The sequence below is a fragment of the Apium graveolens genome, chromosome 3, assembly GCF_009905375.1.
Source record: "Apium graveolens cultivar Ventura chromosome 3, ASM990537v1, whole genome shotgun sequence".
NCBI lineage: Eukaryota > Viridiplantae > Streptophyta > Magnoliopsida > Apiales > Apiaceae > Apium > Apium graveolens.
In genome coordinates, this window is record NC_133649.1 from 290,585,560 (window position 1) to 290,656,387 (window position 70,828).

At 35.5% G+C, this 70,828-nt stretch overlaps 2 protein-coding genes, 1 long non-coding RNA gene and 1 other non-coding gene across 4 annotated transcripts; 2 read left to right on the top strand and 2 right to left on the bottom strand.

Moving 5' to 3' along the window:
• Positions 1–10,202: 10,202 nt before the first annotated feature.
• Positions 10,203–10,844, top strand: LOC141715151 (uncharacterized). The gene is made up of 2 exons (XM_074518632.1): positions 10,203–10,420; positions 10,532–10,844. Exons 1-2 carry the CDS (start codon positions 10,203–10,205, stop codon positions 10,842–10,844), a joined length of 531 nt encoding a protein of 176 aa, XP_074374733.1.
• Positions 10,845–28,075: 17,231 nt separating this feature from the next.
• Positions 28,076–28,182, bottom strand: LOC141716446 (small nucleolar RNA R71). Its single transcript, XR_012573156.1, has one exon. It is a non-coding gene; the product is annotated as a small nucleolar RNA R71 (small nucleolar RNA).
• Positions 28,183–42,795: 14,613 nt separating this feature from the next.
• LOC141715152 (uncharacterized) lies at positions 42,796–43,200 on the bottom strand. The gene has a single exon (XM_074518633.1). It carries the CDS (start codon positions 43,198–43,200, stop codon positions 42,796–42,798), a length of 405 nt encoding a protein of 134 aa, XP_074374734.1.
• An 8,843-nt stretch (positions 43,201–52,043) lies between these two features.
• On the top strand, positions 52,044–53,317 carry LOC141711120 (uncharacterized). Its single transcript, XR_012571225.1, has 4 exons — positions 52,044–52,455; positions 52,543–52,648; positions 52,720–52,830; positions 52,908–53,317. It is a non-coding gene; the product is annotated as an uncharacterized LOC141711120 (long non-coding RNA).
• Positions 53,318–70,828: the final 17,511 nt, after the last annotated feature.

Sequence of the window (70,828 nt, forward strand, 5' to 3'; positions counted from 1 at the left end):
GTGAATTCATATTATCCGGATAGTCGCGATATGTTGAGAAGCATCCCTCACGATGTAGAATAAATGTGATTAATTAATTAATCATATTTAATAAATTAGAGAATTTATATAAATAATGATAAAATAGTTTTATTATTATTTATTTCTACTACCGGCTTAATATTGAACCTACAGGGTCACACCATAAAAAGAGAATGATTTAATGGTGGAGGAATTAATTAATAATGGCTGATAATTATTTATTTATGAAATAAATAATTAATTGGCAAATTTAATAATTAATTAAATGAGATTTAATTGATTATAAATTAATTAAGAAAAGTGCTTAATATTATTAATTAAAGGATTTAATTTTTGGAAATTAAATCAAGAGAGAGAATTATTTCTAAAGTGTTTAGAAAAAGGATTAATGATTAAAAAGTGTTTTAATTATTAATGAGAATAATAAATGGGATAATAATAATATTATTTATGGGAAAATTTCAGCTGAAAATTTTGCCTATAAATACACTATTATAGACCCTATTTTATTCCAACCCAGATCAAACCCGAAAACCCAAAAAGTTTGGAAAACCCAATTCTCTCTACCTCCTTCCTCCTCCTTAACATCGTTTTCTTGGTGGATACCGGTGGAGTGCTTCACACTTGAGGAGCAACTGCTAAGGATCTCTGATCGTTGTCTCCGAATTATTTTTAAAGGTTAGATTCGATCCCTCGAATTTTTATTCACGATTTATATGCTTTTATTTGGATTTTATATGTGTAAAAGTGTTTTGCCATGCCCCGCTGTGTTAAAAATCCAACAAAGTCAACATGACTTATATGCTACTACAGGTTCTATACAAAGGTGCATACATAACTGTGCTACAAACTTATTATTACATAAGCTACTCACTCGATGGATAATAAGTTAATTATCCGTCGGGACTATAATGAGTTATCCGTCGGGACTATAATTCTTATCCGTCGAGTGCTACATAATTTCACTAAGTAAAATCTACTTAGATGTTTTGTTTATGAAATCATCAAGTACACAATATATGCACAACAAGCTCCACTTCTATATCAACATTTTAAAAAAATCATGTACAATTTTCTCCTTTCCTCATTCTGTCGATCTTAAACGATTCCATCAATTTCCGTATAACACTTCACATAAACACTTCAACATAACTCCTGGTAGTCCATCAACAAACTCTATCAGCTCAACCAATGGACTCTCTTTTGCATATAACTCTTAGCACTCTTTTCTCTGAGTGCTACAACTCATTCTCTTCCCTTAATGCTGGCTTTTCAATCGATTGTTAATAACTCAACCAATGCCTCAACTTTTAAGGCTAAGGTCCCCTTGGGTACTACCGTCGCGACTACTCCATAGTAATCCGACTATGAACTCGATGAGAGTTCTTGTTAACTTTTAGATCCTCAGTCTACCCATTTTACTCTTATTATTTCCAAGAATTATAACCTTTCGCTCTGATACCATTTCTGTAACACTCCCAAATCCAAGGTCGTGAATTCGGGTCGTTACGATCACTTATTAATTAAATAATTCTCTTTTCACAATATTACTCGACCTTTTATTCAAACTCACACACACACAGGTTATATGCTTGGAAACAGTATCAAATAAATCATCTCCACTTATCTACCTGACTGGGCTGGCGCATAAAAAGCCTACAGAACTCCCGAGCGTTCCTTACCCGCCTACGGACAGCAGTCCTGGTCTGATCCATGCTGGTAGTCTATTGTGATATGATATATAAAAGCAAGGGTGAGCATTATAGCTCAGCAAGGTATATATCCCCATAATTAAGTATCTAAGGATAAATAAAACCAATAATTATACCTTGTATCTCCAAAGCGTTCTGAAAGTTTATATGCTTGTCAAATTTATAATATTCTCAAAATCAACTACAATAGTATATCCACTGGATACTTGTATTCATCTCTTTCTCAAAATCATTTTATACTCGTACTCATTTTATTTCAAAATCTCAAGATGTTACTCGAACCAAGATTCTCAAATGGGTGTGATATATAGTCATCAACATCCCAAAATAAAACTCAGCCTTATTGGCAGATTTCTCAAATGGATTTGATATATATTCATCAACATCCTTGTTTAAAACTCAGCCTTATCTGCTCTCTGTTGTATATTTCATAACAGTTTTTCCAAAATGGAAGAAAGGGACTATACTAGAATAAACCACGTATTGGTGATCAGCCGAATACAAAATTTTCTCTACTAGTAGAAGGAATACAAACCTAGCCGCCTTTGGGCTCATCAAGACACTACATGGTGGTTGCCCATTGTCGAGCAAGTCCGAAAGTCAATGGTCACATAGACCATATAATTGTACAATGCACCACTCCGCGCTTGCATAATGCTCCACTCCGCGCCTGGTCACTGCCCGATATCACTCCGTGCCGGGAAGGCCACATTCCAGTCCCAAGACAATTATATCTTTTGCTCAAAATCCTTTTTCGAAGGAATAGGTCGTTAAAAGTTGACCTTTAAATAAGATGATTTATTCATCAGTTTTAACTCAATTGATCTTTGGGAGTTGTCGGAGTTTTGAATTTAAAATCATTTTCAAATCCCTATCTGTAGTAGGGTGACACATATATTACTCACTTGTTCTTTATTGAACGAGGAAGCAAAACTCTTATGCTTCTAGACTAAGTTCTCTAAGGTTTTGATACGTTTCAAATGATTAATCTCTTTCAAGAGTTTTGAATAATTTAGAAAGTATATTTGGGAACAATGTCTATTTTTAAATAAGTTTTTAGAAGTCTGAAGATATTAAATATCTAAGGTCACATAATAATTTAAGAGGGATTCAATGAATTGATAAAATCTTATAAATAAAACATCTCTGTATAAGGTTTGATGAATTGATAAAAACCATATATATAAAATATCTCTGAATATGGTTCAATGAATTAATAAAAAAAACCTTAAATACAAAATATTTTTGAATAAGGTCCAATGAATGGAGACACCTTAATCAAATAATCAAAACAGGATTTGGTATCCTATAATTGCTCTTTGAATAGTTAAATCTTTATTAAATAACGTGAAATGATTTATAAACTATTTAGTATATTTTTAAATACTTTCTGGATATTTAATAATCCCTTAAGTATCGCTTTATAAAATAATCAATCAAGTAAGGGTGTCCCTTAATGAATAAACCAATATTTCTCGAAGTTTAAGTCAAAATCTCAATCGTTCGCTTGATATATATATTACGCGAACGTACTTTGTTTATCGAAATAGAAATCTTTTGCGTCCGGCTCTCTCTGGAATTAAATCGTTATTAAAATATCTTCGACTCCCATTATCATATATTATAATTGAAATACGTTTCTATTTCTCATACTCGTGTAAAACGAAATTTGTTTTCGTAAACAATCGCATAATTCGTATACATCATTATCATAGACAAGCATATATATTTGAACTGTAAATCATGGCATCAATATCACAACGCGATTAACGTCTCGCTTTTATTAAGCAACTTTCGTAACTACTCAAGTATAACGAATCTCCGATCGTCACATTCTCAACACTTATATTCTCACTTTATAACATGGTCGAGTTTTGAAATCGATCGTTCGCTTTAGAAATTCCATTTCGAGTTTTAAGCTCGAACGTGAGAAAATGCGCGTTAAAACTAGGTTTTTTATGCGTTTCTCGCTTGCGCTCGCTTTACCAAAACATTTTTATAAAATCGAAAAATTAATATTTTCTCAAAATTCGTTTTGTACAGTCTTCTCTACTTTCATATCCATTTTTCATAATTTTTCCAGAATCTCAAAACTATTTTAAGTCCTTCAAAATCACCATGCAAGTGGACTTAAGTACAGTTGGCTAATTGCAGAAATGTTTTACACTAAAACGACCATAACTCCTAAACCGTAAATCTCCTCATGATGACCTAGGAAGGTTAGTTCTAGGATGATTGAAAGGGTTGAAAGTTATACCTTCTTGGACACTAGGAAGGTTAGTTCTAGGATGATTGAGGCTTGGTTTGCTTAGAAAATACTTAGAAGGGCTAGATCCTTAAGAAACAAAACCAAGAAACAAGTTAGAATTTCGGAGTTACCTTTCAGCACCTCATTCAAACATTTTTATAAAATTGAAAAACAATAACTTGAGGCTAAATTTGGTACGAAGCTTACCCATGATATAGAGAAGATATGGTAAAAATTTCATGATATTTGAATGGGTATATTTTGAGTTATGAATTTTTCTTTCTCCCTTGCTCAGAAAACCCGAACTGCTGTAATGAAAAATGGGAGAGCTTTAAGTGAGGGAAAAGGGGTTGTTTTCTTTTGTGGCTAAAGTGTGGAAGTGTATAATGAATATATGGGATGTATGCAGCAGATTTGACAATAATTTGGCAAAGGTATGGGTTGGTTTGATTGTGTGGTAAAGTGAGAAAAGGGAGAAGTATGGCTTGTGTACTTTTTTGTCTCCCATCACTATTCAACACTATTCCACTAACTATTCTAATTAACTTTTAATCATCTAGTTACATTTCTAACTACTAGTTAGGACTTGGTTATGCATGGCCAACTTGCATGGGATTTAATTTCTCATTCGTTTATTTATCGCAAACACACTCGTCGTTCCATTCCGATAGTTTCCACATATAACGACTTATTTCGTAGCGATTTCTTTTATCGCTTATAATCCTATAACCAATTCCATTCCTTCTCTTGATCATAGAAACACCTTGATATATTATTTATTTTACATAGTATTCCCGGTTCTACGCCATTCTTTACGGATACGAAAACACGTAGTATAATCGTGAATCTTCGAATTCCGTCGGCTTTTACATTCACTTATTTTCCTCGATAAACAAGAATATGATCTCGGATTCTCAAAATTCCACTATTCATTTTATGATGATCCCCATACGTATTATTTAATCAGCTCAAGTTACTATTCACAGAAGTTTTAAAATATTACAAAAATCAGGGTTCTTACAGCTGGTTCGAGTATCTTGCGCTTTACTACTTCATCCTAACATAAGGGAGATCGACATTGTCTTCCCTCAAGGATCTCATAAGGCGACATCTCGATAATGACATACAATCTATTGTCGTAAGAAAACTCAATCCGTGTTAAGTGATCATTCCAAGTTCTTTCAAGTCTATTGCACAGACTCTCATCATAGCTTCTAGCGTTATAGCTTTTGCTTCTCAATACCCACTCTTTTATAGTTCATAATCGTTACTATCTTCCGTACCTAATATTATACTGGTTACACTTTTGCTTGTTAGTGTTCTATAACCTTTTAATAACCGCGTCAACCTTAGTACCAGGAACACATTTCGATTTCTGATATAATGTACTTACAGTACTCTTTTTCTAGCTGCTTCTATCTTTGGAAGCTCGATCAACCAGATTGAAGTAACAGAATTTATTGAGAGATCACCACGATCAAGAAAACTTGTTCTATTGCATAGTTAGTACAGAAGGTGGCCAGCCTTTAGTACTTGACAAGCAATTAAACAACGTGTGGTATCCTACTAGGCTTCTATCACACAGATAGATAGTCATTCGGCAATACCTCCCCTTCTGGAAGGGTTGTTCTCAGTTTACACGAGAATGAAAAGAAGAGAAAAGAAATAATTTATAAAAATAGTGCCACAAAACATCTGGCTTGGATTCTACCTCTGAACTATAGAGGTTTATCACAAGAGAACAAAACATATATATGTATATGTCTCAACATCAAGTATTATAACATCGCAATTCATGTTCCTGAATCTTTCCCTATTCCGTCCATCATTCTATGGACCCATGCTCTTGCTCGAGCTTAAAAACAATCACCGTTGAAACTCCCTCGACAGCAAAAATCGAATCTCTGATTTCATTCTAGACATCGTAGTTACTAGAATCCACTGCTATACCACAACCTTCTTCGTATAGTAATACTACTCTTTATTGATAAGAAGGAATAAATATTCAATAGGTAGATAATCTACTTAATTAGTCTATCAATGATAACTTATATATCACCACAACCCGATTAGTGGTACCCAATCTCAACATCCATTAGCAATGATAGGTGCTAATACTCAAATTGATAAACTCAAGGAATCCTTTATTGAAACCAAGCTTACCACAACCAAGGAAATCCAGAAGCAATTAGCACCTATCATTGCTAGACAGGACAACATGGAAGCCAACCAGATTAAATTGGAAGCTACTCAAGATAAAATGTCTAGTTAACTGGATGAGGTACTACAGTCTATGGATGAGGTAAAGAACTGACTGTGGCTAAATTTCAAACTCTGAAAGTCACAAATGGTAATGAAGACCAAGGCATTCTGGAGATAGAAGCTGGTGCTGAAGCAAGTCAGTATTTACAGACACAGAAAGTAAAAGGAAAGAAAACAACCCTATTCTAGAAGGACCCAAAGATCCAAGCATTTGATTCTATAGTGAGTGGAAGAATTTTTAAAAGAGAAAATCCTGGAGTTGATATGGAAAAGCTTAGGCTTTTGGAAGAAGAATCCAAATCTTTGAAAACAGCATATACTGATGCAATCGTACCTTTTGAAGATATTCCTGGAAGTAGACCTACCAAGGGTGTAGTGATCAAGGAAGTCAGTCAAACAGAAGCTGAAAGGCCCTTGAGGTCTCAAGAAATTTTAAATGCTGACAGAAGTTATAAGGGGAAGGAGAAGATTGGCGAGAAGTCAAAACCAAAGTCTAAAGCTTAGTCTAAGAAGAAATCAACATCTAAGGTCTCAAAATATCAAATACTAATTGATCCAATCTATTCAGTAGTTATAGCTCATTATGATGCTGATGATCAGAAGATACAATATGAAGAAGCCAATCAGTTTCACAAAAGAAGAAAGATGATTCCTGGAGCTGATTGGGCTGAGAAGTTGAAGTTGATAACAACCTCTAACAATGCTCAAGTTGTAGAAGAAACAAACGCTGAAGCTCAACCAGTCACAACCTCTGATACTACTCAAGTTGTTGACAGTTCAAGAAAAATACAAGCTGATTTGACAAATCCTGATTCAGAGAACTTAAACTCTGATATACCAGAATTAACTTTAGAGGAAAAGAAAAAGCTATTATGGAGAAGCATGACACCTACACCGGTTAGAGATTCTTCTGAGACTATAAACTAGATATATAGTGTAAATTCATAGTCTAGAAGAATTGGAAAAAGTGGCTTGGGTTTCTCAAAAGCTGATCCTTTTGTTGCTAATGCTCTAATTCTAAGGGAACATGAAAATCTGACAGGATTTGGTGACAATACAAAGCTTGAAGATTTACAAAAAATTAAATCAGTTCAGATTGTGAATGATCTAGTTGGTGAAAATCTTGTCTATTTTCTGGAATCTGGAAGAAGGTGAAGGCTCACTCAAGAGTACTTGAATAATAAATTATGGCATGAGTTGGAATTCATCACTACTTTACTCAAGGTAACCAACTCTACTACAGCTAGAGCCGACAATTTCGTACATGACATGATGACACGACATGAAAATAACAGGTTTGGTTTGATATTTTTGGTACACGAACACGAAAGTACACAGATGAATTTAGTGTCGATTTTGGATTTACACTTCGGTACACGACACGAAACGAAAGTACACGAAATTAATAAACATTTAAATAAATATATCAAAATAATATTAATACATATATCTTACAATAATATCTTACATCTAATATTTACAGAAAATAGATACAAAATATATCTAAATTTAAATTTTATAAGACTTGACTACACTTGAGTCTTTATGACTTAATGACTAAAGACTCGACTAGTAAAAACTTATTATTTAAATATATATTCTATTTATCTTTATTTTTATTATTAATTTTAAATTATGCGAAGCACGACACAAAACGTACACGAAATGAAGGTACACGAACACGAAACGAAACGAATCTTTAGCGGTTCGGGTTTGGGTTAGGCCTTCATGACACGAAACACGAAAGTACACGACACAAAAGTACACGAAACGAACGAATTGCCAGCTCTAACTACTGCTAGATGGTCTGAATTTTTGAAGAACTTAGTACACATGAAGGAGGGAGGAATAAAATACAAGTCCAATTATGTTCCAAAATACATTCATGAATCTGGACATGCTGTTGATATGCCTAATGGAGGAGCCAAGGTGATTAAGTTTCTAGGAAAAGATGTTCTTACTTTCAATCCTAATGGAAAGAAGATTGGATTTCTGGAACTGAATGATTTGGCACTTGGAGTATCAAATTTACATGACCTTATAGCTGTTGTTTATCAGAATGATGAATCTATGGAATAGCTCAAGGATATCAAGCAGAGAATGGAAATGTATGTAAATGTTCTTAAAGGTGAACTACTCAGGAATTTCCTGGATGAAACTACTAACTGTACTGAAGTTCAAGAATGAGGTTAAAGTTATTGAAGCAAAGACTGTAAGATAGATTATTTGTTTGAATTTCTAAATTTAGATAGTTTTGACATCATCAATTTAGAACTTGTCCATATTTCATAATGCACAAGTTGGGCGATATTGTTAGAAGAAATTGATGATATCAGTTTATAAACTATCAGAGTTTATTATCAGCATTTGATATTAGACTTTAGAAGAAGATGAAGTCATCAGCATTTATCATCAATATTTGTTGATCAGTAATTAACATCAGTATTTAGTCATTACAACTAAAGATCAGGAGATTTTGAAGATGGAAAGAGTTTGCAGAATTCAATTCGGTGAAGGAATTTACTTCTTGTAGCAATCAAATTAAGGATATGTTTTATGATTCCTTATTGTAATAGAATAGGATTCCTTATTTGATTCTATAGCTGCAGTATATAAGCACATATTAGGTTTACACTTTATGTGTCACGTATTGATATATCTTTTGTGAAACCTATCAGCTCTCAAGGATATCTATTCATCCTTAGAGAGAGTATTGCAATCAGTTTTATCATTTAATATAAAAATTGTTTCATCTATTGAGTTGTTATTTTGATTTATCTGTATAAATTATATTCACCACCCCCCTCTACAGTTGTATTAAGGACCTAACACAGCAAGAAACTACATGGGCTGAGTTGAACTATTCCACTATAGGAAAGTTCTCTTTAGCCTTAGTTATGGCCTCAAGGAAGTTGCATCCCTACTTCCAAGCCCATAGGATTGAGGTACTAATAAACCAGCCTTTGAGAAACATCATTCACAGTCCTAAGGCCAGGGGGAAGCTGATCAACTGGGCCATAGAGCTAGGAGAATTTGATATTAAGTATAAACCTCGAATGACGATTGAAGCCCAGGCATTGGCTTACTTCGTGGTTGAATGTACCATCACCAACCAAGAAGTCGGGGCACATGAAGATGCACCTCAAGGTATGGAGGGCAAAGAGGAGAATTAAGAAAAGCAGATCAAGGACAAGGAATTTTGGGTACTCTATTTTGATGGGGAAAAGAGGAGAATGAAGAAAAGAAAATCAAAAACAAGGAATTCCGGGTTCTATTTTGATGGGGCATCAAAAACGAATTCAAGTGGAGCGGGTCTAGTTTTACAAAGCCCCGACGGATTCCTGATTGAAAACATTATGAAATTAGACTTTCCTACCATAAACAATGAGGCCGAGTATGATGCTTTAATAGCTGGACTAGGCCTAGCAGGGACATTGAGGGTTAAAAACTTAAAATTTTGTGGGGACTCAAAACTTGTAGTATCCCATATCAAGGGAGAGTTTGAAGCAAGGGATGAAACCATGGCGAAATATGTATGACTGGTGAGAGCTGTGATGACTCAATTTAATGAATGCCACATCGAGCATATTCTGAAAGAAGAAAATGTTAAGGCCAATGCGTTGTTTAAATTTGCCTTTTCATAAGTAGAAAAAAGTTTTGGGAGCATATATTTTCATGTTCTGAAAACACGAAGCATTGATGTCAAACTAATTTCCCCCATAGGAGTTAGGGAGCCTTGTATTGATCTCATTAAGGCTCACTTTCAGACCGGGTGGCTCCCTAGTGATGCATTAGAGGCACGAAAGTTGTCTGTGTGAGGCTTGAGGTATTCCGTGATCGATTTGATTCTATATAAAAGATTCTTCGTGATTCCCTACCTAAGGTGCCTCAGGCCTGATCAAACCCGGCTAGCCCTGTAAGAGCTACATAAGGGAATTTGTGGCCAACACTTAGGGGGAATGGCCCTTGCTCACAAGATTACTTGTTTGGGCTTCTATTGGCCGGAGATGATGGATGATGCCAAAAATTACGTGAAGAAATGTGATCATTGCCAAAAGCATGCACCAGTCGTTAGACAGACCCTAGAGATGCTAACTTCTCTAAATTTTCCCATCCTTTTTGCTATGTGGGGTATGGATATTCTTGGACCTTTCCTGATGGCCACTACACAAAGAAAGTTTTAGATTGTGGAAACTGATTAATTCACTAAGTGGATTGAAGCCAAACCATTAGCTAAGATCACAACCAAGCAGGTTGCTCAATTCTTGTGGGAATACATCATGTGTAGATATAGAATTCCCCATATTTTGGTGACCAATAATGGAACACAATTCAACAATGAGGCATTCAAGAAGTACTGTGAGGAAAATGAAATCGAGTTGCGGTTCACTTCGGTTTCCCATCCTCAAGCCAAAGGGCAAGCAGAAGTGGCATATTGGATTATCCTAGATGGGTTGAAGAAGAGGATTGAAAAGTCCAGGAACAATTGGGTAGATGAAATACTCCCAATACTTTGGGCATACAGGACCACGTCTAGGGTCACAACAGGAGCAATTCCCTTCATATTGGCATATACAAAGCCAAAGCAGTTGTCCTGTTGAGATATTGCATTCATCTCCATGGATCCAATCCTACAATGCTGAGGAAAATGAGGAAGGGAAAAGACTGACTCTAGATTTGATAGATGAGGTGTTGAAGCGTTTGCCAAGATCATGGAATATCAGAAGAAAGCTTCTTTCTGTTATAATATGAGGGTAAAGGAAAGGGTTTCCAACAAGGTGATTTGGTCCTAAGGAAAGTTGAAACATCCGGGGTAGGGCAGAGAGGAAATCTAGCCCCAAATTGGGAAGGGCCATAAAAAGCCAAAAGTGTTAAAGGAAGAGGATCCTATAAGTTAAAGAAAATGGAAGGAGAAGAAGTGCCAAGGACTTGGCACACACAAAACTTGAAGACTTACTATATATAGATCCCTTATTAAGGGGGGGTACTAAGCTATTAACACTATTAAGTAACAATAAGCTTCAGCGAAACCATGAGCTTTGGCTCCTTAGAAATTATATTTCAGTTCATTAGGATTTATATCCTAGTTCATTAGGATTTCTATTCCAGTTTATAAGGATTCCATTTCTATTATGTAAGGGTCAAACCCATTTTATTCAAGCTATTGGTTTACGAATTTATTCTTTTTACAGTTACTTATAATTTTGTTATCATAAGTGTAACAAATAAAGTGTGTGCCAAGCATTTACTGTGCAAAGCTAAGTACGAGGAAAATATAAAAAAAAAAGGAAAAGATGAGTAAATTGATACATCAAAGGTACAAAGAAGGTCATCGAATAAAGATAGATTAACTAAATACAAAATATAGCAACGCATGGCTAAGGTAAGCTCTAGTCATTCCTGGCGGACATATCCTCATCATTCCTCTCTTCCCCATTACGCCTTTCCTCTTGAGTAGGGGGTTAAGTTTTTGCATCTTTGGTTGGGGAAGCTATAGGAAAAGAAGTGTGACGGCCTCAACCCCGTGGTCAGGAGTTAACGTCACAAACAACAACAAACCACAAAAATAATACAACCAACTCATTCTTATTTAATAAAAACACAACCCCTTAACAAGATCTTTTCCAGGTTCAAGTATGATTTAGGTTACACAATTAATACAAACCAACTTATTTAAACAACCTCACACCCTAACATCTTTTATAGAAACTCATAGACCACGCCTGGTCTTACACAACTATCTCAGAGGAGCCCGATATAGGAGGAACTGGAATCTGGCCCTGCCTATGACAGAAGGGTCTCCTAGACATCTGCAATATATGAATATACGAAACATTTTACAAGAGTGAGTGATTAAACGCCCAGCAGTACCACTATATGAATAACAAGTAAACATTTTATGATAAACAATTATAGGAACAAAAATTAGAACTTGTTACAAAAACAACTAAAGCATGTATAAACTGGATATCAGTCACTAGCATGCTCTGTAAAATAATAACATCAGTTGTGTGCTGTGTAAATACCAGAGTCCAATTTTAGCATGCTATTTTCATTTTCACATCATCTGTTCCTTTACAGGAACCACAAACCATATGTCCTGTTACGGGAACCATAAAACCATTTGTTCCGTCACGGGACCCATAAAACCATAATTACATATATATTGGATGTTATCTAGGGACGACTGATCAAGCCTCCACATAATTTATCTAGGGTAGCTAGTCGGGATATCACATAATTCGTCTAGGAAAGATGATCAGGCTTTCACACAATTTGTACCGGATCCGCATAGACTAGCTAGGATTTTGATAAGTTACGCTGGACTAAGCGGTTTAGATAGGGCATGCAACCGACTTAGCCACTTACGACCATTATCCAATATCTATTTCATTTTATCCAGTTTTCCAAACCACTCTTACCTATCTCTTTTTAAAACAATTCTATCACAACACACTTTCTAAAACCTTTTCCGTATTAATCAGATTTTAGAGATAGGTATTTTCAGAAGTTACATTTCCCCAAAACATAATTTTACCAAACATTTTTAAATACAGGGAATATGTAACTTAAAATATTCTGTTCCACTACGAAATTTAAATCAACAGTTATTCATATATTACTGAACCATAAAAGATATGGTCAGGGGTACTTGCCTTGATACGCTTTAACAACTATTACTGGATGGCTTTGAACCGACCTAGATGTTCGGGCTTTCGATTGGGACCTATAGAACCGAAACATCCGAAATTAGGCAATTGTATATGCTTGACATATCCTCACTAATACTCTACCCATACGATATCAAACCCGACTCGTAATGATACATATTATTATAATACACATAAAAATTAGGGTTCATGTCCTCGAAATTCGGTTCGGTATTTGTTCAAAGAAAATACATATACCCGTCATTTTTGGAAATTAGGGTTATTAGATATTTACAAAACACCTTTTCACGACACATAATTAGGTTCGTATAATATAACTATTTTCAATCGACGTTTCCGATCGGTATTCCCAAAATAATTTTTTAGAAATCGGGAAGCACCTCCTTTATTTATCGGACTTCCCGTCGAAACATAATCGACGCAACCACAACAATAACTCACGATCGGGAAGCACCTCCTTTATTTATCGGACTTCCCGTCGAAACATAATCGACGCAACCACAACAATAACTCACGATTCACATTCCCAATCACCAATACAAATTTCAACTATTAATTATTATCTTTTATTTATATAAATGGTAGGACTCAGATTATATCATCACAGTCCACCGTCGGCTCGCCGAGGCTTATCGCATATATAATCAATTAATTATTGCATAAAATTAATTAAATTAATAAAAAAATTCCACAGAACAGTCGAACCAAGGAAACCAAACAAAAATCACAGCCACAGATACACGCGCCTACGTGCTGCTACAAAACGCCGCCACACCTCTCGGAAATCTGAGAGGCGGCAACAAAACAACAACAAGCTGAAACATATACACACACTAGTATGTATATATATATAAATCAACAGGAACAAAACTGAATTAATTCGAGACAAGCAACCAAACCAAAGTCGGAAACTCGCCGGAAAACCGAGAGACAAACCCGAGGAAAGAGGGAAGAGAAGGGAGAGAGAAAAGAGAGAAAGGGATTGGAAGAGAGAAGGGAGTGCAGAGAGATTAGAGAGAGTGAGTTCGAGAGAGAGAGTCGGGAGATGAGAGAGAGAGAGAGAGAGAGAGAGAGAGAGAGAGAGAGAGAGAGAGAGAGAGAGAGAGAGAGAGAGAGAGAGAGGCGGTAGAGAGATTGATGCTGGAGAGATAAGGAGAGAAAAGGGATAAGAACCATATCAGATTTGATTTCGTTATTTATCCGATAACCGGATTTTATTCTGCAAATTCGTATTTTGCTTAACAAACTTACGGGTAGAATAACCCGAACATTCACGAGGATAGCTTTAAAATTCTCCAATTAATTTAAAACTAATAGTATAAAATTTTCAAAATTTTAAAATCATTTTTGGAACGCGCAATGTACCCACATTTAACGATTTAGCGAACAAACGTGTGGGTGAGTTTAATCCGAAAATTTTCCGATATAATTTTAAAATCTTAAAAATATTAAAAACTTAATAAAACATGAGTTTCATGATTTTTAAAACATTCTTGGATATAATAAATTTACACTAAAATACAGTCAGAAAATTATTCAGAAATAAATAATTAATGAAATATGGTTTTCTAAATTTTATAAATGCTTAAAAATAATTAATAAAATTACAAAACCATAAAAATAATTTTAGAGACAATTCCTATATTTATGAGAAAATAAATCTTTAATAAATCACTTTTAAACGTAAAAGCAAAGCCACACAACTCAATATTAATCACACAAATAATTTTTGTATACGATTGAGCACATACAACTAATATCAAATACAACACCCAGTTGACAGAACCGTAACATATTTTATTTATTTAATAATTACAATAAATAATTACAAATATACGGGTCATTATAACCTTCCCCCCTTAAAAAGATTATGTCATCAGAATCTTAACTATCTGAACAAGTGAGGATATTTGTCAAGCATATATAACTCTAACTCCCAAGTGGACTCTTGCACTCGAGGATTTTTCTAAAGTACTTTAACTATAGTAATTGACTTATTTCTAAGGACTCGCTCTTTACAATCTAGGATCTGGATTGGTCGTTCCACGTAGGACAAATCTGGATGAAGCTCGATTGGATCATACTCAATAACTTGGTTCGAATCATGGATATAGCGCTTCAACATAGATACGTGGAACACATTGTGGATATGCTGCAGTTGCGACGGCAGTGCCAAATCATAGGCAACTTTACCTACTTTTCTCAATAACTCAAAAGGTCCGATATACATAGGACTCAGCTTGCCCATCCGTCCAAATCTAACCAGTTCTTTCCAAGGTGACAACGATCCTATTTCTATATCCATGTCCTTTCGATGCAAGTCCATATTCTTTTTATGTCTATCCTGAGTTGCTTCTAATCTTTTCTAAATCAATACCACTGCATCCTTGGTTTACTGAACTAACTCAGGTCCTAAAAATTTCTTTTCTCCTACTTCATCCCAATAAAGTGGGGATCTACACCTACGTCCATACAAAGCTTCATAGGGTGGCATTCCTATGCTGGAATGATAACTATTATTATAGGAAAACTCAATTAACGGCATGTGATCATCGCAGTTTCCTTTAAAGTCCAAAGTACATACTCTCAACATATCTTCTATTATCTGAATTCTCCTCTCACTTTGACCATTTGTCTGGGGATGGTAAGCGGTACTCATATTTAACTTAGTCCTCAAACATTCCTGGAATTTCGTCCAAAACCTCGAGTTAAACCTTGGATCTCGATCAGACACAATTGAAACAAGGACTCCATGCTTGGTTACAATTTCATCCAAATAAAGCTTGACTAGCTAATCCAAATAATACTTTTCGTTGATCGGGAGGAAATATGCAGACTTCATCAATCTATCAACAATTACCCAAATAGCATCATGGTACGATTTCGTCTTTGGTAGTCCTACTATAAAATCCATTATGATCTCTTCCCATTTCCATTGTGGAATTTCTAAGGGTTGTAGCAATCCACTTGGCCTTTGATGTTCCGCTTTTACTGATTGGAAGGTGTAACATTTACTAACCCAATCCGCTATCTCATTTTTCATTCATGGCCACTAAAAATTCTACTTCAAATCCTGATACATTTTTTTGCTTCCTGGATGGATAGAAAACCTGGAATTATGGGCTTCTCGCAAAATCTAATTCTTTAGTTCAGTCACATTAGGGATCCATATTCTCGAGGAAAACCTAAACATACCTTTGCTGTCTTCTTGGGTACAAAGTTCTTCTCCAGTCAAACTATCTAGTCCTTGATCCATTATTTCTTCCCGATACTTCTTAATCTTGTCCATCAATTCTGGCTGAAAGGTTATCACACACAATTGCTCCTTATTACCTTTTGGCACTTGAACTTCAATTTTCAACCTTTCCAATTCATTTGCTAATTCCTCATCAACCTTGATCATATTCAATCTTTCCTTCCTGCTCAGGGCATCTTCCACTATATTTTCTTTGCCTGGGTGGTATTTAATGGAACAATCGTAATCCTTAATCAGTTCCAGCCATCTCCGTTGTCTCATGTTTAGATCCTTCTGGGTGAATATATAATTTAAGCTCTTATGATCCGTATAGATCTCATACTTTTCTCCATACAAATAATGTCTCCATAGCTTCAACGAGAACACTATTGCTGCTAATTCCAAATCATGCACTGGATATTTCTGCTCATGGGGTTTTAACTGTAACGCCCTCCAAATCCGGGGTCTATATTTGGGGGTTAATTGCTAATCACCCAATCAATACAAACCTATATAATAATTATACAAACATATATCTAACCCATTTATTTCTATCTAGGATCTTTTCAGATTGAGGTATGAAAATAAGAATAACACACAACATTTATTACAAACAAAATTTCAAATCTCAAGAACTCTCTTTATTACAAATCATTGACTAAACAAGTTTTAAACTAAATTCATTTTATCCAAACACACCACACCTATCTACACTACACCTTCTCAAGTAAATCAAAGCTCTCTTCCTGAATTGGGATCAGCACTTTTTATATTAGATGATCCTGCTTCTTGACACGCTTCTTTATCACGCGAGTCCAGATAGGTTTCATTTTCCTTTTTAACTGAAAACGATAAGGTAAATAACAATAAAGGGGTGAGCCAAAATTTTCTCAACAAGTCTATAATATATAAACAGTTTTATAAGAAAACTAAATGAACCGGTAATGTGATTATCTCGGTAACTCCGCATTTCTGCAAGAGAGAATGAAGGCCACTATCGGCGAGTAATAATGAACTAGTCTGGACACAAGTTCGCACCAATATCCTGCTGATCTTCCAGGATACAATTCAGATCTATACCTCAATGTATAAATCCATTCGGGTACCCAACCTCTACGGCCCAAGACAAGGATCCGGTTAATTCCCGGTCCGTAGGATCAAGTGTATACCTGATCCTAGTCGTCACCATCCAGTCCAAAGATGAGCAACCGGAACGATCGGTATGCTTTGATATATCCCAACATCGGAATATATCAGGATATATGTATGTATGTATGTATGTATGTATATAAATAATTGGAATATGAATAGAGGATTCAATGAATTAGGAGAAATCAGGAATTGAAGTGAAACATGAGAAAAAGATCAATAATTGTGTATTAGTGTATGTGAACAGGAGTTATCAGTGTGTAATTGTGAAAAGAATCTGAAAGTAATTCACTATTCTGAATTTAGAATAGGGAAAAAACTTGCCTTTCACGTGATCTATCACAAATATATCATCGTTTTCTAACACTGGCTCGGTTCGCCTTGTTGGCTTCGTCTCTATCAAAGAAAGATACTTATTTAGCCAACTTGTATCTCAATTGCGTCTCAAACCGACTTCACATAACCCATATCGTCTACCCGTACGCTTATAATTGACTCATATAATATTTATTAATAAATAGGACTCAATTAACCCTATAATTCACATAGCATATAAGTCACATAGTCATTCTAGGTTTAAAGTAATTTTTAAAATCGAAATCGACCCGCTATTCGCATTATTGGATAAAATCTGGCTCGTTGCCTAATTTTTAGAATTATTGGACTCGTCTCTATAAGAAATAGGGCATATAAGAAATAAATATCGAAATTCAACTTGCTTCGAAAAGAAATTAGTATTTAAACCTATTTTTAACGAAAACATATCATTTTTCCGAGTTGAAGGGCTTTTGCTTCGTTTAAATCGGATAAATTGTTCAATTATTATTCAAAAAATAAGAATAATCAATTTATTATTCAATATAATTAATTATTCAAAATTATTGAACCTCAAAAATATTTTTAAATATTTATATAAAAAAAATCAGAATTAAAAATAATTTTTTCATAATTTTTGGAATTAAAATGAATTTATTATGAATTACCGAAAATAATTTGATTATTTATCAAAATAATTAATCTTTTTTAAATAATTAATAAATAATAAATAAATAATTAAATAAATAATCAATTTCAAATTTTAGAAAATATTTCACAATTATTTATAATATAAATCAATTAATTAAATAAATAATTAATCAATTTATAAAATAAATAAAACTGATTTTTATAAATTAAAAAAATAAAAATAAAAGGTAAAAATCCAGAAACACATGTCAGAAATTGAGTTTCTGTCAGAATGGATCAAAACCGGGTTGCAAAATGGGTTGCAACCGGGTCACCAAGAACATCCCTGGTTGGGGATGAACTGGCCGGAAATTGCCCAGAATCCGGAGACCGGCCAGGATTCCGGCAAGTCTAATTCGTGCCAAAAACAACACTATTTGGTGTGTTTTTAACTGGGATTTCATTTCAAATTAACACAACAATCCAGCGACGGCCATAACATCTTTGAATGATCCCGTAATCTCCATCTCTGGCGAAATCAAACCCAACTCCGACCAAACATCGAATTCACGGATTTGTACATAAAACTTCAAGATTAATAGCTTAAATTAAAGTGTATTCAGTGTGTAATCAAAGCCCTAACACCCTAAATACCTCAGCTTCTTCATAATAAAAAACGTTCAAATCAAAAATTGGGTATAAACCTTAATAATCTAATTCGATCATACAGGAATCGTTTGTTCAATTAACCACAATAAATCGATTGTAAACATCATAGAGAAGTTATATCAATCATCATGTAATATCTCATATTTTCAAATATTAGTATTATTATTATTTGAGGTTGTTTATGTGATTTTTATGTGAATTTTTGGTGTATTATCTGGTAATTGGAATGATGGTTTGGATGTTTATATGTGATATTCTTTGAGTATTTTAATTTTTATATGTCCAGAATAAAATATAGATAATTGTGATATTTTTCTGGTAATTTTTGGTCTGTTATATGATTTTATAATGATTTATGGATTTAATAATTATTTTATGTATAATTACAAAAATAATTTATAAAGTCGGGAATCGTCCAACTTCAACTGTTTTCACAACCCGAAACTCTTCCGAAAACTCCTTCCTAACCTAATCTGGATATTCTGAACATTTTCCGTGTTTTAACTTTTTCAATCCGGATTACGGTTTGACCCGTACGCGTCCCGACGTAAAATTTTTGATATGATAAATGTTTTAATAGATCAACAAAATCCGTATTCTCGATAGACGGGATATTTTATATTATTTTCATATAAAATATTTTATAAGAAACCCAGTTTTGATAATTATCCAAAACTGATATTAAATTGTATCATTTTTACAGTTACTTAGCGGCTAAGTAACCTATTTTCGATCCGATATGATCCAATAGGATACTTGTTACGTGTTTAAGATGTATTTATAAGAATCGATCTGTAATTTGGACGTGTGTTTAATTGTGCTATTCGATTTACCTCGTTGTATGTGTGTTGAATGTATTTTATGTGTTTTGGGGATTTTCTGTTTATTAAAGGATCATTTCTGTTTTTCAAAAATAAACGGACCGGGACCCACCGGAACGTTAAAGTCCACAAAATTCGTGTTTTTATTTTTATAAAATCAGTCGTATTTCAGATACCCAGTATTTCTGCATTTTCGAATTATTCACAATTTTGGGGAATTTTAATACGAATTTTATATTTTTACTGTTTTTAAAATTATTCCTCGTAATTATCATTTTGGGGCTTAATTATTTTAATTATGGGAATAAAAACACCCAAATTGATTTTTGGGGTATATATTTTTCAGAAAATATAAATAGCCCATTAATTCTTTTATTTCATTATTATTTTCAATAAAAACAAAAACCAAGAATAAAATTGGGGGTAAATTTTCTTCAAGAACACAAATCCAATGATTTTGGGCGATTCAGGAAGCCAAATCTGATGTTCTGGTAACCAAAATAATCCTCTCAACGAGACCGTTAATTTAATACTCCCTCTGTTTTTTTTTTATTTGTCGCTTTGACTTTTGCACACATTTCAATGTTCTTTGACCGGCTAGTTAAAATTATCATTTATAAAAAAAAATTGTAAATAAAAGTAGACAACTTATATTTTAATTCACAAAAAGAAAATTTTTAAAATCATATTTCTAACTAACCGGTCAAACTACATTGAAATAAGTGCAAAAGTCAAAGCGACAAATAAAAAAACAGAGGGAGTACCAGTTTTTGCATCTGAGGTGAAATATCTTGAAAAAATGATTTTGATGTTCTTGAACTTGAATTTCGTTTTGATACTTGAATGATTTTTGGTTGTTTTTTTCATTGATAAAGCTTCCTGGTGTTGTTTAGAGTCGAATTATGTATATATATGTATTGTTTGATTACGTGATTTCTTAGCTCGAGTTCTAAGTTTTTAGGATTTTTTCAAATTGATTTTGAGATTATTATGATGTTCTAAGTGATTCTTAATGATTTGGATAGTTTATAATTGCTATGAGCTTCATTTTGGTGACAGAAACTTGATGTTTGGTTCTGATTTGAATGAATTTGAGTTTTTCCGGAAAACTCGAGAAAACCCGCCGGCTTTAATGGCTTTTTGGCCGGAGTAATCGATCCCAGACTCGATTGATACTACTGTTATTATTTCTGTGTTTCTGGGCTGTTAGTGAAGGATTTTGGACTGAAAAGCGAGAGAAGGGAGTTCAATTTGGGAGCGTTAGAGGTAGCCGGAGGAGCTGCCGAAAATTTTCTGCAGTCACCGAAAACTACAGATTTTCCGGTTGTTCTTCCCCGACCCGAAACGTTCTTGAACGACCCAACTTCAACCCGTTTTCCTAAATATAAAACCCGGATTTGATCCTTATAAATCCTAACCCCCATTCCCAATTATGTTTCTGCCTTTTCTGATTTAAAAATATTTCAAAATTCATTTTGTTTTTCCAAAAAAAAAATCATTTAATTAATTTCCAAAAATGATTTACTTATTATTTTAAATTCTAAAAATTATTTTCTTAATTGTTTTAAATTCCAAAAATTATTTCTTTTATTATTTTCAAAAATATATATTTGTTTTAATTATTTATAATTTATTTTAATTGATTATTTATGGATTTAATTAATTAATTAATTCATTTAATCAATTAATTCTATTTATAAATAGTTAAATAAAATATAATTATTTATAATTAATTCAAATAATTCCTAAAAAATTGTTTTTAAGCTTTTAAAAATTATATTTTGGTATTTAAAAATCAATTAGTATTATTATTAATTGATTTATTCCTAATTATTTGTATTTTATTCGTAGAAAATAAACCGTTCGTCCCTTTAATACGAAACGAACACATATAAATTCAGAAAAATATTCCGCTTTCATTAAACATACTTTCGAGACCTAAACTCTTTTGTTTTGAAAGGTCGCTTGTTTTACGAATCGTTCTGAGCTGATTTTAATTGATAAATCATATTTTCCACCCAATTTCAGTTTCAAACGTACCTAGTCGAACCTTTTGACGAACCGAGTCATATGTAATATGAATTATGTGATATGTGGATTATGTGCTTACATTTTTTAGGAAATACGTGTGTATGTGGGTCAATGGTCTTGCATTTTTATGTCTTCTTTATGTACGGGCTATCGTATGGGTAGACATTAGGGTTTTGACGCGCAGTTCTCGAGTTATTATCGTTTAGACGATTAAAGCAATATCTTTTAATTATAGATATGGATCATTCGAGTTAATCAGGGCCAGATGGAATGGATGAGGACTAAAGTTGAGTAGTGTGAAATATTGGGTTGTAGCACTGCATGAGCAGCAGATCAGAGATTTAGCGTAGTAAAAGACGGTGATGCCTTGAGATGCCAGACTGAGATAAATGCGTTTATACGAGTGTGACTAACTGCTAAAAACCCAAATGTAAGTATCCCTATCATCACTTATTATTCAAATGATATTTATTTTAAATTTTCTTATGCAAGTATTGTTTTTCCTATTCTTAATTCGGAATAGATAAATGTTTTACATATCGCTGAATTAAATGATTTCGTTTATGAAAGTACTCTTCTGTTATTCTATATTCAGAATAGCTAAGTGATTTTACTTATCAAATGAATGGATTTATAAATGTTTTGGGTTTTGAGAAAAATGAGTTGGTTTTCCGAGCATTCCTGCCCAAGTAAATGGGGGAATAAAAGTTTATAAGGGTGTCGAGTATTATGACCCCTTGCAATAAATTGTTTTAAGATTGGATGGTTGCGTAAGAGGCCGTGGCGGCGGTCCAGCAGAGATTTAGGTATTATACAGGATATAATACCATTAGGCCGATATGTGCCTTGGGTTCCCCATTTGTTTAGTTGGATATGCTTCGGCATACCGGTGTTGCTCCGCGGCTGATCACCGGCGACAACACACCGTCGTTCGAGGATTCCAATCTAAATTATTATATTGCTTTTGATAATCTTATAAAGAAATGATTTATTAACTATTTCTATTTTCGTATAAAAGATGAAATGCAGTTTTGATTTAGTTTCTGATTTTATGGATACTTAGTTTGTTGTTAAATATCAAAGGTGGTATTAGTACAAATGATTGGTGTTGAACTTGAGTATGGGATGTTGTGAGCATCAAAGTTCGTAGTGATATCTAATTTGATATGACAACAAAATGAGTATTAATTTTAAGAGTTCGATTTTGAATAAAGTTTATAATTCAATCCATAATCATTGCTTCTTGTTATTATTTTTTTACGATATTTCCGTAAACACTGTTTTACGAGTTTTATCCTCATCAAGATTCAAAGTATTGCTGAAGCATTTCGCTCGAAAATATCAAAAAGAGTTTTGAATACAGTGAGAAAAAATTATCCGATTTTAATAAATTTTGTGTTTCAGCAATTATGATTTTTAAAATGTTCTGCGCTATTGCAGACGTCAGTTTTATATCAAAATGACCATATATATATATTACAATGATCTTGCTGAGCATTTCTTCCGCTCATACTTGCCTGTTTTTAAATTTAACCTCCAGTTAGGATTAACTTGCGCTGTTTAGCCGTGTAATTCGAGGAAGCAAAGAAGAAGCTCTTGGAAGGTGGTTGGTCCAGGGTTTGAGAACTAGTGTAAGTTCTATTGTGTAAAGTTATTTATATTATATTATATTATAGTTGTGTATTTTATAGTTGGGCCTAGTATACTTATTTTCGAAGTTATATTAGCGGGTTAAGTTTTGAGATTGAGAATTATTGAAAAGAGTTTTAAAAGAAACTGAAAAATTTATCTGTGGAATTTGGATTTCTTGTTTGTAGAACTGTAACCTTAAAAGATCTTGGATTAGTTTAAGGTCATAGATGCTAAATATCTTCCGCTGACATTTATTTATTGATTAAACAGGTTGATTTAGATTGAGATTTCATAGTGACGACCAAATCCTCTGACCCCGGATTTGGGGGCGTTACACATCAAATCATCCTAATAACCCTAGAATTAAAAAGACCAAAATCGAGCATAAACCCTAGAAATCGAAATTGAAAAATAACGAATCAAAACATGAAATTGAAATCAGAAACAGAAAGAACAGATCAAAACCTTTGATTTGAGTACTTGAACGACTTGATTTGGTGCAGAAATCAGATCAAAATCACGTCTGGATTATTCAACCCGAATTTAAAACCCGACCCGTTTTTCAAAGAATTTTCTGATTTTCTGAATTTTTAATAATTTAATTATAATTAATTAATAAAAATTAGGCTATTTATACTCCTAATTAAAATTTAAGGCCCTAATTATACATCTATTAAAATAACTGGCCCCTAATTTTATAATTTTTGAGTATTAATTTTTAATTATTAAATATTTAATATATACAATATATATGCCAAAAATTCCCAAAAATTGTGAATAATTCAAAAATGAAAAGAAATAGTATAATTGAAAGTCCCATAATTTTATAAAAATAAAAATGTGATTTGTGTAGGGCTTTTAACACCCGAAGGGGCCCAGAAAGTTATTTTTCACGAAACGAGAAAATTTATAAAATTACTAGATGTTTAGAATAACGTGATGGTACAAGCCATTCTGAGAAAAATAAGGCCAATTATTTTATTTGAAATATCATCTGTTAAAACATAGTTTAGGTCCTATCACTTTTGATACGAAGCTTTTAATATGAAATAAAATACCCAATAAATACCCGAAAAATACACTGACGATACAAAACACATGTAGCATATAGCGGTTAGGGTTTTATGACTACTTACACATAAATGACATAATAAACACATAATTTATCTTTATTATGATATTATACAAGCGTAATTTCCCAGTCGTTACATTAACTGTCTGGAGGCGTAGGCAATAACTTTATCATGTTACATTAACACGCAGCCTAAGCCTTTCAAAGAAACATCGATGTAGATTACGAAGTTTCCAGTTTCATCTAGCAATGCTAGCACTGGAGCTGTCACTAATATTTTCTTTAACTCTTGGAAACTTTCTTCGCATTTCTCGGTCAACATAAATTTTTCATTCTTTCTGGTTAGCTTTGTTAACGGAGTCGAAATCTTGGTAAAGTCTTTAACAAATCTCCGGTAGTAACCTGCTAATCCAAGAAAACTCCTAACTTCCGTCGGGGTCTTTGGTTGTCCCACTTGGATACAGCCTCAATCTTTACAGGATCCACCTTATACCATCCTCACCCACTACATGACCGAAAAACTGGACTTCATCCAACCAAAATTCACACTTGGAAAACTTAGCGTACAACTATTTCTCTCTTAGCCTTTGTAGGGCAATCCTCAGGTGTTCATCATGATCTTCTTTAGTCTTTGAGTAGATGAGGATGTCCTCAATAAATGTAATAACAAACTTATCTAAGTACTCCTTATACACCCTGTTCATTAAATCCATGAAAGCAACGGCTACATTGGTCAATCCAAATGACATCACTAAGAAGTCGTAATGTCCATATCTAGTTCTGAACGCAGTCTTTGGTATGTCTTCTGTTGAGTGGCATTTATGTCATCTTATAACGCTCCGTAAAGCTTTAAATTGGTGTTTTGTACTCAAGTTGTTGGTGTTTTTAACGTGTTTTTATAATGTTTTGCATTTCAGGCATTTACCAGGGATTCAAGTGATTTAGCATAGTTTTGATGCTAATATGGTGTTAGGATAATGTCAAGAAGATTTCTCGTGAAAAGACCAACTCAAATCAGCAAGAAAAGCTAAAGTCACAATTTTATCCAGAGGAACAGCGCGCCCGCTATTGTATAAGTCTTTTATGGACCTCACTCATTGCACAGTCAAATAAGCATATTTGTGTTGTTATGTGTTAGCAATAAAAGCATGGATCAATGTATAACTCCGATAATAAAATTGAAGTGTTATAAGTCATTTTGAGTTTAGCATTTATTCTATTTATAACCTTGTGATTTCCTTGATGAGTAGTGAGTCATGATTATTGATCTAGTTGCGTTAGTATATATGTTAAGCAATTGCACACACGCACGCTTCTAGTTTGTGAGTTGATTTGTGAGGTTTGATTGAACTTTTGTGAATAACTACATTTGTTGAGATGTTGCTTGTCGATCGGTTAAGTTATTCAATGGGGATCATCGCATTTATCTAGTTTGCAATCATGCATTTTTATTTCTTGTTTTTTGAGTGTATTTATGCTTGAGGACAAGCATCGATTCAAGTTTGGGGGTATGTTGAGTGGCATTTATGTCATCTTATAACGCTCCGTAAAGCTTTAAATTAGTGTTTTATACTCAAGTTATTGGTGTTTTTAACATGTTTTTATAGTGTTTTGTATTTCAGGCATTTACCAGGGATCCAGGTGATGTAGCATTGTTTTGATGCTAATATGGTGTTAGGATGACGTCAAGAAGATTGCTCGTTAAAGGACCAACTCAAATCAGCAGGAAAAGCCAAAGTCAGAATTTTATCCAGAGGAACAGCGCCCGGCCACGCCCAAAGAGCAGAGACTCAGCGCGCCCACGCTGGTGAAGCGCGCTCCCGCGCCAGGTCGTGAAGAATGAATCATATTTCTTCTTGAATTCTGATTGTTGGGTTTCTGATCAGCATGGGCTGTTATATAATGATAAATAAAGATCATTTTTCATAACAAGATGTACTAGAGCTTAAAGATAAGGCGTAAGAAGACTGTATAGCACAAATCAACAAAGGGAAGAGGATCTAGTTTTTTCTTGTGATTCTTTATTCTAAGTTGTAATCCTGGATGCTAGTTTTCTAATTTGTTGAACCTATACTCTTGTTCCACGTACTTGGTTTATTTATTCAGTATAAAGACTACGTTTATTATACCATGCTTTCATCGGAACCCACTTTGATGATGAGTCCGATTATGGGCTAATCGTTATCATGGGATTCTAGCGGATTTACTTATGGATTTTAATAGTTAATCTTGTTTTGATATATTGGTGTGTGGTGATTGTATGATAACCTAGTATTGGTTGTGTTTATTCTTCTTTTGTGTGTCACGAACATATAAGATAGCGTGTTAATCTCTAATGAAGCGACAGTGAATTTAGAGGTTTAGAACTTGCCATACTAGCATAGGTTCATGTATTTATTATGCATGATTCATAAGTACTTTTAACCATCTTACTTTCCCTATGTAATCAAGATAAATAACTTGCACATTAAACCTTTGCGTTGTCAAATTATATAGACATATAGGGTCTCAACATACTTGGTGTTTATTCAGCTTCTTTCTCTTTTGTGGATGTCTGGTAGTATGTTATTCGTGCAATAAAAGATGGCATTTATCAGTTTCATGTTATTTCGTTAGTATCATCATCATTGCATGCTAAGGTTAAGAACAAGAAAGCTTTGAATGAAGTATTTAATAAAGTTAGAATCCCATATTTATCTCATATAATAATCCAACCCTTTAATCTCTTATTTACTTGCATGTTAATTAGTATCTTAGTAAACAAAACCAACTTGTTATTCGTCTTAACATTGAATTATAATCATATCATTGTTGCATAAGCACATAAATCATAAAGTTAACCTAAACCCGTCTCTGTGGGAATGAACTAGAAAGAATTTTATATTACTTGCGAACGCGTATACTTGCGTGAATTATTAGCGTGTGTTCTAGCCCTAACAAGTTTTTGGCGCCACTGCCGGGGACTTGGTGTTGACTATTAGTTTATGTGTTTGTCATCAGTGATCATTAAAGTTCATTGACTCGGACATTATTACTTACTTACTCTTTTCCTTGTCGTGTTTCAGGTACTCTAGCGAGCATGTATGCATATGCGTTCGCGGTCTCGTAAGAGAACTCTAGATCAAGCTGATGAAGAAGTTATGATTCGAAAGGAAGTTTTTGAGGATGAAGAGAAAGTAGAGGAATAAGATAAAGTTAAGGAAACAGCTTTAGTAGTGATGGGAGATCAAGCAGAAAAAACGAAGGCTTTGATGGACTATTCTCAGCCTAAGATCAATAATATTCAGTCAAGCATTATCAGGCCAGCCATCTCGGCTAACACCTTTGAGATCAAGTCGAGCACGATTTAAATGATGCGGAATTCAGTTCAGTTTGGGGGTTCTCCTATAGAAGATCCCAACATTCACATCAGGGAATTCATCAGGATCTGCGACACTTTTAAGTTCAATGGGGTGACTAAGATGCTATCAAGCTGAGACTTTTCCCATTCTATCTGAGGGATAAGGCTAAGTGCTGGTTACATTCTCTACCGGCAGGTTCTATCATCACATGGGAGGATCTTGCTCAAAAGTTTCTCACTAAGTTCTTCCCTATGGCAAAGACGACTGCAATCAGAAATGCTCTTACTCAGTTTGCGCAGCAAACTGGATAATCTCTGTGTGAGGCTTGGGATTGCTACAAGGAGATGTTTAGGAAGTGCCCACACCATAGTATGCCTGATTGGATGATTATAAGCCGTTTCTATAATGGTTTAAGCACACAGTCTAGACATATGCTCGATGCAACGTCTGGTGGAGCCTTATGGGCCAAAAGCTATAATGAAGCTTATGAGTTGATTGAGCTAATGGCAGCTAATGAATACCAGAATCCAACGCAAAGAATGTTACAAGGCAAGGTAGCAGGAATTCTGGAAGTGCACAAAACTACAGTTATAGCTGCTCAACTTCAAGCTTTGGCTCAACTAATGTTTGTGAGCTTTCTGCGGGGGCACATGAGACTGAGCAGTGTACTATTTCTAGCGAATCATCTCAGTTTGTGAGCAACTTTCAGAGGTCACAACAACAAGCTTCGACCACTTATCATCCAAACAATCGCAATCATCCTAACTTCAGCTAGAGCAACAATCAAAATACGGTGCAACAACCTTATCATCCATACACAAAAAAGTAGTATAATCCTCCTGGTTTTCAACAACCGCAATATGCACCAAGGCAACAACTTCAACTTCAGCAGTTACCTCAAGCTAATGAAAAATATGAGTTAGAGGAGTTGAGGCTCATGTGCAAGAGCAAAGCTGTTTCTATCAAGACCTTGGAGAATCAAATTAGACATATTGCTAATGTCTTGCTAAATCGTCAACCTGGCACACTTCCTAGTGACACTGAAGTGCCAGGCAAGAAGGAAGCTAAGGAGCATGTCAAGGCAATTACATTAAGGTTTGGAAAGGTTGCAAATCTTGAAAAAGCTAAAGCTCCAGAATCTGAAGTTGTGGCTGATGAATAAGAACCGAAGGAAGCAGAAGTGGAACCATGGAAGACAGCTATTGTCAACACTCCTCCTGAGGGTAATACAGGGGAAAAAAAGGTCTATCCTCCACCTCCTTTTCCTAAGAGGCTACAGAAGCAAAAGATGGATAAGAAATTTGCTAATTTCTTGGAAGTTTTCAAGAAACTTCACATCAACATACCTTTTGTAACACCCCCAAATCCGGGGTCGGGGATCCGGGTTGTCACGAGTTCCATTTCCCTTAATAACACCCAATCTTAAAAATTACTCAACTACTCTGTACTGTGACCCCACAATAAACACACACACCACACGTTATAGTCTCAGAGATGAACATCCAAAAATAACCACAAGTCATTTTATTCCACAACTATCTGCCAATACACCTTAAAAGGTTTTCTGAATAAATTTACATTTCTTTGCCATTATTACAATTCATAAATATACATAAATCTGGTACATCAGAAGTTGAAAGCCTAGCCTATTGGTAGTTCCTACCTCAGCTACGGCGGCATCAATGCTTCTAGAAAACTGCGGAACGTCTCCTAATCGCTTGCGAATCGGGAGCTTGGTCGTGTTCATCTTTTCTATCTGTTGTTGTGTGATGAAAGAAGAAAGCAAGGGTGAGCAGCAAGCCCACCAAAATAATATGTATAATGATTAATAGTATATGAGCCTTCTCATAGTACTCATGAAAGTCTTGGTCAAAAGAAATGAACCAAGTTTGATATCTTAATGCGATGAAGTCGCAAAATATTCAGTATATATACATATATACTTCAAAATATTGGAAGTCCTCTTCCATGCATAATATACACAAAGTCCCAGTGTATAACTGTATAAAAAAATATCGTTGCAAGGTGATCTCATATATCTAACCTTGTCTCAACGTTTTTCTGAAAATCTTTGTCATTCATAAGACAATTATTAATTAGATATAAGTTTAAAAGATGAAGTTACAAGATACCCCAAAATACTTATATATTTCCCAAATACTACTTGAACTACCCCCGTTCAAGTTACAATCAGTTTCGAAAGTTCATCATATAGATGAGACTACAAGACAAGATTTGAATAGATTAAATCTTTGCAATATTATCAAAGGAAATGAAGTTATGATATACCTCATTAAGTTCTGATATATATATATATATCCACATATACATCTTCTTTATACATTTCCTGAAAACCTCTGTCATGTAAAGTATGAACAGAATTGCAATATCTAATAAATTTGGAAAGGAAAAGAATTTTGACATAAAACAGATATCTTGCTGATCAGGCAAGGATACCCATAAGTAACCTTTTCTACTAGTAGATGGATGAATTCCCCACTGGTCATCACCCTGGTCGTAATAGGACCTTATGCTGGACTGCCACTCAGCCACTTATGCATTTGATGGACTCCCACTGAGCCACTTACACTATCATGGACGCCCACTGAGCCCATGTTGCTTATGCCGACTCAATAGATGGACTTACTTCCCGAACGTTGGGTAAGTAATCAATTCATTTACCAAAACTGCAACCTTGTTGCGAATATAAAATACACCACAGAGCCGGATCCCTTCAGGTTTTGAGCGAGTATTTAAATCCCCTTAAAAAGGAAGATCTTAAATATAAAAATGAGTTTTGGGATCCGCTCTAACTTTTTAAAATCATTTTGAAGACTCGAAAACACTTTAAAGAGTGTTTGGAGTAATGCTGATTTATAAAATAAATTAGTCCCAATATGAAAGAAATATCTGAATATTATTATTTAAATAATATTCCCATGAAGAATGATTGAGGTAGAAGTTGGAAAACTTATACTTGAAATGAATAGCAAATAATCAAGATATACTTATACGAAAGTAATATCTTTATTTGAATAATCAAAAATAAGTTTGATTATTGACACCTTATTCTTTAATTAAAATAAAGAATATTTTTCAGTAATAAGTGGAGTCATAATACCTCAAATGAATATTATAAATAATATTCATTAAATAAAAATAAAGTAGTCATACATCCTCAAATGAATATTAAAATAATATTCAATTAATACAATAAAAGGAGTCATAAGTCCTCAAAAGAATATTCAAGTAATATTCAAATGATAAAACAAACTGAGTCATAAGCCCTCGAATGAATATTCGAAATAGGATTCAATTAATAAAATAAAAGTTATTGAATAAACCTTATTCGATTAATAGTTTGGAAAACTATAATCATATATATATATAAGTATATATATATATATATTTATATACATATATACAAAATCTACTCGGGATCCTCGACTCCCGGTTTTAGAAAATATTTTCACCTTTTGGGTCCCTATACTAAGGGTATATGCAAGTTACCGCTATCCTCTAGCATAGGTATTATCAACTGAATCAACAGATATATATAGCAAGAATACGAAACAGACATGCATATATATATATATATATATATATATATCATAGCAGCATGCTTCAATATATTGCAACATTTGCTAATTAACCAACATGCATCTATCGCAAGATAATGCAAATACATATATACATCACAACAACAGTATAACGGGTAGAAAACTTGCCTGAGCGACTTGGGGTGATAAAAGGCTCGGGACGAGTCTGGTAACCTATAAGCAACAAGTAAGTTGGAATTAAACCAAAGTCACTTGTAAATCTATACTTTAACTAACTTAGACTCTAACGCTTGTTTTGCGCTTACTGATTCGCTTAAGTCACTCGGGTACCCTCGGCTCCACCATTTTTAATAATTTAACCTTTACGAGTTTTAAGGCGATTCCTTCGCGAGTGTCTTACCAACTGCCTAACACACTTACCATAAATGTTTCATACATTAATTAACCCTTTTTGGTCTTTAACCTATGTTTCAAAGTAAGGCGAGGGGAAAAGTTTCGTTCGCGAAATGCTGTTACTTGAAACGGTCGTTTCTCCTAAACCAATCTAGCAGGGGGTTCTCGGGTCCTAATGTTATGCACAAAAACAGTCTAAAGAAAATCGGACGTTACGACGGCTATGTTTACGCGATTTCCCAATTTAAAACCATTCAAAACCAACCCAATTCAACCTCAAATCCAACATACAACCAACATCCATCCTTATCACATCATAACAACCCCAACCAATTCAATTTTAACATTCATACTTATGCCTAAGCTTGAATTTAACTATACTACATTCTTTTAACCAAAACAACAAGATTTACCAATCCGATTCAATACCATCTCAATCCCAAACTCTAAATCATAAACATCAAGCTACAATATCACCCTACTAATCAAAATCATCTTATAATACATAGGAATCTAGGGTTTGGAGATGATATACCTTCCTTGAAGTGGTGGGAGGAGCTAGGAAGCCTTAAGAAGCTTTGAGAAGTCTTAGGAATGCTTGGATCTTCAAGGAAATCAAGAAAAATTTCAAGTTAAAAACTTGAAAACACTATTCATTGTCTTCTTCTTTGATTAAATGAAGAAGATTGAGAAGGAATTGATGGCTTAAACTCATGATATAGCCCTAACTAAGCATAAAGATGATTAGGGAATTATCTTACCAATTTAGGAGGCTTGGATCTTGAGTTTTGAAATTCCTTGCCTTTGGAATAGTAAAAAGCCGAGAGCATGAAGAACAATGCCTTGGTTTCTTTTTGATTTTGATGAAAAATGATTTGCTTGGCTTGGTTGGTTTGATTTTTGTTTTTGTTTTAGTAAAGTACCTAGTTGCCCTTGATTTTGTGTGGTTAAAAAGCCACCACATCTCCTTCTTTCCCATGTCATGCCTATGTCATGCTATGATGTCATCCTTCCCTCTTTGTCCTCCTCTCATTGGTTGGGTGACATCACTCTCTCTAATCCCTTTTGATTAACTTCCTAATTGTTTGCCTAATGACCGCTGATCTGTTATACGGTTCGCTTAACTTTCATTTTCGTTTATCGTTTGAAGGATCATACCCGGGATCTTATTACTTAGGTTCCCTTAACCTTTCTCAATACATTATATTCCTTTTTATGATCCTCTATTATAATCCTTTAATTTAAATCCTTTTTATCCTGTTACCTTATACTCAATTCTCTCCGTATCTAGTGGATTTCCGGGAAAAATCCAAGTGTTCGGAATTGGATTCTGACGATCTTTACATACACTTATATACCACATAGAGTACTAATAAAATCTCAGAATATCCATAACAGAACCCCTACATAGTGTGGCATGAAAAGTTTTCTCATTCAGCTAAAACACTATTCACAAGGGTTACAAAAAGTTCAAAATTTTGGGGGTTATTACACCTTTCACTAAAGCTCTTGAACAAATGCCTAGTTATGCGAAGTTCATGAAAGGTATTCTATCTCAGAAAGTGAAGCTCGGTGACTTAGAGACCTTTGCTCTAACAGAGGAATGCAGTGATGTGCTGCAATAGAAGTTGCCTCCGAAGCTTAAAGATCCTAGAAGCTTCACTACTTCGTGCACCATTGGAAAACTGTCATTCGACAAATGCTTATGTGACTTGGAAGCTAGCATCAACTTGATGCCTTTATCTATCTTCAAGATGTTGGGTCTACCTGATCCAAAGCCTACATATATGTCCGTGCAGTTGGCCGATCGCTCTATTACATATCCACGAGGCATTTTGGAGGATGTATTGGTCAAGGTGGACAAAATTCATCTTTCTTGCTGACTTTGTTATTCTTAATTTCAAGGAAGATAAGAAGATTCCCATAATCTTGGGATGACCTTTCTTGGCTACTGGCCGAACCTTGATAGATATACAGAAGGGTGAGCTTACTATGCGAGTTCGGAATCAGGATGTTACCATCAATGTTTTTAATTCCATGAAATTCCCTACTGATGAAGAGGAGTGCTTTAAGGTGGAGTTGGTCGAATCTGTTGTTACTTCAGAATTGGATCATGTGCTTACATCAGATGCCTTAGAGAAAGCCTTATTGGGGGATTCCGATAGCGAAGATGATGAAAGCGACCAGCAGTTAAAATATCTAAATGCTTCTTCATGGAAGCAAAGATTGGAAATACCATTTAAATCTCTTGGATTTGAGGAGCTGAAAAGTTCTCCAAAGCGCCTCAAGCCATCTATTGAGGAGGCTCCTACTCTTGAGCTTAAGCCTTTGCCTGAACATTTATGGTATGCATTTTTAGGTGATGCATCTACTTTGCCTGTTATTATTGCATCTGACCTTTCAGGTAGTGATGAGGAAAAACTTTTGAGAATTCTTAGAGATTTCAAATCGGCAATTGGTTGGACTATAGCAGATATCAAGAGAATCGACCCTTCTTATTGTATGCATAAAATTCTGCTAGAGGAAGGAAGCAAGCCTACTGTTGAGAAATAGAGAAGGCTAAATCTGATCATAAAAGAGGTTGTAAAGAAGGAAATCCTCAAGTGGCTAGAGGCAGGGATCATCTATCACATTTCTGACAGTTCTTGGGTGAGCCCAGTTCAGTGTGTGCCAAAGAAAGGAGGTATCACTGTGGTTACGAATGAGAAGAATGAGCTAATTCCAACTCGAACAGTCACGAGATGGAGTGTTTACATGGACTAGAGGAAGTTGAATAAGGCTACAAGGAAATATCAATTCCCTCTCCCTTTTATTGATCAGATGCTTGATAGATTGGCTGGGCATGAGTACTATTGTCTTCTAGATGACTGTTTGGGTTATAATCAGATTTGTATTGCTCCAGAAGATCAAGGGAAGACTACATTCACATGTCCTTCTGGTACTTTTGCATTCAGGAGAGTTTCTTTCGGGCTATGTTGTGCACCAGCCACATTTCAGAGATACATGATGGCTATCTTCTCTAATATGATTGGAAATAATGTAAAAGTGTTCATGGACAATTTCTCTGTCTTTGGAACTTTGTATGATGAATGTTTGCACAATCTTGGGTTAGTGCTAAAAAGGTGCGTTGAGACCAATCTGGTTCTCAATTGGGAGAAATGTCATTTTATGGTGTGCCAAGGCATCATTCTTGGTCACAAGGTCTCTAGTAAGGGTCTCTAGGTGGATAAGCCAAGGTGGGGGTTATTGAAAATCTTCTTCCACCAATTTCTGTTAAGGGAATTCACAGTTTTCTTGGTCATGCGGGTTTCTATAGGCGTTTCAACAAGGAGTTCTCTAAGATTTCGAAGCCGTTGTGCAATTTTCTAGAGAAAGATGTTCCTTTCAAGTTTGATGACGAGTGCCTTGTTGCTTTTGAGAGCTTAAAGAAGAGTTTGATAATAGCACCTGTCATAACTGCACCTGATTGGTCTGAACCCTTTGAAATGATGTGCGATGCAAGTGACTATACAGTTGGAGCAGTTATTGGGCAAAAAAAGAACAACATATTTCATGTGGTCTACTATGCTATTAAGACTCTCAGTGGTGCTCAACTGAACTACACCACTACTGAAAAAGAACTTTTAGATATTTTCTATGGTTTTGAGAAGTTTCGATCTTATCTACTTGGGATGAAGGTGACGGTTTTCAGTGATCACGCTGCCATTCGCTACCTCATCTCGAAGAAGGACTCGAAGCCTAGACTGATTCGATGGGTTCTTTTACTTCGGGAGTTTGAATTAGAGATCAAGGATAGAAAAGGGACTGAAAATCAAGTCGCCGATCATCTCTCTCGTTTAGAGGATCCTAGTTCAACTTCACAAGATAAGTCTATGATTAACGAGTTTTTTCCCGATGAGCAATTATTTGGAGTGCAAGCAGAAGAACCGTGGGTCGCCGATATTGTGAACTACCTTGTGAGTAACGTTATGCCTCCAGATTTCACTTATGCTCAAAGGAAGAAGTTTCTACATGAAGTGAAGTGGTACATGTGGGATGAGCCGATCCTATTTTGGCAAGGAGCTAACCAAATCATCAGGAGATGTATTTCTTAGAGCGCAACGGGGGGGATCTTGCGAGATTGCAACTCAACGGCTTATGGAGGACACATTAGTGAAGAAAAGACAGCAGCTCATATTCTTCAAGAAGGTTTCTTTTGGCCGACTTTGTTTAAAGATGCTCATCAGTTCATTTTGAAATGTGATCGTTGCCAGCGTGTGGGTAATATGTCCAAAAGGGAAGAGATGCCTCTTAATGTGCTTCTCGAGGTTGAAGTCTTCGATATTTGGGGAATTGACTTCATGGGGCCATTTGTCTCATCTTGTAACAATCAATATATCTTGTTGGCGGTTGATTATGTCTCGAAATGGGTGGAAGTCAAGGATTTGCCGACAAATGATGCGAAGGTAGTGCTTAATTTTCTTCACAAGCAGATATTCACAAGATTTGGAACTCCAAGAGTCATAATCAGTGATGAGGGGTCACATTTATGCAATCGCAAGTTTACTGCTATGATGTAAAGTTATAATATGAATCATCACATTTATACGGCTTACCATCCTCAGATGAATGGTCAAGCTGAGGTATCTAACAGAGAGATCAAGCGTATTTTAGAGAAAGTTGTGTGTCCGTCGAGGAAAGATTGGTCTTTGAAGCTTGATGAAGCTGTTTGGGCGTATCGAACAGCGTACAAGACTCCGCTAGGCATGTCACCATATCAGTTGGTTTATGGTATGGGGGTCATTTCTCGGTGGGGCTAGAGCATAAAGTGTATTGGCCTTTGAAGAAATTGAATTTTGATTTGGATACAGCTGGTAAGAAGAGGATGCTTCAATTGAATGAACCCGATGAGTTTCGACTTCAAGCGTATGAGAACAACAAAATATATAAGGAGAAAGTCAAGAGGTGGCACGATAGGGGTCTAGTGCTCAAATCATTTGTGTCAGGGCAACAAGTTCTTTTGTTTAACTCTCGTCTCCGTCTTTTTCCTGCAAAATTAAAGTCGAGGTGGTCAGGGCCGTTTGTTGTCAAAACTGTGTTTCCACATGGAGCGGTAAGATTTTTGAGAATGATTTCGGCCAAGCATTTTAGGTAAATGGACAGAGGTTGAAACATTACTATGGTGACACGACAAACCACAAGGTGGTAAGTGCCATTTTATTGTCCGTTTGATCTCGCGTTTCTATGTCAAGCTAACAACGTAAAGCAAGCCCTTCTTGGGAGGAAACCAAGTTTGTTGTTTATTAGTAGATAGAGGAAGAAGAAAGAAAGGAGAGAAACATAAAAAAATCAAAAATTTAGAAAAATTCAGTGCCAACTACAGTAGCACGGCGCGCTCGTATTGGGAAGCGGGGCGGCTGCGCTGGAACTCCAGAGACATGGCGCGCCCGTGCTGGCATGCGGTCCGGCCGTGCTGGTTTTCCAGAAGCATGGCGTGCCTGCGCTGCCAGGTGGGGCGGCCGCGCTGGGTCACTGAAGTCGAAAAAAATTATAAGGCGGAAAATAACAGAAAATCGGGGACTTCAAAACAAAATCAAATTGTACCTGAATTTCCCTCCTCCACTTCCATATTTCCCTCTCCAAATCAATTTCAATCAACCCCATTACTTCCATTACTCTCATAATCAATCCCACTTCTTTTCCATAACCAATTCTCTCTCAAATTCCTATATATACACACACTTATACATAAACTTTTCCATCACTTCTCAAATTCTCTAACACAATTCTCTCTCAAACACTTATCTCTTATTCTCTCTTATTCAATCCCAATGGCACCCAAAAGACAAAGAACTCAAGTTAGCACCAGTACCACTGATTCTTCGAGTGTTAATGGCACGAGGCCAAGGTTTGCAACTCCCGAGGCTGAGGTGGAGTATACGAGGCTGCTTTCGAAGCCCATAGCTAAGGAGCGAGGTTTTCTGCCATCGAGGAAAGTTGGTAAGTTGTTGGAAATGATCTTGGAGATAGGTTGGGTTGCTTTTTGTGAGGCACCCGCTGCTGTGCCCATGAGTGTGGTTCACGAATTCTACGCGACTGCTAAGGCGGAGAAGAATGGTTTTTTTGTGGTGAGGGGGTTGACTGTGGAGTATAGTGCTGAGGCGATTAGGAGGGTGATTGAGCAGCCTGAGAGGAGGCCCGATCAGGATCATTGGAACGAGAAGACTCCGGAGGAGTTTGATTTGGATTTGGTAGTTGCTAGTTTGTGTGTGCCTGAGACTCATTGGAAGTTCAAGAGTGGCGCGACCTATTATGCCACTTTCCCTACCTCATGCATGAACAGGTTTGCACGTGCATAGAATTCGTTTATTTGTGCCAACATCATGCCATCTTCTCATGTGCATGATGTTACTGTGGATCGTGCATGCTTGTTGTGGGGCATTCTCCAGAGAGACTATGTGGACCTTGGTATGGTTATCCACCAGGGGATTTTGAGGTTCTTGCATGGGAGTACTACGGGTTCTATACCCTATGCGTATATTGTGACGAAGTTGTGTATGGTGATTAGAGTTTATTGGCCCGCACATGAACAACTTCAGCTTCCAAGTGCTCCTATCGACAGTACTACATTGTTGACTATGCAATAGTGGGATGGCGGTAAGCCTGATCTGAAAGGGCTTGGGTACTCTTTTGACCATTTTCCAGGTGGAAGATAAGCTGGTGGGTCGACTCAGGAGAGCAGAGCCGCATGGAGATCACATTTAGGGGAAGTCGGACCAGCGCAGCAGCAGCAACAGGAGGAAGCAAATGCATGTGTTGGTATAAATTCAGCGCAGTATAGACGTTTAGCTAGGAGGATGGATGCGATGCATGACATCCATAGTCGGTTTGCCCATGATCTCACTCAGGCATTGGGGACTGCATTAAGAGCTACCGGAGCTGATATCCAGTGGCCAGTTTTCGGTGAGGACTCTGTGTATCCGCCTCCAGAAACTCCTGACACTCCACCCGTTGAGAGTGAGGATCCTAATTCCGAGTAGGTATGTCTGATTCCTTACTATTACCTTCACTGAGGACAGTGAAAATTTTAAGTTTGGGGGTTATATTTTAAGGAATATGTTTGTGTGAGTCCATATAGTTTGCATATTTATGATAGTTTAGTTCATATAGTTGCATATTTATCATGTAGTTTTTTTATTTTATTTATCATGTAGTTTTTTTTATTTTTGTTATAGTATGTTGCATATAGTTCATGCATTTGCATAATAACATGATCCCTTCGTTAATTTGCCGATTGATTTGTGATATTGATGCAAGTGTGGTGATGTTGTATTTAGGAATGTTAAGTCTTATCGAGTTGATTTACGTGCTAGAAGCAAGATAATTTCACTAAGTATTATAGGTTGCATGCGTGCTAGATCATGATCATGGTTTGTTTATTTGTCGAGGTTTAATTACATGTTTATAGTTAGAATGACTGGTATTCTCTTAGTGATAAAACATGGATATTTAAAAAATTGGAGAAAAACATAGGATTTCAATGCTAGGTGTCAAATGGCTAGTAGTCGGCTCATATTTATATGAGTAGTCTAGGGTTAAATGAGATGGAGCGAAACGCACTCATTCAGAAATTGAAAAAGAAAAGAAAAGAAAAAAAAGAAAAAAATGTGTTATGTATAATTGATCACGAGTGGGCTCTTTAGTACTCGAGTTATGAAGTTCTTAGGGGACTTTGTGCCTGGTGACCTAAGGCTTTTATAGTCTGGGATCCGCTAACCCAACGCTTACTATATGGGTACTATTGTATAAGTCTTTTGTGGACCTCACTCATTGCACGGTCAAATAAGCATATTTGTGTTGTTATGTGTTAGCGATAAAAGCATGGATCCATGTATAACTCCGATAATAAAATTGAAGTGTTATAAATCATTCTGAGTTTAGCTATTCTATTTATAACCTTGTGATTTCCTTGATGAGTAGTGAGTCATGATTATTGATCTAGTTGCGTTAGTATATCTGTTAAGCAATTACACACACGCACGCTTCTGGTTTGAGAGTTGATTTGTGAGGTTTGATTAAACTTATGCGAATAACTACATTTGTTGAGATGTTGCTTGTCGATTGGTTAAGTTATTCTATGGGGATCATCGCATTCATATAGTTTGCATTCATGCATTTTTATTTCTTGTTCTTTGAGTCTGTTTATGCTTGAGGACAAGCATCGATTCAAGTTTGGGGGTATATTGAGTGGCATTTATGTCATCTTATAAAGCTTTGAATTGGTGTTTTGTACTCGAGTTATTGGTGTTTTTAACGTGTTTTTGTAGTGTTTTACATTTCATGCATTTACCAGGGATCCAGGTGATGTAGCATTATTTTGATGCTAATATGGTGTTAGGATGATGTCAAGAAGATTGCTCGTTAAAAGACCAACTTAAATCAGCAGGAAAAGCCAAAGGCAGAATTTTATCCAAAGGAACAGTGCGCGCCCACGCCCAAAGAGCAGAGACTCAGCGCGCCCGCGCTGGTGAAGCGCGTACCCGCGCCAGGTCGGGAAGAATGAATCATGTTTCTTCTTGAATTTTGATTGTTGGGCTTCTGATCTGCATAGGCTTCTATATAATGACAAATAAAGATCATTTTTCATAACAAGACGTACCAGAGCTTAAGGAGAAGGCGTAAGAAGACCGTATTGCACAAATCAACAAAGGGGAAGAGGGTCTAGTTTATTCCTGTGATTCTTTGTTCTAAGTTATAATCTTGGATGCTAGTTTTCTTATTTGTTGAACCTATACTCTTGTTCCACGTACTTGGTTTATTTATTCAGTATAAAGACTACGTTTATTATACCATTCTTTCATAGGAACCCACGTTGAAGATTAGTCCGATTATGGGCTAACCGTTATCATGGGGTTCTAGCTGATTTACTTATGGATTTCAATAGTTAATCTTGTTTTGATATCTTGGCATGTGGTGATTGTATGTTAACCTAGTATTGGTTGTGTTTATTCGTCTTATTTGTGTCGCGAACATATAAGATGGCGTGTTAATCTCTAATGAAGCGATAGTGAATTTAGAGGTTTAGAACTTGCCATGCTAGCATATGTTCATGTATTTGTTATGCATGATTCGTAGGTAATTTTAACCATCTTACTTGCCCTATGTAATCAAGATAGATAACTTGCGCATTGAACCTTTGTGTTGTCAAATTCTATAGACATATAAGGTCTCAACATACATGGTGTCTATTCAGCTTCTATATTTTCTGTGGATGTCTGATAGTATGTTATTCGTGCAACGAAAGTTGGCATTTTTCAGTTTCGTGTTATCTGGTTAGTGTCATCACCATTGCATGCTAAGGTTAAGAACAAGAAACCTTTGAATGAAGTATTTAATGAAGTTAGAATCCCATGTTTGTCTCATATAATAATCCAACCCTTTAATCTCTTATTTACTTGCATGTTAATTAGTATCTTAGTTATAAAGAAAACCAACTTATTATTCGTCTTAGCATTAAATAATAATTATATCATTGTTGCATAAGCGCATAAATCATAAAGTTAACCTAAAACAGTCTCTGTGGGAACAAACTAGAAAGAATTATATATTACTTGCGAACGCATATACTTGCGTGAATTATTAGCGCATGTTCTAGCCCTAACATCTTCAGGCTTAATCTTCAACTGATGGTAGCCCGATCTTAAGTCTATCTTCTAGAAACAACACGCTCCTTTGAGCTGGTCAAATAAATCATCACTCCTGGGTAGGGGATACTTATTCTTGATGGTCAATTTATTTAGCTCCCGATAATCAATACACAATCTCATGCTTCCATCCTTCTTCTTTATAAACAACACCGGTACACCCCATGGAGATAAATTGGGTCTTATCACTCCCTTATCCAGTAGTTCCTGAAGTTGCTTAGCTAACTCCTTCATCTCTATTGGATCCATACGATATGGAGCCTTTGAAACTGCATATGGTCTGGGAACTAGGTCAATAGAAAACTCGATCTCACGATCTGGTGGTAATCCTGGCAACTCATCTCGAAAGACGTCCGGAAATTCCCTTACTATTGGAATCTCGTCCAGATTAGGTGCCTCTTTCTCAGTGTCTACTATATGGGCTAAGTAAGCCTCACATCCTTTTCTTAACAATTTTTTTCCTTTAATATCGAGAGAAATTTCTTTTCTTGCCTCTGTCCTTGATAGTTTACCCTAATATTATCCTTTGTATATATCATAATCTTCATCTTCTTACAGTCAATATTTGCCTTATATTGGGATAACCAATCCATTCCTAAAAACACATCAAACTCTCCTAGCTCGAAGGGTATTAGGTCAGCCGAAAAAGAATGCCTAAGGATTTCCAATTGACACTTAGGACAAAACTGACTCACTGAAACTCTATCCTAATTGGCCACTTCTATGGTCAAGGCTCAGCTAAGTCTTCCAACATTAAATCAATTTTATTCACATATTCTTTTGATATAAAGGACTTAGATGCTCCTGAATCAAATAAAACTTTAACAGGTATGGAGTTGAGAGAGAGCGTACCTGCAACTACATCTGAGTCCTGAGCATTGGACCTCTTGGTCATCTTGAAGGTTCTGGCTCTAGCTGTGCTGGATGCTAGTCTTTGGAATGCACTACTTTGAGTAGTCGTTCCACAGTTCCTCGCAATATGTCCAACCTTCCCACAGTTGTAACAAGTAACTCCTAGATTTTCTGACTTGCATCCCGACGCATAATGACCTTTTTGACCACATTTGAAACATTGAACATTCCCTTTACACTGGCCACTGTGTCTTTTTCCACACAACCTACAATCCACCGCTGACTTGACTGACTGGGTTGGAGTGGAAGCAACTAAGGTAGTACTAGGCCTAGCCTGAGAGAAACTCTGTCTTCTAAATCTTTTATTCCTATTTTGGCCAAATCGCCTCTGAAACCTCTGATTGGATCCTCCTTGATCCGTTTCATCGGTAGGACATTCAAACTTTCTTTTCTTATCACCCTTTTCTTTGGTAGCCAACTTCTGATCACTATCGATTACTAGAGCGGCCTGAACAATGAGGGATATGCCTTGAGTTGCAAAGTGAGAACTCCACTGTGGATTTCGGGCTTCAATCCCTGCTGAAATCTCTTTGCTTTCTGAGCTTCAGAATTCACATACTCGGGTACGAATCGGGCCAATTCCGTAAACTTGGCCTCATATTCCGCCAAACTCTTTTCACCCTGCTTCAGTTCCAGAAACTCAACCTCCAATTGATTTTGCAAATAATCCGGAAAATACTTTTCCAAAAATAACTCTGTAAACCTGGTCGAAGAAACGGGACCTTCTCCTTCCAAAGCACGAGTGGACTCCCACCAAATAAGTTTCCTCACCCTTAAGAAAATAACTCGCATAGTCGGTTTAAGACCATCATTTACTTGGGTGAGGGTAAAAGCTTTTTCCATCTCTTTTAGCCAAATCCTGACAGCAACAGGGTCCACTTCTCCCTTAAACTCTGGGGGTTTCACAGACTGGAAGGATTAAAACTAGCAGTTTGGTCCACCTCTCTTTGTTGAGGTTGTTGCTGAAGCTGCAGCTACTGTTGTTGGATTTGTTCTGCTTTGTTGTATGAATTGCTGCTGTTGTTGCTGCTGTTGTTGCTGCTGTTGGAGAAATTGTTGTTGCTGATGTTGAAATTGTTTTTGCTGCTGAGCTATTTGATTAGACTGTTGGTGCAACAAATCTAGAAACTCATCATAGACTGGGCCCCCAACAGATTCTCTACTAGAGGCATTGGAAGGGTTGTTTTTCTTTGGCGACATTCTCCTGAAACACAACAAATGGTTTTAGTTTGAAAATTTTCCCCGGGTAGCAACATTTTTATATGTCAAGAGAATGCTGCCACAATAAAATATTCTCATACTCATTTAATTGAGGTTCATCCATAATGAATAGCTAAATTTAACAAAATCACCAACAAATACAACAATAAAAGTAACAACAATGATAACAGTGCAATACTAATGACACGAGTCAAGTATACATCCAAATTTGGCTGTCATAGCAGTCGCCGACTACTGTTGTAACATACCAATTGAACTCACATGATGAGACTCGTTCTCGCGAGAGGGATAACTAGAAACCTCTATCGACTGATGCCAATAGTACAAATACACGAGGGAGACACACTAAAGATCAGGGCAGTTTGAAGAAACCTCAATAGAAGAAAAGGTTACGTCTTCGAACCCTCGAATGGACTCTTAACTCACTCCGCTATATGACTTGCTGACTCACACCTTTGAACACAATTCTACACCCTTCCGACTCTTCTCCTAACCTAAATCAGGGACTTAAACCTGTAGCTCTGACACCAACCTGTGACGGCCTCAACCTCGGGGTCAGGAGTTGACATCACAAACAACAATAACAACAACAAACCATAAAAATAATACAACCAACTCATTCTTATTTAAAATACAACCCCTTAATAAGATCTTTTCCAGGTTCAAGTATGATTTAGGTTACACAATTAGTACAAACCAACTAATTTAAACAACCTGACACCCTAACTTTTTTTACAACAACTAATAGACCACACCTGGTCTGACACAACTATCTCAGAGGAGCCCGATATAGGAGGAACTGGAATCTGGACCTGTCTATGACAGAAGGGTCTCCTAGAAATCTGCAATATATGAATATACAAAATATTTTGCAAGAGTGAGCGATCAATATCCCAGCAGTATCGCTATATGAATAACAAGTAAACAGTTTATGATAAAAAGTTATAGGAACAGAAATCAGAACTTGTTACCAAAACAAGTAAAACATGTGTAAACTGGATATCAATCACTAGCATGCTCTGTAAAAGAATAAAATCAGTTGTGTGCTGTGTAAATACCAGAGTCCAATTTTAGCATGCTATTTTCATTTTTACTTCATGTGTTCCTTTACAGGAATCACAAACCATCGGTCATGTTACGGGGACCACAAAACCATTTGTTCAGTCACGGGAACCACAAAACTACAATCATATATTGGATGTTATTTAGGGACGGCTGATCAAGCCTCCACACAATTTATATAGGATAGCTGGTTGGGCTATCACACAATTCGTATGGGAAAGCTGATCGGGCTTTCATACGATTCGTACCGGATCCGCAAAGACTAGCTAGGTCTCTAATAAGTTACGCTTGACTAAGCAGTTTAGATAGGCCGCACAACCGACTTAGCCACTTACGACCGTTATCCAATATCTGATTCGTTTTATCTAGTTTTCCAAACCACTCTTATCTATCTCTTTTTAAAACAATTCTATCACAGCACACTTTACAAAATCTTTTCCGTATTAATCACATTTTAGAGATAGGTATTTTCAGAAGTTACTTTTCCCTAAAACATAATTTAACCAAAGAATTTTATATACAGGGGATACATAACTTAATATAACTATATTTTTAATCGACATTTTCGATAATTACAGGATACTTCCCGTATTTCCGAAAATAAATTTTCGAAATTCGGGCAGCACCTTATTTATTTATCGGACTTCCCGTCGAAACATGATCGACGCAACCACAACAATAACTCACGATTCGCATTCCCAATCACCAATACAAATTTCAACTATTAATTATTATCTTTTATTTATATAAATGGCAGGACTCGGATTATATCATCACGGTCCACCGATTAATTCGTGTTTTCGACATAAATTTCACCAATTTATCATATTAATTTCCTGCACATAAAATATTATTTTCATTACACAAATATGATCAATTAATTATTGCAGAAAATTAATTAAATTAATAAAAAAATTCCACAGAACAGTCGAATCAAGGAAATCAAACAAAAATCACAGCCCCGGATACACGCGCCTACGCACTACTACCAAACGCCGCCACACCTCTCGGAATTCTGAGAGGCGGCAACAAAACAACAAGCTGAAACATATACACACTAGTATGTATATATATAAATCAACAGGAACAAAACTGAATTAATTCGAGACAAGCAACCGAACCAAAGCCGGAAACTCGTCGGAAAACCGAGAGACAAAACCGAGGAAAGAGGGAAGAGAAGGGAGAGAGAAAAGAGAGAAAGAGATTGAAAGAGAGAAGGGAATGCAGAGAGATTAGAGGGAGATCGAGAGAGAGAGTCGCGAGATGAGAGAGAGAGAGAGAGAGGCGATAGAGAGATTGATGTTGGAGAGATAAGGAGAGAAAAGGGATAAAAACCTTATCTAATTTAATTTCGTTATTAATCCGATAACCCGATTTTATTCTGCAAATCCGTATATTTCTTTACAAACTTACGGATAGAATAACCCAAAAATTCACGAGGATAGATTTAAAATTCTCGAAATAATTTAAAACTACTAGTATAAAATTTTCAAAATTTTTAAATTATTTTTGGAACGCGCAATGTACCCACATATAACGATTTAACAACCAAACGTGCAGGTGAATTTAATCTGAAAATTTTTGAAATAATTTTAAAATCCTCAAAATATTCAAAACTTAATAAAATGTGAGTTCATGATTTTTGAAACATTCTTGGCTTTAATACTGAATTTACACTAAAATACAGTCAGAATATCATCTGGGAATAAATAATCAATGAAATATGGTTTTCTAAATTTTACAAATCCCTAAAAATAATTAATAAAATTATAAAACCATAATAATAATTTTATAGACAATTCCAATATTTATGAGAAAATAAATCTTTAATAAATCACTTTTAAAAGTAAAAGCAAAGCCACACAACTCAACAATTAATCACACAAATAATTTTCGTATACATGGAGCACATACTACTAATATCAAATACGCACCCAACTGACAGAACCATAACATATTTTATTTATTTAATTATTAAACTTAAATAATTACAAATATACGGGTCATTATAAGAAGCGTTAGGATCAAGGCTGCAGTCCTCCTGCATAGGGGAGTCAAATAGAGCGTCAAGCTATCCTCGGGATCTGGCTGATGCGGACTAATGAAATCCTTGGCCTTTTTCAAGCCAGGATACTTCTTCATTATTTACTTCACAACAGCATTCCATCCTTGGGTGAATTAGATGTGATAAAGGCCCTCGTCATGAATCTCCATCAAAGACTTAAACTTTTCGGAATCCATGTACTCATCGATCATGACCTCCTTATCGCTCATGAGGTTCACTAGCTCAGCATGAGCCTTGGACAACTCTTCCGTCTTGCTCTTCAGCTTCTTATCAAGGACCCCGACTCTATCCTTCCACTTGTTCATTTCCTTCTCGAAATCATCCGAGTTGGATTTCCAAGATTTGGCTTGGTGGAGTGCCGCCTGATAATAGACGTTGCTCTACACAAAAAAAGGAAGAACAAGGGAATAAGTCAAGAATGTGCAAATATGAAAGTGAATAAAAATGAGGAAAGATAAGAAAAATACTGTAGCTTGAGCCTGTGCGCCCATCTGCTCGATCCTCTCGATATCACTTCATGTGACTATGTCGGTATAATCACAAGGAGTGATGGAGTGACAAGACCAATCTTTGCCGTGTTATGTGGATCCGGCCATAGTGTCCCGCTTGCGGAAGCCCCAGTTGGGTCTATAAGCTTGTCCCTTCAAAAGGGGTCCACATCATCGCCCTACTCCACCTCGGGAATATGGGGCCTGAGAAAAGACGACCCATCAGGCTTTCCCCTTTGGTCTTGGTTAAGCCTGTGCCGCTTTTGGCGGCCCGTTTCACCCTCCTTGGGGTTGTTAATGTTATTGATGGCCTCACATGCTGAAAGAAAAATGAACAAAAGACAAGTGTTATTATGAAATATGTCATAAATTAAAAAAGAGAAAAGAAAAGTGTGGGTAATTGAAATTACCCTTGTTCGAGGCCCGAGAAAGGCCAACTCTCTTCAATGAAAATTCTTTGAAAAGCGACCAAGTATCTTTTGGCCTTTATCCGTAATAAGGTTCGATAAGAAGCCTCCTCCTCATCAGTTAACCTAATGGTGGATGGGCTACCATCAACCACCTTAAAAAAGGGGCTACGGAACAAGGTAGCCCAATCGCCTTCGGCCATGTTAATCTAACAAATTCATCCCTCCATTATGGGTTATTTTCGGGGATAGAATTCCCATCAAAAGTATGGGGACACTTGGGCCTTTGGTGAATTAGAACCCATCCCATTTGTGTTAAAGGGCTAATATAAAATCGAAAGATTTTTCTAAAAATACGGACAGAAAGAGGGAAGTTATTCTTAAGGCAAAGAACCATAAAATAAATGATGTTCCTCCATGCATTTGGAGGGAGTTGACATAGGTTAACCAGAATTATCTAACAAGAGAGGAATGAATTCATGAAATGGGAACCTAAGGCCAGCTACTCTAGCTCTTCTATAGATAAATATTGTATCCCCTTCCCATTGACAAGTTCGATCACCAGGGATGGCGGGAGTAATTCTAAGGTGAGGGGGAAGCGTATAGAAACGATTATAATTCTCTATTCTACCATCTAATTCGTGATAGGTGTTCCCGTGATTAAAAGAATCTAATCCAGAAAGGGAAGGATATTCATACCCCCTAACATCAATCATGTCAATGAGAGATGTATCTATTGAAGAGGGAATTTCAACTGGAGTACCTCATTTGGATGTGTTCATCTTGGCCAGTCTAGCAAGATCACGATCCGCCATTGGAATGTTGGGAAGAAGGCTTGGATATGTAGAAAGGCGTAAGGATGATGAAGTTTCTTTAATCTACAACGAAGTAACCCAGAAAAAAGTGAAGAGAAGAACGCCGGAAATCGCCCAAAAGATGGAACCCTAAAGGATGATCGTGAATTGCCTCGCCGAAAATCTCTTTTTTAGAAAGTGAGATGAAAGAATATTAGTGAGAGTGAAGTGAGAAAGTCACTCCACTCCATTCTTATATAGCAATGAGAGGGGTAAATGAATCGGCCAAAAGGTGAGAAAAAGCCCATAAAGTAGAAAAATATGGAACAATCTAGAAGATCCAAGGATGAACGAAACGACGAAAATAGGAACGTAATTGACCAATAAGTCGATGAGAATCTCGGTCGACTTAAGGCATAATCCTGATCAAATTTCTACCCGACCAGAGTTTCACAATGGCTCATAAGTCGATGAGAATCCCGGTCAATTTAGGGCAGAATCCTGATCGAATTTCCACTCGACCAGAGTGTCACAATGGCCCATAAGCCGATGAAACTCCTGGTCATATGAAGGCAGAATCCTGATCGAATTTCCACTCAACTAGAGTGTCAAAATAGCTCATAAGTCGACGAGAATCCTGTTCGACTTAAGGCAGAATCCTGGTCAAATTTTCACTTGACCAGAATGCCAAACTGAGCCATAAGTCGACCAGAATCCTGGTCGAGATCGTCCAAGAATCCTGGTCAATTAGGGATACATCCTGGTCGAAAAATCCTGGTTACACTTTTTACATAAAAATGAAAATATTTATGGAAAACATTCCCAAAAATTAAGGAATTAAAGAGTAAGTATTCTAGCAGAGGAAGTATGTAAGAAAAATGAGTATGGAAAATTCCCAGAAATTAGTTTAAAACCTCGAGAATGGCAAATCAATGTAAACGTGTAGGTCGCTCCACACTTTACGACAAAACGATATCCTGGAAGGGCACGAAATGACTTAACTTCTACGAAATATTATGTTGAGGTTTCCTAGAAGTTGGGGGGCAAATGATATAGGCTGAAAATAAGCCTTGCCACAATTAATGTTTTATTAATTAGACCTAATATGGTTCAATGGCAAATCCCAATTAATAAGTCCCGAAACCCTAGTTATTTATTAATTACGAAATTAATAAATATGGTGAATTAACATCTCATTATATGTGCCCAATAAAAGATATAATTTTGTGAAAAGTAGCCTCCAAAGCACCTGAACCAACAAGTAATCTGCTTTCTGCATTTTAGGACTCCAATGTCCAATCAAAGACGGAGACTTGTTCACCAAGTCTTCTAACCCTATTCCAATTCGTGGACATCCAACATCTATAAAAATGGTAGTACCCCATCAATCAAAACTATGTTTTTTGACTTGATCCTTAGCATACAGTAAGGTACGTAGGCATCTTATGAAGGCAGATCGGGTCACGAAAACGAGAGCAGTCAAATATAGTCTTTGAGCTCACGAAACCTAACATTAAATACACCCTAATTTTTTTACCTATAACAGTTTTTTTTTGTTCACGGTTATTTTCAAATATGGTAAAATCTCAAATAAACACCTTTTTTGGTATCATGTATAATCCATATTGTCAATTTTCGGAACTGAATTTTTTTTCTTATATATTGTACTACTTCCGTATCTGCCATTTCTTTACACTTTTTTCACATGCTTGACACGCATTTTAAGATAACTATAAAGTATAGTTTCGGAATTCATTTTTGAAATTTTCTTTAAATTTTTTTATAAAAATTAGAACATTATGTTTTTATATAGAAAAAAAAAATTAAAATAAATTTTTGCAACTATATTTAATAAAAAAATTAAAATACGCACCGAGTACAGTCCCTAGTGTAAAGAATTGAGGGGCGGAGGGAGTAACAATATTACATTTCACATTTCAGCCAAAACAAATCTTTGCACCAAATTAATCATTATCGAATATCATAAATTTATATATTATTCAATATTACATTAAAGAACATAAAATTACTTGAAAAGATAAAAAAAAAAAACAGAGCATATCTTGAGGGTGACTATATATACACCGCCATACATACATTCGAAAGACAACACATATATCATCTTCTGTACTCTCTTCGCAGGACACAAGAACGTCATAATGCAATACGATTGGGTTCAAGGAGAAGATCTTGCGAACTACGCCGAATCTTTCTACACTAATGGGGAGTGGTTCGAAGCAGCACATTTCATGTCGCAGGTAAATTTTCTTCGAACATGATGAATTCTTGATAGCTAATGGTTTCTTGCTTTTTAACTGCTCGTGCTAATTAGTCGAAATCCAATAGGTGTAAAATCAAGAAAATACATCTTCCATGATATATGTTATATCAAAGTCAATGAGCCTGTAGCGTTCCAAGAATATGATATTTCTTGATAACTTTAAGATTCCGTTTAATGGAATGGTATGGTACGGGAGGGGAGGGGATTTATTCCGTTTGATAGTTTCGTTTTGATAGAGGACAGGGGAGAGGGGAATGGTAGGAATGGTAGTGAGGTTTGTAGTTGCATGACTGTTGAGTTCAAGAACCTGTTTTTCTTTAACTTGTGTTTAGTTTATCTTGGTGGTGGTGGTGAGGTGGTGGCAGAATATGGTGGTGGAGGGGTGGAATGATGTGGTGGTGGAGGGGAATGTTGTGGTGGTGGTGGAGGGGACTAATGTGGTGGTGGTGGAGGGCAATGATGTGGTGGTCGTGGAGGTGGAGGGGAATGATGTGGTGGTGATTGTGGGCTGGAATGCTGAGTTGGTGGTGGTGGTGGTGTGGAATGATTGGGTTCTGGTGGTAGGATGGTGGGTTGATGTTGTGGTGATGGTGGTGGTGATGGTTGATGTTGTGGTGATGGTGGTGGTGATGGTTGATGTTGTGGTGATGGTCCAGTTTCCTAAGTCAATATACAGTCAGTCTACTTTCCCTTCCTGTACATTTACTTTAAGCGATATAGAATGGGCGTTAGGAACATATTGGTCGTCTATCCATCACAGAAGGTATTATTTAATTCCTAGGAGGCCCATATATATTTGATATTTCTGAAAGCAGATAGTTTTCTCAGACATAATCTAGTTTTTAATACTAGGTAATTGTGTATGCTGGGCATTTAAACAGTTTAGTTTGAATTAGGATCACTTTATTTGTAGGATTTTTCTATTCCAGCCCTTTGGAAATTAGGTTAAGGTCTACATAATTTGAAAGATCTAAGCATGAATTGAACCTACCAGGCTGCAAGGTTGCAGTTTTTTTTTTCTGACTAATGCCCTGTTTTCGTTAGTATGGATCATCAAGGTCTTCCTGAATTGTAACACATTCTTCCTGTCATATGAAATGTTTGAACAAACTAAACATTACCCGCTGCTCTTGGTTTGGATATCGTAGGCCATTAAACTGCGCCCCAAAACTGCGCTCTTCTATGTAAAACGAGCAAGGTGTTATGCTAAGATGAGGTACGTATCGACGAATTCTTTTCTTGGATTACACTAGTTATTTTTTGTGACATATTTTAATAATGTTCTGCCTCCTTTTCAGAGACTGGTTCCTGGTTGAGGCAGACTGCAGAAAAGCTATAGAGCTTGACCCTCACCAGGATGAGGTAAAGTCCTATTTCAAATTTACAGAATAAAGATGATTGAGAGTGTGGAAAAATAAAAATTTATAAATATATCGTTAACATTGCTGTATATTGTTAACTAACTTATTGTACTTGTGAAATCATTAAAAGGAAAACTTTATGTGCAAGCACACACTAAACTGGGGCTCGTTTTGAGGAAATATGGACAATCAGAAGACGCATTAAATATGCTCCAAAAGGTGTTCGATCGTATGTGATGTATATTTTAAATTGTTCTTCCACTTACTTGAAAAATGTGTTTCTATATAGGGTCTGGATCTGTCAACCAGCTTCGATGTAGACTTGCGAATAATGAATAAAACAAGGAAGTTTATAACGCACGATACCAGGTCTGCGAGAGAGATTCTGCGGAACCATTGTCTGAACTGAATATTTTAAAGTAAGTAGTCTCTTACCTAACTTTATTCAGTTATGAAGGTTTAACACAATTAGACAAGAGGGTTACTTATGCAATTTAATTTTCCAGGAATGCTTGTTTATCAGCTCTTCAGGAGAAAAAATTTGAGGTGAACCATATTAGAAGTGTTGAAGCTGTGTTTGAAAAAGCTATTGAAGCATACGCTCCGGTGGAGGTATACTCCTTCGCTTTACCTTTAAAATTTTGAAAATTTATCTTGTTGTCTTTAAGTATTGGATGTTGTAGGTGCCAAGCTGCTTAACTTGTCCAATCACGTTGGGCATTCTCCGGGATCCTGTGATTACTAACTGTGGTATCACATATGAGCGAGCTTCCCTTCTACAGTCCATTGCTACGGTATATTATCAATCATCACTTTTTACTGTAATATTATGTATCATTATGTTGTTTACTTAATTAGTTTATGTGCTTAGTTGGGTGAGGTGGATCCTACTACGCGCCGACCTCTTGGGTTAGAACACCTAGTTTCAAATCTTTCCCTCAGACAAGCACTGGAACACTATCTGAACACCCATGGATGGGCCTACAACATTCCAGATGACGACTGATGTCAGAGGCGGTAACTGGACCAGAAATACTCCATACAGTCATCGTACCATTCAATATGTACTCCTTAACATACAATATCAAAAATATTCCTCCTGTTACAGTTTTCATTCCTATCCTGGTTTTTAAAAATTCTGTAGCAAACAAGAGTTACATCTGTGTATGAGGCTATGCTGCTCTCAAATGTTTACAGTGACTATAGTGCTAACTACATTGATGTTGTAGTATTTGTAATAATAATAGAAACATAAAATTGAGTATCAGAACCTGGGATATTAGTCAGAGAGATTCTGATAGCTGATCTTCATGATGCTATAGTGTTGGATTCAGGTTTTAAGGTGATCTGGATTCTTGTCTGTTATGTGTTCTTGTTGACTTGCTTGTCATCTGTTATATCCTTTGGCGCTATTATCCTGTGGTACAGTGAACCAATATTGTCTTAAAAAAACGTGATGCTCTATCAATTTTAATGTCAACTTCCCTAAAACTAATGTTTTCTGTGATCAAGGAGTGAATTTAACTTCTATTTTAAAGTATTAAAGATAATGCATGAGTTTTGACCATTTCTTTTTGTAATTTCATTCATTTCATTTTAGATTGAGTATGATATATAGAGTTCAACAGAAGACCTTTGATTAAATGTGCTTGATTTCGAACACTATTCCTAAACCTGATTCTGTGCAAAAATACTCCATAACTTCTCTTGTACGTGTGCCATGCCACTATTAAACCTCTCTATATATGTTCTTGCTTCTGAACTCCATGGCACCTCAGTAACGATTGCTACCTAATTATTAATCTCTTTTAAGCCTGTTAAGCGTAAGCATCCAATACAAAACTCGGGAATCTAACAACTAAAACCACGAAGAATCAACAGTTGGAACTTAGAGCATTCAACCTGTAAAATGAGTAATTTTAATTTTCATTTAATTATTTGGTATTAGATATTTTTTAGTTTAGACAAATATATTAATTTAGAACATTATGAAAACTTTATGTTCAAGTTATTTGAGTTGAGAAATGATTTGTTATTTATGGAAAAGAATATAAAAATATATTAGAAAATCAATATTTTTTAAGTTTAGGTAATTGTGTGTGGTAAATATTTTATTTTTGAAATTTATTTGGAGAGTTTGTAAATTTTAGGAGGAAATTTAATATTTTCTAATTTAAATTAGGGTTTTATGAGCCTATTTAAAAAGCCTTGTGATTGAGAAAAAAAATTTATACAGAAATTCGACGGACAGTGCGTAAACCTTTTTCTTCATTTATTGTTTTTATAACTTGTATGTAGGTGCTGCCATGGTCGTTGTTTTTCGATATGCTTATTGTGCGACGTGCTTTTATTTTCTAATTAAATGAATCGTTTAATTCATTATTAATATGTGTTATAGTGTCACCCGCAGTTATTGCTTTTGAGGCATGCCTTAAAATAATATATATAATATTTATATTTCTGCGCGCGAGTCTTCTTCTCCCACATTTTAAATAAACAATATGTGCACATGTTTTGATTTAATACACACCATGATTCTTGTTGTATGCTATTAGAGATACACGTGCATGATAGCATATTATTTTAACTACATTAAGCATAAAAAAATAATATGATTTTATATACACTATAACAAAGTAAGCCTAAATTCAACTGTATAAATTCAAATAAGTCTAAATTCGACCGATTTCGGTTATTTCATTGGGCACGGCTAAATACAACCGCCTGCAGTTGAATTTAGTAATAAATGTGACCGAATTTTTTGTGCGATTGAATTTGACTCAACCAAAAAATGGAGGGAATTTTCCCGCCAAGTGAATTATTTGGCGCTCCTAGCGGTCGAATTTAGCCTTACCAAAATGGCGAGATATTTTCCCATTCTTTTTGTTTGAATTTGCTGAAATTGCAAAAAAGCGATTTTAATCGAAATCAGTTGAAATAATTAAAGTGACTGTAAGCAGTTGTATTTAGTAAACGAAAAAACACAAAAACTTAGAAATCTAAATAGTAAAATATTCATCACATGTACAAATATTTATGGTGGCGAAAAAATATACATTATGGAAGAATTTTAATTTTTTTTAAATGACATACCAAATAAAATTATTTTGATATGAAATTTTGGTCATATCATTAATTTATATATCTATTGACATACATATGGTTGAATCGATGAAAAAATATTTTTAAAATAATCGAAACACAAATTCAGGATTAAACACTAATTAGTTGTATTAGTAAAACTGAAACTTGACTGTTAAAATAACATATCAAATAAAATTATTTGGATATGAAACTTTGGTTATATCACTAATATATGTATCTATTAACATCCATACAGTTGGATCGTTGAAAAATATTTTTAAAAAAGTCGAAACACTAATTCAGGTATAAACACTAGTTAGTTGTACTAGTCAAACTAAAGCTTGACTTTTTAAATGGCAAACCAAATAAACTTAATTGGATATGAAACTTTGGTTATACAACTAATATTTGTATATATTAACATCCATACGGTTGGATCTTTGAAAAATATTTTTAAAAAAATCGAACATCAGTTCAGGCTTAAACACTAGTTAGTTATTCTAGTCAAACTAAAGCTTGACTGTTAAAATGACAAATCAAATAAAATTATTTTGATATGAAATTTTGGTCATATCACTAATATATATATCTATTCACATCCATATGGTTAGATCGTTGAAAAATATTTTTAAAAAAGTCGAAACACCAATTCAGGAGTAAACACTAGTTAGCTATACTAGTCAAACTGAAACTTGACTGTTAAAATGACAAACCAAATAAAATTATTTAGATATAAAAATTTGGTTGTATCACTAATATATGTATCTATTAACATCCATACGGTTGGATCGTTGAAAAATATTTTTAAAAAAATCGAAACAGCAATTTAGGAATAAATAGTATTTGACTGTACTAGTCAAACTGAAGTTTGACTGTTAAAATGACAAATCAAATAAAATTATTTTGATATGAAATTTTGGTTATATCACTAATATATATATATATATATATTCACATCCATACGGTTGGATCTTTGAAAAATATTTTTAAAAAAATCGAATATCAGTTCAGGCTTAAACAGTAGTTAGCTATTCTTGTCAAACTAAAGCTTGACTGTTAAAATGGCAAACCAAATAAAATTATTTTGATATGAAATTTTGGTCATATCACTAATATATATATATATATATATATCTATTCACATCCATACGGTTGGATCGTTGAAAAATATTTTTAAAAAAATCGAACACCAATTCAAACTTAAACACTAGTTAGTTATTCTAGTCAAACTGAATTGTTGCTTATTTTACGTGCCCATTAACTACTGTTCTAACCGTTTACTGACTGTTCACATGTTTCCAGGTGTAAAGTGTATCCCATGCTTCAAAAATATAACTGTTGAGTGGAGAGAGTATATATATGGGAGTTAAAAGATTTTCTAATCTTTTATTTACTTTTTTTTTCATCTCTCTCATTCTCTCTCTCTCTCTAATATTCTCTGAAGCGTTTTCTTACAAGACTTTTATCAAACACTTTGCAAACACTCTCTTTCGCACGTAATTTAGATGGCACCAAAAGACGTGATTTTCAATGGAGCTAAGTTTGTTCCCAACAACTACTCGTCTATTCTTAGCAAGGCTGAAACTCCATCGGAACTACACTTCATTCAGGACTTTCTTTCTAATTCTGATATTGGGTACGCTCTGACCCAACCTGACGCAGTCTCTGAAATTCAAGTGCTAGAGTTTTGGAGAAGTGGAGTATATGATGATGGTGGTGCTCAAGGGTCCCCAAGTATTATCTTTTCCACAGGGGAGGATGAGCATGTCGTAACATTGGCCACTGTTCGACAAGCACTGCAGCTGCCTGAGAACTGCGCTTATTCCACTGTTGAGGAGCCAGTTCTTCAAAATATGATGGCCAGTCTGGGGTATGAAAAGACATTAGCAAAGCTGGGTCAATTGAAGAGATCCAATATAAGGAGGGAATGGAGTTTCTTCTTTGACTACATTACAAAGACCTTCGCCAACAAATATTCTAATTTTGATGCAATCCCCATACTTAGTCAACAAATCGGGTATTCTCTCATTAATCAAACTAGTTTTGATTATGCAAGTGTTGTTTAAGGTTTTATTGGGGATAGGATGACAGAAGATAGGAATATTGTCTATTTTGCTAGATTCTGTCAGCTTATTTATAGTTTTTGTTGTTATGATAAACCCCAATCTGCTAGTGAATTAATTCCATCTTTTAGACTAGCAAAAAAGCTTTTAATGACTTAATATCTACTGATAATAAGAAGGCTGTGTTTAGACCCCTCCGAGTTCCTTTATCTATCAAACATGCCTTAATAACCTATGATCCAGTTAAATATACTGCATTATATCCTGATGTTCAGCCATCCGAACCTCAACCATCAGCACCTACCACCACTACCTAAACACCTCAAACTTCTCAACCACAACCAAAATCTACCATCAGGACATCTATAAAACCATCAACTCAATCATCTCAACCTGATTCATTAATACATACTATCAGACCTTCATCTTCCAAATCTTCTAAAAGGACAAAGTCTATTTCTCAACCTCCACAAAAGAGAAGAAAGATGATCCTCAGAGATGAATCTGATAATGAGGAGGAAACAATTGAAGCACAGGTTCCTGCATCAGAACCTGTGATAAATGAAGCTGAGAATGTTACTTCTCGGAAAGAAACAATAACTCAAAGTTCTGATACTTTGAAAAGGAAATCTGTAAATTCTGATGCTGCAACAACAACTCCTTCTTTGGCAAGGAGATTAAAGAAAATGAAGGCTATGAGGTATTTGGATAAATTTTCATCAGAAGATAATGAAGAAGCAGAGGAAGGGGATCAGAAATCTCTGATCTCAGAAGAACCAATCATTATTGAAGCTCTGATTTCTTCAGCTCAAGCCACAGACACTGCTAGTGATATAGTGGTTACCCCTCCTGACTCTCCAATAAAAGTTTCAGATGATGCTAAAGAACAAACTGACAACTCTGAGATAGATATTCACAATTTAAATATACCTCAAGTTCTTTATCTGTAAGCTCCAACTTCTGAAGCTCAGCCATCTACAGTCAAATCTCCAATCTTAGATGCTGAGATACCATCTACATCAAAGAGACCAACTCTGGAGATAAATTCTGATGATCAGAATTTAGATGATGTTATTCTTGGATCTCCAGTTGCATCACACACTCTTGTACTGTCAGAAAATGATGAAACTTCCTCAAGTTCTGAAGACAGTATTTCTGTTGAAACTCCAGTTCCTATTTTGGAAAAGGTAGCTTTGGTAAAGAAATTTGGTAGACAGGATGCACCTGTACCTTGGGAAGAAACTCACAGGGGAGTTGAGTGAACCAAGAAGTGGAATGACTCAGATTTTATTCCATGCACCAAAATTCTGACAGAGCATGTATCAAAAGCTGATGAGTTATTATCAAATTCTGATTTCAAGACTCAACTCAAGGTTACAGCTATGAGTACAAGAAGTCTTCATGGTCTACATTCTATTACTCATGCTAAAGTTGATACACTCAGAGAACAAGATGATAAGCTCGATCTACAGCTCAAGCTTGACAAGAATAGGTATGTTAGACCTACTCTTGAGATAATTGAAGCCATTGAGAAGGTTCAAGAGGAGCAACAGGCCCAAATTGTTGAGGTTCTGGTTAATCAAGCTTCTCAGAAAGCTTAATTGGATGAAATCCAATCTTCAGTTGAACTTCTTCTCTCTCTCTCTTACTTTCTGATGATGCCTAAAAGGGGGAGAAGGTAGTTAAGTCCAAATGTTCACCTATTCAAGTACTGAAGAAGAAGGATGATAAAGGTGATGACCAGGGAAACTCTGAAAAGAGCAGAGGTCAAAGAAAAGTTCAAGGAAAATCTTCTATACAGAACAAGTCAAGTACTAATGCTGTGAATGTTCAAATTCTGAAGTCAAGTGCTGATAAAGTCTGATGTCAAGTTCTGATATTCTGTTTCAGTCAGGATCAAAAGACTCTCAGAAGTTTATGCAAACTTTGAAGCTAAAAGGGAAGCAAACTACTGTTTATTACAAAGATCCTAAAATCCAGACACTTGATGAGGAGATATCAAGAAGATTATTTCTGAAACACAATCTAGGAATGGATTTAGAAGCTCTCAATGAGGAAGAAGCTAGATTTGCAACTGAGAAGACAAATCTTAAGTCTAAAGCTTCTGATGCAAAAAAACCTCCAAGGCCTAAGGAAAAAGGCATTGTGATCAAGGAAAAGTCAAATTCTGAAAGTTCAAAGTTCAAGACTAGATCACAGACTGAGAGTAATCCCAAAGACAAAGGGAAAGGAAAAGTTGTTGAACCAATCAAGTCACTAGAGATGAAAATTTCTCAAATTTTGATGAAACCAGTATGCAAAATGGTTCAAGTAACTGATGATAATCTTATTGAAGATGAAACTGTTCAAATTCTGAAAAGAAGAAAGATAATTGAAGAATCTAAAACAACCTCTGACATTGCTCAAGTTGTTCAGAATGAAGGACAACAAGCTACAGAAGAAACAGCAAATTCTGATCAAGTTGATTTGAATAAAATAATAATTGCTAATAAGAAGAAGCTGTTATGGAAGAAAGGTACTCCAGTTGAACCAAAATCCAATCTCATGATTAATCAACTCGCTACATTTGGGTTGAGAGCCAAGCAACCTAGAGATAGAGCTGGATTAGGTTCTGACGAAGAGAAGATTCAAACAGGAGTAGAAGTTACTCTAAGAGATCCTTTCATGTTGACAGACAAACTATATGAACAAATCAAACAAAAGCACCTTGACAAGGTGTTGTCTGCTCAAGTTATGATAGATGCTCATGATAAGGAGAATCTAAAAGAGAAATTGATCTTATTTCTCAATGATGGAAGGACTTATAGACTAGCTGATACTGATGTACTAAAGAAGTCTGTCAGAGAACTTTAACATATTCACTATCTTCTGGAAGTAAAATCTGATGTTACAAGAAGATGGTCAGAATACATTTTGAAGGCTATAAAAGATCTACTCAGAATCTCTGGTACAAAGACTTCTCATTACAGTCCAATGATTACTGAAGATGATGGAAGAGAAATTCCTATGTTGAATAATTCTACTAAGGTGGAAGTAATTCTGAAAGGAAAATGATTATGTTATAATGAAAACTCTTCACATTCTAAAGTTATCAGACTTGGTGATGGACTTGAAAAAACATCCATTCAAGCTCTCAGAACAGCCATTTATCAAATTGGTGATAGTAAAGAAGAAGAACTAATGCAGGACAAATCACAGTTAGTTGAAGTTCTGAGGAAAACTAAAGAAGCTGGTGAAAGATTTTGTTAAGAATCATTATGGATTCAGATTGATCCAGTAATTTTGGTAAAGCTGGATGTTCTGTAAGTTGTAATTGATAGTCTTATTCAACTCTTATTGCATTTGAACTTAAATTTTTTGACATCATCAAATCTATTAACTTGTACATTCTTGCATAATTTATAAGTTGGGGGAGATTGTTGGATATATTTGAGATGTCATGTCTAATATGTTTCATGTTTAGTTTTCAGATCTTAACAAACAGGAAATATCAGTACTTACTGGAATCAGTACTTACTGGAAGTCAGGACTTAGTGTCATATCAGGACTTAAGGTCATGTCAGAACTTAAGTACGAGAGGACTTACAGTTAAGGAAGGAAGCTGATTAACAGTAAAAGATCGAGACTAATACAGAAGAAGATATGCAAGAAAGAGTTAGAGGACTAGAAGAATTATATAAGATATCTGATTGATATATTTTAGGAGACATAATTATATTCCATATCAATTAGAAGTTATCTTGTAACTGTGTACTATATAAACACATACATAGGTTTACACTATATGTGTTATCATTATCGAGAAGATCATACATTGTAACCTAGCAGCTCTCATGATATTTGTTCATCACTGAGAGAGGACAGTTCCATTATAACAGAGTTTATTATATCGAATACATCTGTTTTCTGTTACTTGTATTCTAAAATGATTTGATTGTATTGTACACTGTATTCAACCCCCTTTTACAGTGTTGTGTGACCTAACATGCTCTTATCTAGCTTGGCAGGATCATCTTTCAAGGGTTTAGGCCAACAAGTATCTTGATCTTTCTCGATTTCCATCAAGATCTGGCTTCTAGGGGCATTCAGCTTAGCGTATTCAGTGAACTTTTGCCCAGTCCCTCCCTTCTTAGGGGTTGAATCAAGGTTTTGCTCAGTTCTAGGATACTTGTCCTTAGCAATATATTCCAGATCAGTTTTTCGCTTCTTGCCCCCAGTGGGCTCGTTACTCACTACTGTCTTCCTCATGCTCTCCTCCACTTTGATGTACTTTCCGGCCCTATCTTGGAGCTGCAACATGCTTTCAGGGGGCACTTGGCCAAGGACATCTTGAAGAATTCATCCCTAATTCCCTATTGCAGTGCTATCATGGCTACCTTGTCATCAAGGTCCGGGACTTTTAAAGCCTCCTTTGTGAAACGATTCAGGTAGTCTCTCAAGGATTCCTTCGCTCCCTGCACAATGCTCATGAGGGATGCTGCACTTTTCTCATGCACTCTCCCGCTGATGAACTACTTAATAAAATCCTGACTTAATTCTCTGAAGGACCCAATAGAGTTCGGGGGCAAATGATTGTACCATCTTTGAGCCATACCTGACAGGGTTTGAGGAAAGGCCCGACACTTAATAGCGTCATTCACGGGCTGTAACAGCAGTGCATTGGAGAATGTCCTGACATGATTTGCGGGATCTCCCGTGAAATTATAAGCTTTGATAGTGGGCATCTTGAACTTTCTTGAGATATGGGCATTCATTATCTCTTCAGTGAATGGTGGAGTAGGATCATCAGGATCTCCAAGGGGAAGAAGATTATTTGGTTTAGCTCTTGGGACTACAGCCCTTCTTTGTGACGGACCATCTAGGTCGATGATTGGAGGAGGATTTCTCCCCTAGGTGGTAATGGGGGCCTGGGAACCTGGTGTGCCTCCAAGTCGTGCTTCAGCCTTTGAATCTCAGCCTCATGGGCCTTGATTCTCTCTTGCACTTCTTGGGAATTCACCCCTCGGGTGCTCCTAGGACGTTGGTTACCATCAGCCATCGGCTCTTTGCAAGCACGTCTCCTTCTTGGGGCCACTTTATCATCCGAAGATTCAGAGTCTCTCTCAGTATAAGGACCAGAAAATTCCTGATTCTCTGGGATAGGAGCCAAACCTTGTATGTAGGGGGTGTTTGCCCCCATGCTTCACTCCGTACAGCATATCCACTTCCTCCAACCTCGGGGTAAAGGGGCATCCCATAAGGGGGGTTAATGGTCACAACAGTTGAATACTCATATCCAATGGGTCGAGAATTCACCGGTGTATGTAGTTGTTGAAGTTGGGGATGCGTACTTTGAGGAGGCGGGGGAATCGTCCCTTGAGATTGAGGTTCAGTTGCCCCTACCTGGGCTCCTCCTTGGGTGGCGGCATAGGTTGAATGTGGAGGTACCTCCACGATTGACGAAATCGTTTGGATTGTCCCCGCGGGTGTTCCTCCTTTAAGGGCGCTGCTTGTTCTCCGTGTTCTCGCCATAGTTATAGTTGTGCTTTCCCACAGACGGCGCCAAATGTTATGGATCAAAAACTAAGGTATATTAATTGATGTGTTATTACTAGGGAACGTGAGCTTCGGGGCTCGATTTGACTGCTCTTGTGTTTCGTGACTTGATCTGCCTTACAAGATGCCTATGTACCTTGTTGTGCCAAGGATCAAGTCAAAAAATATAGTTCTGATCTGTGGGGTGAGGCCCCTTATATAGATGTTGGGAGTCCTTGAATTGGACTTAATTTAGGAGACTTGAGGGGCAAGTCTCAGAGTTAGAACGAACTTTGGAGTCCTAGGAAGTAGGAAATTGATTCCTGGTTCAGTTAGATCCCTTGAAAGCTGATCTACAAGGATTCATGTCCCTATTAGGACTTATTAATTAATTACGTTCTATTTCTAATTTTTTTTGAGAATTTCTTCTCCATTTAAGACATATACTACTTAATCTTTGACAATCTCTTATCATCTTTTATAAATCAAGCATTATAATTCTGAATACGGCATTTCTTCTGATATGTATCAACAATCAATATATCAGTAAATTAAAGAGGGGGGGGGGTGGGGTTCAATACAAATTATAATTTTTTAGCCTTTTTAACTTGAACAATTGCTAAACTGAAATAAGAACACAAGACTTAAAAATTTCAGTTGGTTTATTTTTTACTTACCACGTGAGTTTTATATTGAAGAAATAATTTGTGCAAATTATAAGAATTTCACAGTTGCGTTTCACAATATTTTCTAAGAGACAGTACTCTCGACTAAACTCTACTGAAAACTCTATATTCTTATTTTTTAGAGAATACACTACTGCTACTTGGTTTATAAATCACTAAGTTACAATACTTGTTAGATAATACATAACACAGTCTTCGAGATCGAGCAAGATTGCTTCTTTATTCTCTTTCCTGTGATGCTTGACAAATGAGCCTATATTGTATCTTGATATATTATTTTGAATATCCCTCAAATTTGTCATCCATGAAAATAAAATGTTTCTTCTTCTTCACTGTCCAAGACAATATGCACATTTTGTCTTTACTTTCATTTTTCAAACTGTCAGATTTGAATCCATCAAGTCACTGTCAGTTGTTACTTTCTACATCAGCCATTCATAGTGTAGTCTTCTTAGTAATTGATGGGCTGATCCATTAGCCATTAAAAGTCTATTCTCATTAGCCATTGATTATAATTACATGGTATCGAGTATTTACAATAAGATATCCTATTTTATTTATCCATTGAGTCAGTGATGACTATGAAATGAACAATTACAACAATGACTATCAAATGAGATCGACATGAAAAATGCTACAAATTCTTATCACAGATAAACCACTCTATCAAATGATCATTAATGGAATATTGTGCTATATATTTTGTTTATCATCAAAACTACATGTGATTTCTAACATCTCCCTTTTAAAAAATTATTAGAATTTTAAATTTTATCATTTTACTTTGTCAGTGTCGTTAGAGTGACATGAAATTTTTAAACTTCAGTAGACACATTATATATAACATATTTGCAATCATCTTTAGGAAGTTCAAATAGGTTAGTAGTGATTACATGATTGCTTAACAAATATTCTGCTAATATAAACTTACCAATAATCTAAGATTTCTATATAACCGTCATTGTCATTATCAGAAACATCCTCGTATGCGGCCTAATCTTTTTGCTAATTTATGAATGTCCTATTTTATTTAATATTTATTTGAGTATTCCACAATTTCATATAGCTTTCCATTCTTTTCAATTTTAGGCCTTCCGCATTCATCAATAAAATTGCTCGGTTATTCTACCATTATCGCATTTAAATTTAAGATATACTAACAATTTTTTTTTTTTTTTTAAATGACTATTCTGAATGAGTTGTGTACTTGTGTGGTATAGAGTTTCTTTAAACTTGAGCTTACCAAATTTTCTTGACATGAATGCGAAAGGCTCATGTAACTCATCTAATTCATATTGAGTTGATGATTCATCTTATTCATTTTTTTCTTTTCCCTCACTAGCTTCAAACCTACCTATACAAATATTGATGTTTGGTATACTTTTAACGGTTTTTATATTTAAACATCATCTTTTTCTTCTCTACCGGTTCATCTTACCCATTTACTTTAAATTTGTATATGATTTGGATTCAATTTTTATTAATTACGATTCTTTTCTTAAAAATTGTTTTTTCAATCCTGAAAGTAGATTAAATATATACGGATCACCGATTAATCAACCTATTTATCGAACAAATCACCACTTTTTAAAACTATCCTATCTATATTATACTATAATAACCGGAATAAGATATAATTTGTAGTTTGGTTAACCCTCATTTTGGCTATCCCTTTCCATCACGACCGTCAGATCTTATTCATCAAATAATTACAGTCGTTAGATCCAAATACTAAAAAATATACTACACAAGGTCTCAGGTTCGAATCCCGTCAATAATAAACAATTATATTATTATTTATAAAATACATATAAATTCTCAGGTTCGAATCCCGTTAACTATAAACATTTATATTATTATTTATAAAGATACGTATAAGTTTTCAGGTTCGAATCTCACCAACATAAAATATTTACATTATTTTTATGAATAAGATCTCATCAATCATATATCATTTATTCTATTTGAATTTAACTTGAAATTATAAACAATAAAATTAAAATTATATAATCATTATTTAGTATATAATTATTTATATACAATTTTAATAAAATTATATAAAATAAAAAATATATATATATATTAATCAAGACCCGTGCATCGGACAGTAAGCTAGTATATTTAATTTTTATTTATGACATTATTGGCACACTTTCAGTCATCGACATTCAGAAAATATAAACAATTTGAATCTTTATTTTCCTACATCACCTGGAGGCCGGAGCGGGTCGAGACAGTACCCGTTTCTTCTTCTTTTCACAAATCGTTCCCTTCACCCAACATAAACAATCACCAAATTAGGGTTTCAAATAACAAATTCTGTTATAGTAACAACTTTAACAGTCCATTTTTTAGAAAATTAACAGAAAAATAGGAATATAAAATGATGAAATAACTTGAATTGAGTTTAGGCGGGAAAATTTGTTATCATTTCTTGTCCTTTCTGTGAAAGGATTGAGCTGTATAAAACTAGGTGATGTAATATTGTAGATTCATTCTGGAAAATATATACAATTTACTTGCATCTCTCTCATCTAAATCTCTCTCTCTCTCTTCTCATCTCTATATCTCTTATCTTTCTATTCCAGAATCTCTCTTACTTGTCACCAAATTGATATCAATTCGTATTGATCATAGTTGTTAGAGATTGAATTAGTGTAGCATTACATGAGTTACGCTAACAATGGTATCAGAGCAGTTCTTTCTAGGGTTACGTTTCCACCATTAAAGCATTGTAATCAAGATAATTCAGTCTGGCTCCAAGCACCAGGAAGGGTTCTTCAATGGACGAGCATATTAAAGCTGTGAATCAGGAATCATATTTGTCCCCAAGAATTGATTCGGGATCAGGAAGAAGATCTGCAAATGATAATGGTAACAATTCTAACCGGAACTAGCATTTTACACCAAAACTTGAATTTCCAAAGTTTAATGGATCTAATACCAGAACCTGGATTAAAAAATAAGGAAAATACTTCAAATTGTGTAAAATCTCTGAGGATCAAAAGGTAGATATTGCATCTTTGCATATGACTGATAAGGCTGAAGGTTGGGTTACTAGTTATTTGTCTGCAAGAAAATCTGTTAGTTGGGATGAGTTCATTGTAGATGTTACAGGAAGGTTTAGAGATGAATCGGGTAGCAATATTGTAGAATTGTTTAATAAATAGCATCAGATAGATGATTTGGAAGCGTATATGGATGAGTTTGAGAATCTGAGGTCTGTGATGTTGCAGAGCAATCATGTATTGCCAGAAGGATACATTCTTGATAGTTTTATTGGATGGCTGAAGCTATAGAGTATGCAAGATGCTATAGAGTATGCAAGATTGCAAGAAGAATCATTACAGGTTAATAGGAATTATAAAACCCCTTATCAGAGTAAACCTATGTTAACCAATACCAAACCACCTTTATTTCCTACTCCTAATGTTATAACCAAAGGAGTGACTAGTAATTTGGGAATTCAGCATAACAGCAGCAGAAATAACAAGTATATCCCTGCAGATATGAGGGCTGAAAAAATTGTAAAATGCTTATGTTACTTTTGTGATCAGAAGTATGAAAGAGGACACAAGTGTTAATTTAAAGAACCACAGTTGTTCACTGTTGAAGTCCCTGGGGATGAGGTTGACAAATGTGATGAATGGTGTGATGTTGATGAGGGTTGTGGGGAAAATGAACTGTCAGGGGTAAAGGAAGCAGTCATTTCAGTAAATGCTTTGGCTGGTAATCAAAATTTTCAGACCATGAGGGTCAAAGGTTTTGTTAAAGGTTCATATATTGATTGATACTGGTAGTACTCATAATTTCTTAGATGAAGGTTTAGCCAAGGAAATTGGGGTGGATATTGAGGAAATACCTTCTCAAATGATAACTGTAGCAGATGGTAACCAAATGGCTTGTGACAAAATATGTAAGAAATTTGAGTGGGGAATGAGTGATATAGACTTCTGCACAAAAGTAATGTTAATTGGTTTGGGCAGCTGTGATATGGTCTTGGGTATCCAATGGTTATCTACTCTAGGGCCAGTATATTGGGATTTCAAGAAACTTAGGATGGACTTTATGATTAATGATAATTCTATCACTTTGAAAGGAGTTCCGGCAAAGAAATTGAAGGTTTCAGAAAAGGGTCCTACTCAGAAAATGTTAAAGAATGCGGCTCAATTATGCTTTCTGCAGTTGGTGCATACTCAAAAAGATTTTGAGCACAAGATTTCAGCTGTACAAGAAAATGTAGAATTTTCAGAACTTACAGAGTTAAAGTCAAAATTTGAGGAAGTTTTTAAAGAACCCACTGAGTTACCTCCCTCCAGAGGTATTATGGATCATCGGATTCCTCTTATTGATGGATCAAGTCCTGTGAATATAAGGCCTTACAGGTACCCCCTTAAACAGAAGGATGTTATTGAGCAATTGGTACAAGAAATGTTGGATAAAGGTATTATTCAAGATAGTGCAAGTCCATTTGCTTCTCCTGTAGTTTTGGTAGGAAAAAAGGATGGAACATGGAGGTTATGTATTGATTACAGGGAACTGAATAAAAGAACTGTAAAAGATAAATTCCCTATTCCAATTATAGAAGAATTGATGGATGAGCTGGCAGGTTCAACAGTATTTAGTAAGCTTGATTTAAGGGCGGGCTATCATCACATGAGGTTGCATCAAGATGATGTATTCAAAATTGCTTTTAAAACTCATACAGGTCACTATGAGTTTTTGGTTATGCCTTTTGGCTTAACCAATGCACCAGCATCTTTTCAAAGGTGGATGAATTCTGTGTTTAAACCATTGTTAAGGAAATCAGTTCTTGTTTTCTTTGATGACATATTGGTTTATAGTAAAAGTTTGGCAGATCATTGGGTACATTTGGAAGAAGTTTTTCAGCTTATTATTTCGAATCAATTGTATGCAAAGGAGTCTAAGTGTTCTTTTGCAGTAAACAAGATTGAGTATCTAGGACATTTTATCTCTGCAGAAGGTATAACAACAGATTCAAGGAACGTTCAAGCTGTGGCTAACTGGCTTGTCCCAAAAAGTTTAAAATAGTTGAGGAGTTTTTTGGGTTTATCTGATTATTACAGAAAATTTGTCAAGAGTTATGCAATTTCATGCAAACCTTTGACAGATTTACTTAAAAAGGGAGCTTTTGGTTGGAATGATCAGGCTCAACATGCATTTGAGGTGGTCAAGCAAGCATTGATGACAGCTCCAGTTGGCTTTGCCAAATTTCTCAAACACTTTTATTATTGAAACTGATGCATCTCAGAGAGGAATAGGAGTAGTTTTACTACAAGAAGGGCATCATTTGGCATTCATCAGTAGAACCTTGGGCCCAAAATGGTAAAATCTTTCAGTCTATGAGAAAGAATTACTGGCTATAGTGTTTGCTGTTCAAAAGTGGGAACAATACTTGATTGGTGCTCATTTTGTTATTAAAACAGATCAGAAAAGTCTGAAGTGGTTGTTAGAACAAAAAATTTCAACACCCTTTCAGCAATTTTGGTTGTCAAAACTTTTAGGTTTTGATTATGAAATACAGTATAATATGGGAACCAATAATCTGGTTGCTGATTCTCTGTCAAGGGTTCAGGGAGCTGAAGTATTGTGTATGGCTATTACAGTAATTTCATCTGATCTTGAACAACATATTGAAGCAAGTTATCAACTTGATATTGGATTATCCGCAATATTTGAGAAATTACAGCAAGGGGAAGAAGTTGAGTTCTTTACTTTACATAATGGACTAATTAGGAAACAAGGTAAAATAGTAGTAGGGCCCGATACAATTTTGAAGGACAAAATCTTGCAATGGCATCATTCTACTCCAGAGGGAGGTCACTCTGGTAGAGATATTACATTAAAGAGAGTAAAAAAGTTGTTTACTTGGAAAGGGCTGACTAAGGACATAAACCATTTTATCAAAACTTGCTCTATTTGTCAAAAGGTGAAATATGATACAACAGCATATCCAGGACTGTTGCAACCATTACCCGTCCCTGAGGAAGTTTGGGCAGATGTCAGTATGGACTTTGTAACTGGATTACCAAATTCTCATGGGTATTCAGTTATATTTGTGGTAGTTGATAGACTCAGCAAATTTGCTCATTTCATGCCTTTGAAACATCCTTTTGATGCGGTGCAGGTAGCTCAAGTTTATCTAGATAATGTGTTCAAGCTTCATGGATGGCCTAAAAGCATAGTTAGTGATAGGGATTCAATTTTTCTCAGTAAATTTTGGCAATCCTTATTTTCTATTCATGGTACTATTTTTAAAATGTCTACAGCTTATCATCCAGCTACAGATGGTCAGACTGAGGTGGTGAATAGATGTCTTGAAACTTATCTCAGATGTATGTGTGGTGATAAGGAAAAGGATTGGAGTAAATGGTTGGCATTAGCTGAATGGTGGTATAATACACACTTTCACACATCTGCTCAGATTACTCCTTATGAAGTGGTTTTTAATCAACCACCGCCATTGCATTTGCCTTACTTAGCTGGAGAAACTACTAATCAGGAGGTGGACAGAAGTTTACTTAGGAGGGAACAAATGATTTCTGTGTTAAAATTGCATTTGACTAGTGCTCAGAATACAATGAAAGTCCAGGCAGACAAGCATATGACTGAAAAAGAATTTCAGGTGGGGGATTGGGTTTGGCTAAAAGTTCAAGATTATAAACAGATCACTTTGCAGCAAAGGAGCAATCAAAAGCTGGCATCTAAGTTTTGTGGTCCTTTTCAAATATTGGCCAGAATTGGGACTGTTGCTTACAAACTCGGATTTTCTCCTGATATCAAAATTCATGATGTGGTTCATATATCTAAATTGAAGAAATTTCATGGAGATCCTCCAGTTTTTTCATCTGTTCCTCAATGGTTAACTCACGAATCTTCTACAACTGGATCCTTGGTCCCTGAAGCTATTTTTGATCATAGAATGGTTAAATTTCAGAATTCTGCTCAGATACAGTACTTGGTGCAGTGGCAACATGCTCCGCCAACTGAAAATCCATGGGAATTAGCTGCAGACTTTGCTGATCAATATCCAGAACTGGTGCGGCATTACTTTAAGACTTGAGGTCAAGTCTTTTTGGAAGGGGGAGGATATATTATAGTAACAACTATAACAATCCATTTTTTAGAAAATTAACAGAAAAATAGGAAAATAAAATGATGAAATAACTTGAATTGAGTTTAGGCGGGAAAATTTGTTATCATTTCTTGTCCTTTCTGTGAATGGATTGAGATGTATAAAACTAGGTGATGTAATATTTTAGATTCATTCTGGAAAATATATACAATTTACTTGCATCTCTCTCATCTAAATCTCTCTCTCTCTTCTCATCTCTCTCTCTTACCTTTCTATTCCAGAATCTCTCTTACTTGTCACCAAATTGATATCAATTCGTATTGATCATAGTTGTTAGAGATTGAATTAG

Coding starts and splice junctions, on each gene's coding strand:
- LOC141715151 (XM_074518632.1), top strand. CDS start 10,203: ATGGCCCTTGCTCACAAGATTACTTGTTTGGGCTTCTATTGGCCGGAG. Junction 10,421..10,531: donor ATGGCCACTACACAAAGAAA/GTTTTAGATTGT, acceptor CATCATGTGTAG/ATATAGAATTCCCCATATTT.
- LOC141715152 (XM_074518633.1), bottom strand. CDS start 43,200: ATGGAAAAAGCTTTTACCCTCACCCAAGTAAATGATGGTCTTAAACCG.